The sequence below is a fragment of the Syzygium oleosum genome, unplaced genomic scaffold, assembly GCF_021117445.2.
Source record: "Syzygium oleosum isolate NSW1041296 unplaced genomic scaffold, Sole_v2.1 Sole_v2.20, whole genome shotgun sequence".
NCBI lineage: Eukaryota > Viridiplantae > Streptophyta > Magnoliopsida > Myrtales > Myrtaceae > Syzygium > Syzygium oleosum.
In genome coordinates this window covers 5,297,381-5,368,168 of record NW_026607504.1, presented here as the reverse complement: position 1 = coordinate 5,368,168, position 70,788 = coordinate 5,297,381, and the positions used below count along the sequence as shown (strand labels likewise).

Below are 70,788 nucleotides of genomic sequence, written 5' to 3'. Positions count from 1 at the left end.
GAGAGAAGCTCAATCATAAGGGTCGGGCCCCCTTTTTTTTTGCGCAATCATTTTTTGGAAAATGCCCTTTAATTTGGAACTATACTACAATTAATTAATTATATGTCCTTCCTTCCTTACTTATTTTCTACGCCATGAGATTATTAACTGAAAACGATCTTGGCCCTCTAGAAGATGAAACATCTACATAAATTAGGAAAAAAAAAAAGAGGGGGGGGGGGGGGGTGAGGGGGGAAGATGAATTGCTTATGTCTTAGGAAGAAGGGTCTAAGCAAATGGTTTTTTTTTTTAAGGTTTAGAAAGAAAACGAAGAGTCCAAGTACCGACCATAACGTAACAGAGATAAGATGTACAATCTGATGCCAACTTTTATTAAGCTTGAACAAGACTGGTTTTCGTAGGTAGCTGAAGAACACACAAGACAACATGGGTCTACCCTAATTTTGTATTTAGGTTTCAGTATGGTTCTAGTTTTATGGACAACGTCGTTTTCTAAAATATTTTCCAAAAAATAAAAGAAAATTTGTGTGTACTTAGTCCATGTGAACCGCAGAAATTCAATTTTTCGTCAAGTGATCCGACTATTTGCTTGTTTTTGTACGGGAAAACAAGGAAAAGTAATTTTTTTGTATAAGGGCAATGTGCTGTTTAAGATCAGAATAACGTGGAAAACATATTTGAGGAATATCTGTATATTTTGATGTACATGATGAAGATTACATTGGCCTATTTATAAATTTTATGAAATTACTATTTAAGGTAACATATATTAATCAAATTATACACAATCAGAGAGTGACATTCACACAATCTTAAGAGATACACAAAATTCACAGAAATATCCTAATTATTGCCGGCAAGTTAAATGAACCTACCAAAGTAGAGGCCGAAAATAGTCAAGACCATAGTAATAGGAAAATGGGAAAAAAAAGAAAAGAGAAATCAAATCTTCAACTTGTGTACAGGGATACACAAGAGACTTTGTGTATATAAAGGCCACTAAATATCATTCTCCAACCTGGCAACACATTCTCTAGTAAGTTGCGCTTAAGACCTCTCCAGAAGGCAATCCATGGATTTTTACCATTTTTATTCTCAACTCCAGTCTCTTCAAGCTCAACTCCTACAATCACCCATGACCCTCCTCCTCTCCATCATCCCGTTCCTCCTCTTCCTCGGCCTAGTTGCCCGGCTCCGGCGCAAGCCGCCCTACCCGCCGGGCCCGAGGGGCCTCCCGGTCATCGGGAACATGCTCATGATGGGCGAGCTCACCCACCGCGGGCTCGCGAGGCTCGCGAAGAAGTATGGCGGGATCTTCCACCTCCGCATGGGCTTCCTCCACATGGTCGCCGTGTCGTCCCCCGATGTGGCCCGACAGGTCCTCCAAGTCCACGACGGGATCTTCTCGAACCGGCCGGCCACGATCGCGATCAGCTACCTGACGTACGACCGGGCCGACATGGCGTTCGCGCACTACGGCCCGTTCTGGCGGCAGATGCGGAAGCTGTGCGTGATGAAGCTTTTCAGCCGGAAGCGGGCCGAGTCGTGGGAGTCGGTCCGCGACGAGGTCGACACGATGGTGCGCACCGTCGCAGGCAGCCCGGGGACCCCCGTGAACGTCGGTGAGCTCGTGTTCGCACTCACGCGGGACATCATCTACCGCGCCGCCTTCGGCACGAGCTCGATCGAGGGCCAAGACGAGTTCATCAGCATATTGCAAGAGTTCTCGAAATTATTCGGTGCCTTCAACATAGCCGATTTTATTCCATACCTAAGTTGGGTTGATCCGCAAGGGCTCACCTCCAGGCTTGTTAAGGCACGTCAGTCACTGGACAGGTTCATTGACCGCATTATAGATGATCACATGGACAAGAAGAGAAACAAAACCACTGTTAATGGAGGCGATCAAGACGTCGATACGGACATGGTGGATGATCTGTTGGCCTTCTACAGCGAGGAAGCGAAAGTGAACGAGTCGGACGATTTGCAGAACTCGATCAGGCTAACGAGAGACAACATCAAGGCCATCATCATGGTAAGAAACCAACGCAATTTATTTTAATCACCTCTCGCCATCGGGAAATCAATCTTGCTTATTTCACCATGCGGTATGGCGAAAAGAAGAAGAAGACAGTTTCCATAATTGGTGTCGCGATATCGACATGCACATGTCGAGCTTCGAACACCATCGTTTTATTACCAGAACAGGACTTGATTTGAATATATTGCTCCGTGTTTCGTGCATATATATTCATGACGTTAGGGTTTCCATCAGTTGATTAAGCATATATGAGTTATTATCAGTCTATTTTTTCGCTAGTATTCTTTGATGGAGGGTGGAGATTTAGGTTCGTAGATTAAAAAATGCCTATACTCACCCTTTTTTTTTTTGTAAAGAAAACCAAGTAGAACTGTGGAGCGACTGATATTGGTTTGGGAAGTTTATTCACGAAACATCGATATTTAATGAATGGGTGGGTCGATATTGAAGTGTTCTGATAGTGTACGATCAATCGCCCATATCTGTATGCCATCTCTCTTTGCTATTTACACGTGCACGCACAGTTTGCTTGGCTGCAGATCTTCCACGTTGTAAACTTCTCAAACTTATTTACTAAATTAAATGCTTGCAGACATATAAATATTTCCTAGCAGCCATCTGAATTCATTAACGAGTATTCATGGTGGATGTCCCATCGATTCCTTATTTGTTCTTATTTGTGATTCATGCAGGACGTGATGTTTGGTGGGACGGAGACTGTGGCATCGGCGATCGAGTGGGCCATGGCGGAGCTCATGCGAAGCCCCGACGACCTGAAGAAGGTCCAGCAAGAACTCGCCGATGTGGTGGGCTTAGACCGGAGGGTCGAAGAGAGCGACTTCGAGAAGTTGACTTATCTCAAGTGCGCGCTCAAGGAGACCCTCCGCCTCCACCCACCGATCCCGCTGCTCCTCCACGAGACGGCGGAGGACGCCGTGATCGCCGGCTACCGCGTCCCCGCGCGGTCCCGCGTCATGATCAACGCGTGGGCCATCGGGCGGGACCCCGCCTCGTGGCCCGAGCCCGAGAGGTTCAGGCCGTCCCGGTTCCTGGAGCCGGGCGTGCCCGACTACAAGGGGAGCAACTTCGAGTTCATCCCGTTCGGGTCGGGCCGGAGGTCGTGTCCGGGGATGCAGCTCGGGCTCTACGCGCTCGAGATGTCCGTGGCCCACCTCCTGCACTGCTTCACGTGGGAACTGCCCGACGGGATGAAGCCGAGCGAGATGGACATGGGCGACATCTTCGGGCTCACCGCGCCGAGAGCCACCCGGCTCGTGGCGGTGCCGACTCCGAGGTTGGTGGGCGCTCTATATTGAGCAAACAAAGGAGGGGGCGGGGGGTCATTTTTCAAGCTTCAGTAGGGTTGCAAGGTTTGGGAGTGCGCACACATCCGTCCAAGGGCCAAAGCGGGAGGTGGCAAAAATGATTTGCATGGATTTTTCAATTTTTGTTTTGTATTATGAAAAGGTGAAATAACTGAAGAGGACAAAAAAAAATTGAGACGGAACTTGAATAAATACAGTTCTGATCTCTTTCTCTTTCTTTGTGGATATTACAAGCCTTTCTCATTTTGTGGGGTTTTTTCTTTTGTGATTTCTTTGATCTTTGTCAAACACAAATAAATATTGAATGACGAAAATTTACATCATTAAGGGACAATTTATGCTTATGTACATGGAAAGAGCATATGATTCTCCTTTTTATGTTATATTTCTTTGCTTGCAATACATAAGATGATAGCACAGTTACTATTTCTTGCAGACCAAAGTGCACTTTGTGTTCATAATCTTAAACCTGAAGTGGGGTTATAAGCTGCTGATGAACTCTCTCTGAGGAAATAGGGTTTTTTTTACTTGAGCTCAGATCATTCGTTAGAGGTTTAATCTTCAAACTTGTCGCTCCTTTGACAAGAGACTAAGCAAGGTGCGGTGCGCATGTAGATGGCCAAAGTTGTTGCCAGCCCAACTGGAACACAAGTTGGTGAAGTCGACATGTTCCAAATCGAAAATGAAAGGAGCTCTTATCCGTATGGGAATTCTCCTTCCCCATGTATACCGGTTGGCATGGTTCCCCGGTCGACGTGGTCTGTTTTGGAATTTTTGACCAGTAAGGAAATGGTACGATGACAGGAGCTAGTTTTGTCCTCCGTATTTCGTATACATCGTCATGTGTATCTATGTATGTACAGTCCTTATTGGGGAATCATTCATCATTTTAGAAAGATATGGACGTGCGCGTGCGTCAGTAATGACCTCCGAAAGGTAAATCTTTCTCGGCGTGGCAATGGAGCTAACACAAAGTTCGAATAGGATTTCGCCAAGAAAGATGATCCGAAAGAAAATAATAGAAAGCGAAGGCTCCGGAAAGGTTTGAACCAGTAGTGTAACATTGCAGCTGTGCAAGAGGGTTAATGTGCTTGGCCCTTGTTCAGTCTACGGTATCCACACGTTTTAGAGAGAGAGAGGAGAGGGAGGGAGGAATATGGTTGGGAATTGGAATAAAACTTGGGGGCGGGGGTGGATTTAGGTGGGAGATGAGGGGGACGTGAATACAATGATCATGATGATGGAAAAAGAAGCTTTGTGGGGGCAATTTCTTTCTTTGTTTTTCTTGGTTTTGTTTCTTCCCAGCAACTTCTTCATGAGAGATTAGGTCACTTCTTCTCTCTCTCTCTCTCTCTCTCTCTCTCTCTCTCTCAAGATCTCTCCTACATCCCTTTCAGCTGTTAAATCTTCAACTACTTCTCGACATTCCCAGCATCATGTACCAGTCATCCATAGCCATAACCCCTGTGAAACTCTCTCTGTCTCTCTCTCCCTCTCTCTTAAGTGCCCCTCACCACACTCAACATCCCCACCCACTCTTCTCTCCTCTCCCCATGAAAATCACTGGACAATGGTTCTTTGCAACGTTGGATCATCCATACTTACCTAAAAAACTGATTTTTAATTAACCATGACGGCCGCTTCAAGAATTGCCTTGTGAAGATGAACTTTTTCGTCGTAAAAAGAAAATTATCCGTATGGGATGTTCAGTTTATACAACTGACTGATCCTATTTTTAGAGGACAAGTAAGAGAAGAAAGTGCTCTGAGTAACCACGAAAGTGGCGACCGTTTAGGGTATTTATTTATAATTCATTCAATATGGCCTCTCTCATGTGATGCGGGATTAAGGATGCTAATTTATTATAAATTACTCCATATGGCATCTCTCATATGATGAGAGATTAAGGATGTCACGCACGTTAAACACAAAAATCTGCGACGACGGACGATATTCTAAGTTTACCCAATTGTCACGTTAAATAATAACCAATGAACAATGTTTTTCTCTCTACTGTATGCAGGTAGGCGGCAAGCGCCTGGTGCGCCCTTTTTCTATATCAACATCACTCAAGCTTTTGAACTTGACCGACAAGGATTCTACAGAATTTACACCAAACACGGATTAATTATATCAGAAGTAGACAAGTTCTTTAAAATTGCAACAAATGTCACGGCTGGTGTCGGGTCTTGAAGATTGGTAGGTTTATTTCACTGTTGCTCCATAAAATCTCCTTTCTAACACTCAATCTGCCTTCAGCACTTATGTCATCAGTATCACCTTTAGTTTTATAAAACATGCACGTCAAGGGAAACAACTTTCGGAGTTATTCAGTTTGACTCTTCAGAAATCTGCGTTCGATCGAATTGTCAACTTTGTACACTCCGAGCGTTGGAGCGTTCTGGGGTCGGAGCATGCGCATGGTTTGAAATTGGAGATGGCCAATCTTCTTTCAATCTAGAATCATACTGTATTGATCTGGTCGAATGAAGAGTCAAAAGCTCCTGAACTGCATCCATACCTAGCTTGAAGCCCAGCAAATCGTCTGTCATTAGATATTAACATGTATAAACGAATCGCATAAGAGTTCCTTTTATGATAATAAATCATTTATAACAGACAAATATATGAACCCGACATGATCTTTCTGTTGTCACCGATCTAGTCCTCCCATCCATACTAGAATGGATTAGAACATATGAGAAATATCCGTAAGAGAATCGCATAATTTGTGTAATTCCTAAAGAAGTCCTAGATGCGACTTGAGCTTTTGCTTGTGTTCACGAAAATCACCACATTACATATAGACACAAGAGCATATTGATATGCAGCCCAAGTCAACGCGGCGTGCGTATGAATGCAGATCTCAATTTCTTCATAGATGATCTTTACGGGGGAAAGAAGACATTATAGACGATTCGGCCATTCGATACGCATTATTAGAAAGGAATTGACAGCAACATTACGTTTTTCTTAGGAAAAGTGTTAGAAAAGTCTTAAACTTTTTGCATTTGTGCCAATTTAGTCTTAAACCTTTTGAACTAGTGCCAATTCAGTCATTTCAACTAATTTTAACCGGATTTTGCTGACATGGACGCCGGTTGGTCTACGTGGCACCACATGCTGTCATGAACAATATTTTAATTATTTTTTTCTGATTTTTTTTTTAATTTTTTTTCTCTCTTCCTCCCTTCATTCCTTTGCCGGTGACCGGCCACAGGCGATGGCCGGGCGAGCTGCCTTCGCTTGGGCGAGGGTCGGCGTCGCCCAACCAAGCTGGGCGAGCCCTGGTGAGGGCTCCCCTCACCAGATCTAGCGAGGCCGGCCCTTGCGCAAGCCACGGCGGCCTCACCGGGAGTCGTCTTGGCTCGGGCGACGCCCAATGAGGCCACCCTAGCCTGCGGGGGCTTGAGCCTCACGCTGGCCTGGGCGAGGCTCGCCCTCGCTGGATCTGGCGAGGGTCGAGCCTCGCCGCCAGTGCGAGGCTTGACCCTCCCCAGTGGCCGGTGGGGCTTGCTAGAGGCCCCCCTAGCCTCTAGCGAGCCTTGCGCTGGCCGATGAGGCTCGACCCTCGCCAAGAGCCTCGCCTAGCCTCTAGTGAGCCTTGCGCTGGCCGGCGTGGCTCGACCCTCGCCAGAGCCGGCGAGGATGAGCCTTGTCCAGCCGCTGGCGAGGCTCGCCAGAGGTCCCCTGGCCTCCAGCCGGTCGCCGGGAAGAAGAAAGGAAAAATATTAAAATATTATTAAAAGTTATCCACCGCATCGCAGACGATGCCATGTAGGCTAGCTGGCATCCACGTCAGCAAAATCCGGCTAAAATTAGCTGGAATGACTAAATTGGCACAAAAACAAAGAGTTTAGGATTGAATTGACATAAAAAAAAGGTTTAGGATTTTCTGACACTTTTTCCCCTGTTTTTTTTTAATGCAAAGTAGAGTTCCCTAGAAGGTGTGGACTTGTATTGGATGAAAGTAAACCACAGTTCCAGAACGGTGAAGCGAAAATGACGAAATGCTTCCCGTTGATCCCAGGCAACTCCCTTCTGTGGCCAAATGGAAACCAGGAATCTGTCTATTTCCTCTAAAGCCTCACCAGCAATTGCAGGTGCCATGCATATCCATCCAGAATCTCTTTTCTTCTTTTTATGGCATTCGTGGTGTCTGAAGCAATTCGATTCTGGCCGTCCTATAGAATTGGACCACCTTTTATCAGTTATTTTCCGCCGCACACGTCCAACAAATGCATACAACACGCGCAGCCACGACGCAGAATACATGATATGACCTGTATAGACCGGCTTGACGTGAAAATTCCCAGCTCAATCATTCTGTTTGGATCCATCAAGTCATTATTAGTACGGTTAAGGTCACTCTTGTCATTTTGGCTTGATAAGTTGGCGTGGCTTCCATAAAAACCTCAAGCCAATATGGAGAGATTAGAGTATGCTTATTATCATTTATCAGAACCGTTATATGGTCGTGAGTTGTGCATCGAGCTGAGTATGCCTGGGGAACCATGGCCACTGAAGCCAAGACACAACATATTACATGAGACACGCGTTGCTTGCGCATATTTAGGTATGAACTGTACACAATTTTTGTGCTCCTCGATTTCTCAATGCCGGACTCGTCTGGTATGTCTGGGGGACCATGGCCACTGAAGCAAAGACGCAGCGTATTACATGCGATACCCGTTGCTTCCGTGTATTTGGGGATGGACTGTAAACAATTTTCGTGCCCTTTCAATTCTCAATGCCGGATCCGTCTGGTATTGAAGCTACACCGGACAATCGTTGCGTTCACACTAGTATGAGTTGTCGACTTTTTGCATTCTTCATTTTTTTGGATAACACCGCATTAACTAAAAGTATATGATTAAATCAAATTTACGGGGCACATATACTGCACAGACTGGCAACTGAGAGGGAGTAACCATAAAAGGGAACGGTAGCTTAGTTGCTTGTCCTAGAAGCTTAAGCTATCAAAAAACAGACCCAAGAACATATATAAAGTAGATTTCGTGACAGATATTTAATTGGTTAGAAGGGGGAAAACAAAGAAATCAAAATGCACATATGACATTTGATAGATAGTAGAATGCCCTGGATATATATTTGCACAGTAGCATTTGAGATTGGACTAAAATGGTAAAGTTGATCTTTTGCAAATAAACAAATGGCCTTGTTCATTCTTGGAGTACGTTTAAGTTATGCTCATGACAACAGTATTCGCTCTGTAATGGATTTCACTATATAAAAAGGTACATTTCTGCAGTACAACAAATATGAAAATTATTTACAAATCGAATCTAAGCTTTTAGCCAGGACGAGAAATTTGGGGGTCAGACAGGACATTTATTTGTACAGGCAGGAGAAGATAGGCTTTTTACCATCAAATTCGTTGAGGGCACCTGAAAGTGGGGTAATAAGTATCCAAGTCAAGCCGGTCCAGAATATCTTGCGTCGCCCATAGATACGAACTGTGCCCTTCAATGAGATCTGTAATGTCGACCTGCATAAGAAACCAGATTGGAGAGTGATAAATACACCGTAGTCCGATGCATGTTCATTCAACTGAAGTTGACGTGTCTTACATTCTCAATCCCAGGATGGTCAGTTGCTTGAATTCCAGCTAATCCTTGAGTAAACATACTGCAGAAATGAAACTTCTAAACACGATCAGAATACATTTTGTAGACCAAGTAACTCAAAGTCTATGTAAATCAGGAATTGATGGCTCAATTTAGAGTAATGCAGTGGAATCTATATCTCCGGGCTAAAGCAGATTAATAGACATGTTTAGGGTATATGAGCTAGAAAGATTTACTGCAGTCAACTCCAATGTCCATCATAATTACCTGGCGCGGAAAGCAAGCCCAAGCATCCAATCATTTGTGGAGTATGCATTAATAAACCTTCCAGACACCATCTGCAAAATAGTGGTAAGCATTGAATCAATAAATACAGATCTACAAAGAAGAGTTACAAGCCGTAGGAAGATGCTCCTTGAGAGTCAAAGTTCAATGACCTTTCTGGCAGCTTTCCAATTCTCATCTCTAATTGAGATAGGTGCACCCAGAAGGACGACTCTTTCAACAAGTTCAGCTGTTAAGAGCAAACAAGTTCTTGATGATCACTAGCACTCAAGCATTTACCCGCCTAATGCACTGCCGAGGCAGCCAATGAAGCAGAAAAGACTGAAGAGGGTAGAGAACTATAAAAACACAAATTCTAGGCTCCACAGTACCAGTCTGTTCCGTTTCCGCAAGAAACTGGAGACATTTGAAAATGACCCGTGCTCCAAGCGAATAACCTATAAGCGTCACAGGCCTGAGAGATTTTCAGATTGACGATCAACCACATTTAAAACTTCCAGGGGATACTCAATAGTGCTGTTACTAAGCTCAATACCTGTTCCCTTGCAAGCCTTGTCGTAACACTTCAGCAAGAATCTTTCCTGCTTTGTCAGATCTATACAAAGAGCAAAACAAGAACCTTTGAACCTTTGAACGTCGCTGGTTCCACTAATCTAATTAGCAAAAGTGTCTTGAAGACCCCAGGGATTGGTAGAGGCCTAGATCAACTCATCTAACCAAATTACTTGAATGGAGTAATCAGCGCAAAAAGGAGTTTAAAATCGGTTTTGCTCATCAAATTACCACATCAAGAGACTTCCCTCTCATTTCTTGTGGTTATTACATAAATTCTTCAATAACTGAATGGAATTCATTTCAATCGTGAAACCACTAGAACCAGCAATCCTCTGGGAAATATTAGCTCTTAAAGAGACAAAAGGAAAGAGGTTTACAAGGGTTGGGACTCTGTCGTAAGTTTGAAATGTGGTGGAGGGATGGAAGTAGACAGTTATTTTCCTTGTCCAGTTTTACATACTATCCTACGGCTGAGTGGAGGGTTACCTGTTTATAGCAATTGTCCACTTGCTGTCAATAAAGTCAGTGGCAACAAGCAATGTAGCTGGCCAAGCCAAAGCAGTTAACAGTGTGCTTAAAACAGTCATCATTGCACCTTGCTTCATCAGTTCCATCGCAACTCCTGAGTCAAGCATTGGTATGTCACAAAAGGAGTGAGGTCAAAGTGTACTTCCATGGACTATTAAGAGCAATAAGATTGAAACTGATTACTTGAAGTAAGCCAATCCTGAATTGCAGTGCTCACAGCTATTAGATGCTTCGACTCCCACTGAAGCGCATACCTACACAACCAAGAATCGGCAACTAGGATCAATCATCAAATACCAACCGTCCAAACATACATTCGTTTTGTGATGACAGTTGTCAGCATGAAAAGAGTCGAACGGGGGAATGTGTGTCAAATTGTTCAAGATTATGCGCTCGCAAGAACTGAGAAGTCAGAACTAATTCAAATCCACAAGGAAAAGACAGGCAAACTAATTTAAATCAAGAGAGTGAATTCATGAAAGGATATTCGACTTTTCAAAATCTTCTCCCCAGTAAAAACAGTACTCCTATTGATAATAAGTGATGCTACTTTTCTGATCAGCTTTTCTATTGTAAAGCAACAACACTGCTGCAACTATAGGTGAAACTGGAGAGGGAAAAAACTGTATACCATAATCAAGCGACATAAAAATGATACTCAATAAGGTGCAGACAACATATAAGGTCAAAAAGCTGTGCAGAACAAACTCGGATGCAGGCAATGGTGCCACTATAATAAATAATCACCGGACTCCATTGAGATAACGCCTAAGATTGGAAGTTAAATTACCTTTCCAAGTTGTTATTTTGTCCCTGCCATGGGTTTACAAAATCCTTCTCGTCAAACACAAATCCAGAGACCAAGATCTCAACTGCTAATCGCTGATATAAGAAAAAATATTAAGAATAAAGCTTGTGCTGAAGGAATTAGTCATGGGACTCCTGTAGAAACTGAACCTTTAATGTGCACTTTCTTTTTCTAGTATCAGCAAAAAATTATCAGAAAGCATTTCCACGGCAATAAGTTTACACAGTACTGATCTCCTATGTTTCATGAATGCACAGGAAGGGCATCTAATTAAAGCAAGTTGATGGCATTTCACAAACGTGTGGCAGATGGGATTGGTTGGACTTGGCGTGCAGAAGCTGAGAGTGATTGATGAAGCTGGAGGCAACCATGAATAATCACTGATGGAGGAGGTGGTGGAGACAGTGGTGGTTAATGTAAATGCTAGAGTTGCAGTGGTGGTTTGGTCAATGCCAGTCGCCCAAATGGTATTGTAAGCTAAGCAAGTTTCAAACTACATCCTTTTCTGTAATAATAGAAGCGATTGCCGAAGTTTAGTGCGTATTTTCTGTTCAGTGAGAACATTTTCCACAGACTATTTTTTCTCGACTTTGCTGTTGGAAAATGAGAAATTATGTTTCCACACAGCTACTTTTGTGCAAAGTCACACCCTTAGTTAACAAGTCGCATCCATGTGAGTATATTTTGGTAGGGGGTTAGAGGGAGGGTATGACATTGATAGCAGACTGTTAGAAATGTATTCCCAAAATTGCATGATGGGAGACTATCTTATAGTGTGGAAGCATAAGTATTTTACCCCTTGGTTTTGGTTCTCCCCAATGGATTTAAACTCAAATTCATCAACACCTCCAATTCTTCTTGCCATTTTACTCCCCGTAAGACCAGCTCCGGCAGCTGGATATATCAAAAGACAAAGGAAATACAGATAAGGTTTTCAGAGGGTAAGCAAAAACTTAATTTCAGGAAATCAATTATGCTGTTATCGTTACTTGCAAAGCAATCAAAGCATTGATGAAGTAGCAATAAACCCTTAAGCGGAGAAATCTCTCTCCAATTGAAGACATAAAAAGAACTAAGAAAAACCACAAAGATCTAATAAAAAATCAAACTGCTCAAGATGATAAAGTACCATCATGCAGCATAACTGTTTCTTTGACAAACTTCAACAAGATTATGAAGTAAACTGGGTGAAGCAACTTTCATAGATAAACTGAACTGTTAAGTCTAGCACAAAAGGGAGCCTGCTCAAAAACCTGACTAGGAATTGGATTTATGTTATCACATTTACCTGCAGTATTTTATTCCCATCAGATCAACCTTTGCAGGTCATAATTTATTACCAATCAGTAATTTAAGTAAGATGGGTCCAAGATCCTAACACCTTAGCCAAAAGGAAGTATTTGCTGTTTTACAATCAGCTATTTAGAATTAATGTCCCAGTTGAAACTTTATCTTAAAATATGACACTTTGATGCATAATTCACACTCTTGAAAAAAAAAAGACTCTATGATACTGTTCATGACAGCTGAAAACAACTGCTTGCAACTCTATCTATATCCGATGACTAGGTAAAGGATTATTCAAAGAAATGCAATGAGCTGTTCACCTCCAAAGGATGCAGCAACTGCAACAGAACCAGCTACTGTTCCTGCAGCGCTCGCAGCGGCAGCAAACCCACTTGCTCCAATCACAGGAATCAAAGTGCCTAACGTTGGAGCTAGAGCACTTAAACCTGCGGCAATTGCTGGTGCAGCTAATCCTGCTTAAATATGGATAAGGTGAATAGATAATTCAAAAAAATTTAAGCCACAATTTCCAGTTATAGGTTAATTTTCTTCTGACTCATTATATGGAGAAGAATAAGCAGATTCATACCCCCAGTAATAGCCATTAAGGCTCCTCCAGTCAATGCAGCAGCACCAATGATGCCACCACGCTTCCATTTGGCCCATGAGCTCTTTGGCGATTGGGCTTTTTCTTCCTCTTTTAATTCTTTTTCCCTGGCTGCAGCCATTGCAGAGCAAGCAACCATTATTTCAATTGCTTCCTGCAGCCAAAACATCCCAAATTGGCAGAAGTTTGAACATGATTAAAGAGAACTTTTTAGGTGTTAATAACAACAATGCTCTATGTAAATGGAATAGCAATCCCTGAATACATCTCAAATCTCTCTATTTGAGGCCAACTGATTTCATATTTAGGTTGCTATATAGGAGAGAAATTGTCCTTGAGGCCAACTAATTTCATATTTAGGTTGCTATATAGAAGAGGAAAAAATTGTGCTTGAGGGGTCTCTTCCCCCAACCCAAACCCACTTAAGGCTCTTGCAGAAAAGGAAGTAGGCAGAAGCTAGATTAATTTAAACATGGATTTTATTATTCAGAAAATACTAAAGTATTAAATAAGTCAGAATGCAAAGAATCATATTTTTCAAAAAGCTTTCACAAAAGAAAGATGAGTGTAAGCATACAAACCATTTTTAGCCACTTGATATCCAGCCAAGTAGCTAACAACCTCAAAGCCACCCGATGTCTAGCATCATACCCTTTCCTTCGTCGAGCAACCTTTTTGTCATCATCACGAATATCTGCTAGACAAGCTGAAAGAAGCTCATAAAGAACTGTCACTTTCCTCTGGTAACTGAGCATTCCACCTTCCTCCACAGACTCCCCATCAAGTTTGTATCCAGGCCCAAGAGACGAGCTTTGGATGTTGTAATCGCTCGTATCAGGAAAAGTTTCTGAGGCTATAGCCACTGCTGCAGCATTTTCTTGTCCATCACTCGTAGAGCATTTCTGCCGGCACTCATGCTCATATTCACGGTGCTTCTCCTTCTTAGACTGGAAAGACACAGGATTTGTCTCCATGCTAAGTGCCATACAGTCTATAGCTTTAGCCAAAGCAAATTGCTGTTCTGATCTTTCCGAAGAGTTGTCACCGCTATCTTCAGAGAGTAACCTCATGAACTGTACCAAATGAGCATGGGCAAGACGACATTAAGTTTAGCAGAAAAGTTTGCTAAATCACTGGTAGAGCCAGGAAAATGACAGATTCAATTAATGTGTTCTGAGTTACTAAAGCGACACTAGTCCTTCACTGGCCAAAAGACCAAGATCTACAAATATCTTTCCCCATTATGCCATCGACCATTGGTCTAATTCTAAAGAATGGGCATGGATAGCAGCAACCCCGCGAATAGCCAAGTATAATATCTCATCAAATACCAACTTAGGAGGCAGAAGAAATATCCCATGAAATCTTATACTGATATTTCGTATCCCGAAATTTACTCGAAACAGAAAGACCTACAGCTCCAACATGATGCTTTGCAGCAGATGAACCGGCAGTTTCCTCCAGACCCAGCCATGCCGCCTGATCGATACCTAGAAATCTGCAAATCACGGTTGCACAATCAGCATTACCAAAACAATGAATGAACCAAAAAAAAAACATCCAATGGGAAAGGAAAACAGGATACTATCATCGTCGGTGATCACATCGACTGTATAAAAAATTCGGGACGGTCTAAGATCGCCCGTTCAACCTCAACTGATTTTCACTGATTATGGTAACTGCTGGACAAGATCGCCAATTCAACCAAACCCGACCTAAATTATGACGACTACGGAAAGATCATAATTCCGCCGGATAAGCCACGAGATGATCGAGATCAATCTCTACCTAATTGGGGAACACAATCTGACAAAAAAGGGGAAAGAAAAAGAAGAAGAAGAAGAAGAAGAAGAAGAAGAGAGAGGACCAGAACTCACTTGAAAACCGGCCGGAGCAAGCCCGAGCTCTCGTGGACCCAAAGCTCGGGGTCCTCGGACACGGAGTCGCTGCTGCTCCCGCTACTGCTCCGCTCGTCGGAGGCCTCGCCGCCGGCGAAGGAGCCGAGGGGACGCGTCTGGTGGATCTGGGCCTGGTGGAGCGCGAGGGCGAACAGGGCTCCCGCCCCGTACCTCTGCGTCGGCGAGAGGAACGACGTCGCCGCCGCCGCCGCCATGATCGGAGGAGGAATCGCTCTTGAGTCCTCCGCTCGCGAGTTTTCTTCTTCGAAGCTGCCGAGCTTTTGGCGGGGTTCGGGGTGCAAAGGGACGGGCCGGCCTCCAGGGGGGGCTTTGAAAACGACGGCGTGCCGCTCGGCTCGCTCAAAGTCAAAAAACTTCGCGTACGAGGCGAGACGAGACGAGACTTCTTCTTTGTTTCTTTTCAAATTTTTTTACTGTTTCACTTCGAATTCGTTCTTGCAAGCTCTTTCAACGCGCGAAGCGATCGAACCGGGCGCTGGTGAATTTTGTTAGGATGGAGTCGGAAATTCGGACAGCCGAAACATGAGATTATCTGCAGATTTACGACGTCCTGAATCCCATAAACAAAATTACATTTGTTCGATCATTAATAGATTTCTGGCCAGAAATAGATTTTTTTTTATTTTTATTGCATGGAAGAGCTTCTGAGCCAAAATATTCGTTTGATAACGACACAAAATTTCTATTTTTGAAATAGAAATTCGTTTGATAAGGACACAAAATTTCTTCCTCCCGAGTAGCCAACGAGCAGGAGGCGACGGACGGCGGACGATAGGTGGTGGAGGGAGGCAGCCGGCGATGGGAGGCGGGTGGCGGTGGGAGGTGGCTGGCATTGGGCGGCGGCCGGCGGCAAAGGACGGCGACGAGAGGCAGTGGAGGAAGACAATGAGAGGTAGCTGGCGGGTGGGTGGCAGCGGGAGGTGGGCGATGTTGGCCGGCAGCGGGAGGTGGCCGATGTTAGGCAGCAGTGGGAGGCGGCGGCCGGCGTTGGGCGGAGGAGGAAGGCAAATGGCGGACGGCGATGAATGACGGCCGGCAAGCGGCGTAGGACGACAGCTGGCAAGCGGCGCAGGACGATGGCTGGCGGCGGCGGGAGGCGACCAGCGACGACGGGGGGCGGTGGGTGAGCGGCCGGCTAGTAGTGAAGGCAAGTGGTGAGAAGAGTTTTTATTTTTCATTTCGCTCTTAAATAGAAAAGTACAAAAATTTTACTTCGATTTTTATTCCAAACCTATTTCCTCGAGTAGAAATTTATTCTCGAAATAGAAAAATGAAATTGCTAACAAATAAATTTATGTTCCAAACTCCGTACCTAAAAACAAAAAAATAGAAAAAACAGATAAACGTAATGGTTGTCATGCGACTTAAGGGCCCGTTGAGAACGTGCCAAATATAAAATTTTCGTTCTTTCGTTCCCGTAAATCTGAACGTAAACGTGTTTAGTAAACTTTGTTCCGGGCACATTTTTGCAAACATTTGTGCCGAGAAATGAAGTGAAGAGAAACAAAAAGCAAAAAAAGTTGCTTCTTGTTTCTAAGACAATTTTGAGAATTAGTTTTTTTACTTTTGATTTTTTTTTTCTTTTCTATTTTTATGTTCTTCCCTTGGTGGGCTGGCCGCCGTGACCGGCGCGGTCGGCGGCCGGCGACGGCCATTTATTCACGGCCTCGCCGCTGCGAGGCGGCCTCGCCCGGATCCGGCGAGGCCGAGCCTCGCCATCGCGACCCACGGCGAAGCCGACCTCGCCGTGGGTCACGACGGCGAGGCCTCGGCCTCGCCCAGCAGCAGTCCGGCCCTCCGCCCTCGCCCGGCGAGGGCGACCCTCGTCTCCGCCGGCGAGGGCCGTGACGCCTCGCCGGCCTGGGCTATGGCGGTTCGAGCCGGCGACGTGTGGCCAAAGAAGAAAATGGGTAAAAAAAAAAAAATTAAACAATTCAAAATATTATTAAAATATTATTTGGGAACGAAATTTTGTATAGTTACCAAACGCATTTCTGTTCTTTTCTACTCTAGGAATAGAAATTTTGGACAGTTTATCAAACGCCTTAGAATACTCATAAATTGTTTCCTGATACGAGAATAAAAAAATCATTTATGTTCAAAAATAGTTCCCGGGCACAGAATGGTATTCATGCACACCCTAAATGCGCCATTAAATGATCCCCAATAGAATTTCTCATCTTGGTATCGAGATTCGGTTCATTGAACTATTAAGATCCCGATGAACATTTGGGCAAACTTTAGCTTTCGCGAAAACGATCAAAACGCATCATATATTCGTAGATTAAAAGATTAGAGTGTTCGATTGGTGAATTACTACCTTCGGCTTAATCCCTTTTCGCGTTCATTGCGATCTGCTGCGCAGCCATTTCGAGCTCCAGAGGCTTGTGGACACGAAAACAAACAAATTCATCCCTAGGCAAAGGAAATTACATGACCTTCCCAAAGCAAATTATCTGAGCTGCAATGTGATTGTAGCAGATACATGTACCATACCACTTACATGGCCCTTGTACAAGCGGATGCAAGAATGGTACAATCCTTATATTCTTATACGCCCCATATCTTCAACAACGATGCTTTACAGGTTAAATTAGACCTCAACCAGGAATATAGAAACTTCCCTACAACAAAGAATGATCGAGAGTAACTAAAAGTCTCGCACGGCCCGCTTCTAAAACAAATCAAGGATGCCAAAAATTACAATTCGCTCCCTTCTTGCAACACCCGCTTTCATAGAATTTACAAGCCCGCTGCCCTTTGGGAGGCTGACGGTAACTGCCGCTTCCTCCGCCGCCACCGGAATACTGCCTGCTCCATCCAGATCTACCCCTATTAAAACCTAAGTCTGATCCCTGATATGCCCGTTCTCTCGGACTTGCATATCTACTTCCGCTGTTACCGTATCTAGGCTGGTTCCCTAAAATGCCCTGATTTCCAGAAGCAGCACCCAAGTTAGCGTTTCCATTGCCGACGACCGGTCCATGCCTCGGATCCCAATCCAAGGTGGCATTTCCGTGATTTGCTCCCACCCAACCCAAGTTTGTGTTTCCTGGCAATGCTCCATAGTTACTCTGCGTTGTCACCGACGGGGCTATCCAGGTATTACTGGTGTGGCCTGCCTCCCAGCTTGGGCGAGAATGCATGGGACCAGAAATGGAGGAGCTGGTCCCTGGTTTCCACTGGTTAACAGATACATCACTATGCTTCTGATCTTCCACTGCCTCAGCACTCACAGACGAACGCCCACTAGACATCTTTTCAGCATTGGGAAGGCCCTGAGGTTCATCAGTAATTGTGGATTGTGAGGGTACATGCATATCACTAGTAGAGCTGAAAGCATCTCTCTTTCCTGGAGGCGGACCAGGACTGAACACCTCTACAGGACTGAAACAATCATCTTTACCCCCTTCCACCAATTCTGGACCTGACTTCAATATCGAAGTAGGTGAAGGCAAGCCATTAAGAGACTCCATAGCTTCAACTTCAGCCAACAGGTCAGAAACCGACTCCTCGGCTAAGGAGCTAAAATCATTGGGTTCTGTAACAATTGCCTGCCAACTAGTTGTATCAGGCACGTTATCTGACGATGAAGGGTGCACTATTGGGCCAGAAGTCGGAGTGGCAGCATGATCACCACCCATCTCAGCCGGTTTCAAGGATGATGCTGACACAAGAGTGGAGTCCCATTCGTCAACTAGTTTAGCCGGGGTAGAAGAATACATATTCCATTCTCTTGACACTTCATTGACCTGTCGTGCACAACCCACTAAGCTGGAATTTGTGCTCCAGCTTGGACCCGAATCTGGCACCGGAATATTGGATGACAAAGACTGTTTGCTCTCCGTGACTTGATTTTTCATTTCTTCAGTGTCTGTCTTTGGTGTTTCAATGTCCATACCAGATAAATCAGTTTCTCCATTTTTCGGTGGCATATCGAGCGATTTGTCCAAAGGCACCACAGGAGGATTTGGATCACAATCATTCATAGAACCATCTACAGGAGGTGCAGTTACCCAATTCTGTCCAGATAACTGACCGGAATGCCCATCACCACCAACTTGCTTATCATTCGTACATCCACCATTTGCTTGACCATCAATAACCGGAGGTGGTCTTGGGTTTCCATTATTCTGGGAAGCTTCATGGCTTTCATTTTGCCGAGGAGACTGGACCCGAACTGGAGAAGCCTTACCATCATTACTCGGGACATCTGCTCCCAGCAAAAGATTTTTAGCATTTTCTTCTCTGCTACTAATAGTATCTATTGCACTGATAAGACTTGACAAATTGGAGCCTAATCCACCATTTGGAAAGGCTTCCTCACCAGCTTTGCTAGGAGAATTGGAGATACTTTCTTTGGGAATGCAGCTCTCTTCACCAATACTTACATCTGTCACGACACTTTTCAATTCCTCCTGTCTGTTATGTTGGTCAATGGAGCTCACCTTTATTTCGTCTGGTGGCACAGAGGGCTGTTTAGTATACCGTCCATTCAATGCATCAGTCAAGAGTAAAGAATCTTCTAGTGCTTCGTCTATCTTCCATATCCTCAAATTACGCGGGAAATGCCCACTTTCATTCCATTTACGCAGCTGAATCAAAGTAAAAGGTCCTTGAACTTTCCCCCTTGGATCATGGTAGTGCCATATTTTGTATATCTCAACATCGTTCACAGATTGTTCAGTTCCTGTTGAAAGAGGTGACGGTGATATTTCTGATGCAACTCCAGAAAGCGATTCTGTCTTCCAACTGCTCATTATAGATCCTTCATGTGCCTGAATTCTTGAGGATCCATTCATCTCAGGCATTTGGCTCAGAGACTCTCTATCCATATCAGTTAATTTCTTTTTCTGAGATCTGCTTCGAGTTTCTGTCAAGTCACTGCTCCCCCTCTGTGGAGAGGTTGATGCCCTCCTCTTTCTGCCGGATTGAGAATTTGTCACATTTTTATTCCCATCTGCATGTAAAAAGCAAAATCACAATGAGCTAAACTATATTATTGCAAATATCAAAAGTTCATAAAAGCAAAATACATTGTAGATCTTGCTCTTCTGACCTGGTAAAGAAGAGTCACTTTTAGCTTCATACATAGGATCCATGCTCAGATCGAAGTGTATTTCAGGAAGTTCATTCAGTCTGCGCTGACGTTCTTCAGGTGAACTCAGGAGTTGTAATTTCTCCATGAATTCTCTAAGCGTGAAATGTGGTCAAGAAATACTCAAAAGAATTCCCAATTTTCACTGTCTTTCGAAAGCAAAAAACAGAAAGAAGACATATCTTTGTTTCTGCAACTTATTTCAAGAGGTGATGGTTCAGATAGAGTGCTGTAATACTAATCGTGATTCTGCTCTATCCATGTGAACTTACAGTGGGGACAAGGACATATTATTCCCTCAGCTTCTATTTTATTCATACCCACCAATACCACCATCTTCTAGTAATTAAAGTCCTCAATGGCTCAAACCAAAAGCCAAGTAAGCCCCTTCCCACTGCGAGGCAGCTGAGCTGTAATCAGCGTGTACATAGAAAGGGGCATCAAACAACAAAAAGCCAAGCCTCATTCTGCTAAGTTCGGCTGGCATAAAGAAAAGGGCATCATGAGGGCGAAACTTTTGGCAAATACCAAGAAAATACTTATCTCAGGCAAAATATTTATAAGACTAAATAGGCTACCACAGAATAAATCTTTATCAAACCTGCAGCAAATATCATAAATAAAATGGGTAGGACCTAGACAAGAGTTCAGCTAGGTTCTTCAACAAGGATCAATGTTAAGACGGATGACATGGTTGAACCTGAAAACATCGGACATGAAGAAGGCACTATTATTATAATTATAGTATCTCGCAAACCAAATTATTAGTTTTATATGCCCCTTTGAAAAGATCTTTAATTCCATTGCGACATTCACTACTAGATGTTTGACACATGATCACTAAACGTACAAGGCTACAACAAGATAAGATTGACCAAAAAGCTTGATCATTAAAAGTCTGGTCAGGTTCGCCCAATTAGTGGTAGAAAGAATACAAAGAAGTAATATAAGATCTAATAAAAGAGGATATTCTTTTCCGTGTCCCTTTTCACTTGCTCGATCACGAAGATGATTGAGCCGTACTATCTCCTTCTCCAGCCACTAAATCAGAAATTTGAAGGCAAGGGCAAAAATAAAACAAATAAAACAATTAGCCTCCTGGCAAGAAGAACAGAAATAACATGCCCCAACCGCAGTGAGATTAAAGATGAAGCTAAATCCTTAAAGAAGGTACAGATGGCACCATGTGTTTTTGGGTTGAAGGAACTTACATCAGTAACTCTTACTTCCTGCAACGCCATTGCTTTCCTCTGGATCTCACCCTGCCAAGAAGCATGGACCGTTTTCGAGTTAAGTTAAATCCTTTAAGAAAGAAATGACCGAGATTAGAACATGCCACTCACCACAGTCAACTGTTTAATCAGCCCACGCTTCATGCTCTCCTGTAATCGCCTGCATTCATCCTGAGAAAGGAAAAAGAAGAAAAGACCCATCATTGCAAAACTACAATTTATGTCACATATGTGACTTAAGAACTTTGAAAAGTACAACTAAATCAATCAAAATCACTCAATTTCATGGATTTTATATTCTGAACCCTTCAACTAAGATTAATGACCTACAGAAAATCATATTCCTTATGAAGCTCCATTAAAGAAGGGAAAGGCCAGAATAGATTGAAAGGCAATATACATAGTAGGCCAAAAATAAAAAATAAAAACTTGGATTCTCCCCAACAAACAGCAAAGGACAGCAACTAGAAAAGACTCCTAAACTTTCTACTCATGTATTTTTATTTTCCTTTATAAGTAAAGTGAAGATGAGGAGGTGGAAGTGGGCTTATTATCGAAAGCTCACTCGAGCACACAAGATGGACAAGAGCTTCTAGAGCCTAGCATGCCAATTCCAAAGGGGCCAACCCTAGGAACCGTGGGACCAGGTTATGAGCCATTCAATTTATCCAATGCTCCTAATATAAGCTGAGATACAAAGTTTTAAGACATTTTTATGCTAACAAAGGCAGGGTGAGAGGAGGCGCCAGTGTAGCTGCCTTCCTTGAACGTTACCACAGGAACTCCACACCTTGCCACCAAAATTTTAGACACTCACACTAGGATTAGTATTGCATATGAAATAATTCACAATCGAGTTGACCTCGAAAAGGTAGCATCTATTTAAGTACATTATGCAGAGGTACAACCTATGAAGCTAAGTAAAATGAGGACACAGGATATCACGCATTGATCAATCAAAGAGAGCATCATTTGATACTTGTCTGATCACCTCAGAGAATTCCTGACTAGAAATCTCATTGATTGATATGGCTTCTTTCTTGTCCAAATTTTGTATTTCAAGCTTCATACTTGCGCTTTTGCCACCAGTTTCATTTGTCTCTTCTACCCTGCTAGAACCTGTATAGCAAAAGTTGGCATTTGATGAGTTCGCACAGAATACATTACCAATCAAGCACTGCTCTAATAATTCGTAGGAATGGCAATAAACAATTACCGACGACTTGGACAAGCCTATGATGATCCTGCTTTTGGTCCAAATCAGAAATCTTTATGCGGACAAACGATCCCACGACCTTTTCATGAAACTTTTCAGAATCATCAATCATCTTATCCATCATGTTCCGCTCCAAATATATCAATCTTATATTATGAACATCTATCGCAGCATAGTCATCTGGATTAGCCTGTGATACCCTCTCATCAATCTTCTTCTTAGTTTTACGCCTCTTATCAGTACCCACCATCAGCTCATTATGATTGTTCGAATCAATGTTCATCTGGCTAGTAACTGCCTCAACAACTGGCCCATGAATGAAACCATCAATCCGAGGTTTATCCTTCACAAGAAAGTGAGACTCGAGAAGCTTCAGCATTTCAATATGGCCAACAACAGCTTTGCCAAATAGACTAAACAGCATTGAATCACAAAGGATTTGGCATTTCTGGCGTGGGTCGCGAAGATTATTACTTTTAATATAATCCAACAATAGTTTTTGCACATCAAATGGAGATAGAATGGATGTATTGCCATCTTTCATGAGTGCAACAAACTCCAAGAGCTCCTTAGATGCCCATGTGATGCCTTCGTTAGAGGATGAGGATGGCCCTCCATCAATTGGGTTTAAATGTTCACTTTGAACCTCTTCCTCAATAACTTTCACCTGCTTCTTGGTCTTTCTTCTGTTTGAGCAATCAGCTGCCCCATATCTGTTGAAGTCGTCTAACCCAAAGGCTTTTCGACCATTATTACCATTAACTACTCTAGGAGGCACTTGCTTATTAGACAACATGTCAGATTCTTTCCAAGGATTTTTAGCTTGGATGAGTTCGTGCGTAGATAAAGACAACTTCTCCTTCAGGTATATCCAGTAAACCTTGAAGAGATACTCCCAGCTACTTTTGTCATCAAAATCTACTTGAACCTGCAAAGTAGCGTCCAAAGGACAAATAGTCAAGGTAGAATGCCTGAGATTGGTGTGCGCATCAAGGAGTGAGTGCCACACACCCGCACAAGCACATGCATGTGCACGCACAAGCACACGCTCGCACGTACAGTTGGGTGAGGCACATATACAAGGTAATTTCAAATTCAACAGACCAACTTCTGTAACAAGCTTTAAAATGCAGAGAATAAGACAGAACAATAACACTCACAAATAAATGTCCACAAATTGAGGGGCAGCATACATACCCCATCAAGCATAACTGTATTCTACAGTCATGCCATGTTCGATTTTCCTCTTTGCAGATAGAGAGACAAGATTCTCAAAGGTCAAAGGCTTCTTTCAGTGGACCCAGACATAGATGGGTTGACACGATGCCTTTTTTGGCATATAGGGATGGAATACAAATTGGCACATTATGTAAATTCTCTCTGCGGTGGAACTATTAAGCACTTTCAATACCTGAGCTGGCACCCCAGGGTGCCTTGACAGTTCAATTCTTCTCCATGCTTATCCAAGCGGAGGACACCACTAAGCACAAGAGTAAGAATCCAAGGGGAAGTGGAGTTACAAGATGCGATAGTCCTATTACGAGCTAGTTGTCCCACAAAAACATTTGAGACTAAGAAGATGGTTCGACAGTACCATCATGGTCAGTGTTAATAATGGTGGTCAAATTGCACAAAATCTTCAAAACCAATTAGCTTCCCTTTTAGGAAACAAATCTTCAACCTCTATCTTAGATACAAGCAAGGAGATTTCCCGAAAAAACCTTATCAGCTTCATTACAGTTCTATCCAAACCAGGAGAAGCTCCACAGAATATATTTAATCTCTGCCCCCACCAGCAAGTGAACTTCCAAAAGTTGAGATCCTTCTCTCTCTCTCTCTCTCTCTCTCTCTCTCTCTCTCTCTCTCTCTCTCTCTCTCTCTCTCATGCAAAGAGGCGGGCTTTACTTTTTCTAACTAAATGGAAAGATTTCGTACTAGTTGAGGCGCTTTAACTTGTATTCTTGTCAGATTGGCAACTTGCGATAAGCAGTGTCTAAGGACATTTTCGCAAATTATTGAATTTGACTGTGATAATTAGATAGTTAACTAATTGATGTGAGCAAAGATTGTATGCCTAACTTCTAAGCCACAAAATTTTAATACATGGAAAAGTAATTCGTTTCCACTACTGAAAAATACTTGAGCATATAGGCGTAGAGGCCCAACATCTGGGAGTAGGTATTTGTCAAAAGCAGTTTTGAAGTTATAATATGCCCCACCGGACGGTCCATAATGAGCCCAGCAAGATCCTGGTGACAAAGCTCCACTTCCTAACCAACACCCCAGCTGTACAATTTTGAATTTGGTTCCAACCAATAAAAAAAACCCTGGCAAAGCAGCCCGTCAAGGTAAATGTCCCAAACTTCTTATGTTTCTTCTTAATTCACAGAGAGAGCTGTGTGACTATTGAACAGCATTGACAACTTCTACAGCAAATGGAAGTGAGTTGGAAAATTTTTCAGTTCGTAGTTCTACGCAATTCCCAGACATGCAAATCTTGTCAAAAGAAGAAGAGCAAGATAATCAGCCTTAGAGTTGGCGCATACCTTTTCCTCATTTCCCAGCCTTATATTTTCAATAAGCATTATTGTCTTCAAGCATGTCCCACACAATCCTTTGTTTCCTCTCACACACACATAGTCAGCACCTTTCGTACAATTCTTGCAGAGAGAATACGTGCAGGTATAACACATATGGTGGGCCGCTCTTTGGCAAGTGCTACATATATGCCAACCTGAAATGAATGAAATACACACGTAAAGATCACAACTAAGGTTAACATTGGAATTCAAGAAGGCAATATAATCTATATGTTTCCCGAATGAGTTAAACAAAGACAGATAAGTCGTTTGAACAGACCACTTTATGATGGAAAGGAAAAAATAAATGCTTCGTCTGTCAACAATAGAGTAAGAAAAGGTCCATTAATATTATCAATGGAAAGTGGAAACATGTAAATGAGGCACTCAAGTTTTCCATGTGGACATCTTTTTTCCAAGAAAGTTGGCCTACTTGCATGCTTTTTTTTTACTTCACAGTATTAGTAGGATCAAAATAATGCAAGTTTTTAAGTGCTAATTTGAATTTTCTTACGGTGGGTACCCGGTAAGTAGGCTTTTCTCATCATGTAGCCGAAAATGTTTTAAAATTGCTCATTTATTATGACATTGTCCATTCAAGGTGATTCAGTGTCATAATCTATTTGCTACTTAGAAGGATCTGGGCCAATTTGTATGATGACTTAAGATGGGGAGAATTTTAAGGATCCACCAGTTTTAACATTAAAAAGAAAAATTGACTTGTTTACGAGAATTTGAGGACCCAATTGTAAGTAACCTTTCCCTCTCTATGCTCGGATACTTCCAATCTTCGTATACTTTCCCTCAATAACTATGATCATCTACCATCCAGACTATAATGATTTAGTGCATTAATAACCTCCCTCTCCCTCTTTCTACCCTTTGATGAAGCACTACCAAGGCTCGCTAGCCCATGAAAGTGACATGCACCTTGGAATGTACAGAGAATTACGGTTTTATAAACCCAGCGGAGGTTACAGGAAAATATCCCCAACCAGTACAAACCACACCATCAAAGAAAACATCATTCACAGAACCAGCCAATACATGCGCTTGACCTGCCATTTCATGCATGCTTACAGGAAGGTCAATTCTACAACCTCCAACTACATAGGAAACATATATTAGTTTGTCCATTCAGTATTTAACATTCCTGCAATTAGGAAGAGCAGCTAGTGAACAGGGAAAAACCCAACAGATCCGACATTTCTGTCCGTTTACATTGACAAATAATAAACGGTAAAGTCATAGATGTATGTCATCCTCGAATCCACAGTAATCATCATTCTCTTGTAACCTCTCAGTCCTACTTAGATGATCACTTGAACTCACTTGCTGGCTTTATTGAGCATACTAAGAGGCTACAACCAATTATATTATACGAAGGAAATGGAGGCTCATGCAGTAAGGAAAATTTACAATAACACCACAAATCAGGTACGGTGCCTCCATTGGAGCATCTCTTACACAGAATTTCATTTTCTTGGTTCAGTTGAAGCAACAAGTTCTTGTTTCATTTGCCAAGCATTGAAGCAACAAGTGAAATAGATAATGTGGACGTATCTTTGGACCGATAGTGTTTTATGAAGGTCAGATTTGGGTCTACTATCCTCTTTTTCCTATATATAAATACAATGAAGAGGCTTGTACACGTAAGTGGTTTTTTCCTTACCTTTTGGATTTCTTTCGATACGTCTTTATTTCTCTCTTTCGAATACATATTAGTCTAAGCTATGCCAAATTTCACAACATGAACTATTTGGTGTTTTTTCATAATGAACTTGTACGAAAGCATGCGAGTGCTACGCACTTAAATGTGTTCAAAATGGTTAGTCCAACATGTCAATACGTATGGTCATCATTGCCACAGATTTTTCATGCAGATTCTTTTTAATTTTCAGGTCCAAGAGTTCAGCCACCATCCCAAAAATGGAAAGTGATATTAAAGGAATATCTACCGCGCATGTATTAATGCAATTTTGTGCGTGTCAGAAGTTGATAGTCTTACCATGAAACAACCAAACCTACACTTTCTCATAGGTCAAAAACTCTACTTCTCTGTTATGGCAAATACTCAGTAAATCTACCGTCAAAGATTAGGTTCAAATTACCTCCAACATCAACAACAGATTCTAGCTCTCTTGAAACATACATTGAAATCAACATTGTTCAAGCTGAAGATATATGATTTGCCCTTTGATCCACTGCTTTATCATTCAGTTTAAAATGTCGTTTTCATTCTTCTTATTATTCTCACGATCATCAATTCTCCACATTGACATGAGATAATAATTCACTTTCACATTTTCATGATTTTGCACAACACGCAGGCTTGAGTCGAGTCTCTGGAAAAAAAACTCTCTTTCCATTGCGAAGTGAGTATAAAGGCAATAATTGATGCTCATATAGCACCCAACCGCCTGAACTCTATCTAAAGTTGAGAACTCTGAAGTATTTAACTGCAAATAACAGGTTATATCGTGGTAATGAACAATGTTCTCCCTCGAAAAATATGTCGTGTCAGATCTAAACCCTGGTTTAAGAACGACAACAAAATGCCAATCAACAGAAACTAATGAGTAACTGATAAAGTTTGGAAAAGTTTGGCATACCACAATTCCATTTAGCTCTTGACCGGAAAAATGCCTCCTCCCGTTTGATACAAGCAGGATGATATGCCTTGGGGCAACCCCTACAGTTAAGAAATCGCAACAAATTAACCATAATGGACCACATAAACCCTCGAAAACCCCGATCACGTCAAGACTGCCTATTCACTTAAGACAAGATTAAAATTCAGTTATCCTATCCAACTTGGGATAAACAAGGAAAAGGCCCTCGTATTGAGAAAAAAAACATCTCGCAGACCTTGCTAAACAAGTTTGCAGTTTTTTTCATTTCAAGCGAGACACCGAAAATTGAATAAAACAGACGAGACAAATTTCAGTTTCTCAAATGCCAACAGTCTTGGTGGGGGATGAAGGAAGGACCCATTAATTGAAGCCGGTGCACAGATTAAACATTCCCATTTTCTCGCCGCGAAACTAGACATCAAGTTCGCCTCATAAATGATATCCAAACCAAGTATAGACTTATGATTTTAGCTTCAAATGCCAATCTTAATTTACCAAAGAAAGCACCATTACTATTCACTTCAGAACGTCCCCCTTCTTTCCGCCGATTCTCCGGTTACCGCAATATTTGAAACTCTAACCGCCAAACTATCACAAACACAAAGCCCGGAAAAAAAATAATTCTAAAATAAATCACCTGCGATCGCACAACACGAGGTTGCCACCATCGAAGCAAATAAAGCAAACGTCCTCCTCATCTTCGGCTTTATTCCTCGCCACCGGCTGAGACACCTTCGCCTCCCCTACGTTTTTCGGCGGCCTGCCGCGCTTCCGCCTCCCCGGACCACTCACGGCCGCCGCCAATCCCGCCTTCACCGGAGCTCCCCCGCCCACCGGAGGAGGAAGAGGCGGAGGCGGCCCCGCCGCCCTCACGGAAGCTACCCCGCCCACCGGAGGCGCCGCGGCGGCGCCGGCAGCATCCCGCGGCAGTTCGGCCGGCCGCGGATCGTCCGATTCCCGAGGAGGAGTAGCCGCCGCCGCCGCCGCCTCGGCCTCGCGCTGATCGACGCCGGCGAGGTCTTCACCGCCGCCGCCGCGGCGCTTGGCGGAGCCCTGCAGCTGCTCCTGCTCCTCGGCGGACGACTCGAACAGCCGGAGAATCTCCTGCTTCCGCCGCTCCTCCTCCTCCTCCTCCTCCTCCTCCCGCTGCTGATGCTGCTGCTGCGGCTGCGGCTGCAGCAGGTCCATGAGATCGTGGACCGCGCGATCCGCGATGGGGCGGAACCGGGGAACTCGAAACTTACAGAGGCAGAGGAGCGGACCCAAAAACCCTAGGTTTTCAATTTGGGGGATTTAGGAGGTGCGGGAGGGAAGAAGGAGAAGAAGAAGGAAGAGGGAGGAAAGAGGAAGGGGGAAAATGCGGGGGATTTGGTGCGGAGGGGGGACTAATGGGGTTTGGGATGGAGTGGCCACATGGGATTGGCGAAACTATTGGGACTGTGTAAGAAAGGATGTGACGGGCACAATTTCTTCTCTTTCTTCCTCTCCTTCTTCTTTTTTCTTTTTATATGCACCAAAAAAAAAAGGTGGGATACAAAAGGAGAGTATTTTGACCTGTTTTTCCGGGGTTCTCCTTTGTAAGGAAAGTGGGGGGAAGGAGCAGGGATGACGATGGACGGTGGAAGTTTTGGGGGGTACGGGGACGACACGGATACGGCGCGTGAGAGCGAAAGCGAGTTTTGCTTTGAATCTGTTTCAAACCCCCCTCCCCCATTAAACTAAACTAGGGTTTAGACGTGATTGGAACTGCCGTTTTCCTGCGTTACGGTGATTTTCTCCGGCGTTCCCTTTTGCCATAACGGGAAAAAAGAAAAGGCGTTGAAGATTTTTTCGCGGTGGGCCCGGTGTCTGCCCTTCGGTCCCGTGCGTTTTGAGTGCCCGCGGAGCCGAGGTCCCCAGCGCCTTCGAGGCCGTGTTGAACGTCCGAGCGATGACGGCTCGGGTTTCGGGGGGGTCGGGTCCCGCGGTCCCCGTGGCCGAGGATGGACTCTAGGGCTAGGACCTCATGTCCATGGGTCGAGGTAGGGGCGAAAGCGACCGATAGAAATTGAATTTCGCGTTTGACGTAATATATAAATTAATTATAATAACATGCATTTGGATGCTGCAAAAAAAAAACAAATTGTATTGTTGTTCATGGAGTATTTTATTTACTTATCTTATTTTCCTAATTTGAGGCATGATTTAGTCATAAAATGAACTTATATACAATCGTAAGTGTTATTTCCAAGAAGGGATTTGGTAATGATTTTGAATATAATTGTTGCTAAGTCAAGTGTGAATATCTAAGTAAATTGCAAGCGAAAAGCTCATTTCCATGGTAATTTTATTTTTAGTTGTCGAACCAAAAACTCGTGTCTAATCGAAGAATATTGCACGAGTTTGTGAATCTCTCGATTCTAGTGTATAAAAAAGGGACAACTAAAATACTAAATTCGAAGTAATTTATTGAAAATTTAGCTTTTTACTTTTTAGGTCATTCGATGACGGATAATATTCAATAGAGATCTATTGCTCTTTTAATTAATGATGTGGTAGCATATCGCACTCCATGCATGCTTGCATGCATATACCTAGATTGCAAATGGCTCAACACACGTCGACGAGAATAATTAGCACGAGCTTGTACTTAAAAAACCAAACCATGATCGGCTCTCGATTAATATTCCTTCTAGAAAAGGCAAAACTTAATACAGTGAACTATGACGACCAATTAGATATGTAAGAGCATCGGATGCATACTTTATCAAATAGATTTGACTTAATGCATTCCTTCAAAATGCTCGGAATAATTGAAATATTAACAAAGCAAAGTTGTTTGGGAAAAAAGAAATCGAGTGATAGAATGCTCAAGAAGCAAGTTTAGTCCCCGCCGTCACAAAAAAAAAATTAATAATTCGAAAAATATTATCCTAAAAATGATCGTTTATATCGCTTGAAATAATTAGTTGATGAAAAATGTTTTCATTATCGTCAATAATTTATGCCTAAACATTTTCAATTCGCTCATTTTTGTAAGCGATATGACCGGTCGTTTTTAAGAAAAATATATTTTTCGAATAATTTATTTTTCGGGAAACAAAATAAAGCCTAAATTTGCTTATTTGTAAATAAAATGACCCAGAAAAAAATCATCGTTTGACTTTGACCCGGCAAAGGCAAAGAGACTCGAGCGAATCAGGGTCGGACGTAGGCACGTTCTCGGATTTGCTTTTGAGTTGCTGTGTATTGGGGGATGGATAGACTCCGCACTAGAAAAAGCTTTGGTCCGCCATAAGAATCAAAGCAAGCGACACGTGTCATTCTAAAGCTGAAGCTATCTTTTGATTTTTATTGCCCACTTCCTCCTCCTTTCTTAATTTAAAAGACAATCCATCTCGATTATTTGTTGCGCGGGAAAAATTAACTAAAATTAAGCACGGTTAAGCTAAATAATGAATGATTGGTCTGCACCCAACGTGGTCATTTCAAGATTGCTTTCTGTCTTTAGTACCCGACCAATCCTCCTTTCCGTTCACGATCCAGAGCGTATAATGCCAACCGAATGATCGGCAGGGCTTGCGAGAAGAACCATCCCAACCCTCCTCTCGAGAGTAAAAGGCGTGGTGACGGAATCTAGTCTCAGAAAGATTTAAGTGTTGAACCCTTGAATCGGACGCATCGGCTCGATGCATATGCCGTGGCATCGAACTTGTGCCAAGCACGGATCTTAAGCACGGACTGGGTGTACTTGAGCACGGCGATGGATGATCGAGATAGATCGACGTCATTGCTGAAGGATCGGTCGATGCCAACAAGAATCCCACAGCTCGGGCAAAGCACAAATTGTTGCCGATCAGAATACCAAAGGGCTGCTGGTTCACGATCGCGGTGCACGAGCATGATGTGCGAGCATGCATGGACAGTGAACAAACATGGTTCAAGCTTTGGGAATGGGCATTAGTCGTTGTCTCAAGGCTCTTGATTGGCCACGTGCACTACTTGTGCCAGCGACCAAGTTCGGCACGTGCGCCGTGTTGTATCCTAGCCATGACCCGGGCCATGTTTTAGTGAGTAAGCTCGTGACCCAACACTGTTTCCGGAAATAAGGGTGGCTTCGAATGTATAGCAGTTGGCCGATGATAAGATCAAGATATCCCAGGAGGATGTCTAGGAATTGCTTGTAACTACCGGAACACTGGTAAAAGCTTGGGTGTGTTAAGGAAAATTCCCAATAGATTTTGAAGTTGACAAAACTGTCCATGAGTGTTTTGTAAGTCGATAAATGCTTTGAAGTATTTTGATTCGGGAAGTTGTTTTTGGAAGAAAAGCATATGTCAATCTTGATCTAGTTCGTGTTCGGATTGTGAAAGAACTTCAAGCAAAAGAGATTCGTACTCAACGAGAAGTTCGGACTCGTAACGAGAAAGTTCGGACGCAGAATTTCTTCAGACGCAGAAATTCTTCGCGCAGCGCTAAAATTATTCGAGACGCAGACGCTAAAATTATTCGACGTTGAATTCGTAACGAAACATAACAACTAGTGATCCGGTATGGATTTCACGAAGGAAAGTTTTGATTGTCTCAATCTAAGGCTATAATTGATTGACAATCAAACATTACGACAAGTATACATTACAACGGATAAATCTCTACTTATGGAAACCAAGATTCTGATTGTATGGGCGACCGTAAATCGAGCGGGATTCGATTTTATCAACCAACGGCTACTCAATCCATTTTATACAAATCTGTCCAAAAGGTGAATATTGGAAGATGATCCTCTGAAGACCGTCCAACGGCTAGTTTGGAAGTGGAGGAGTATAAAAGGAGATCAACGAGGAGCAGAAGGTAGAGAACGAAATCAAGAATCAATAAGTCCAAAGTCTGAGCATACTCCGATTCAATCTCTTGTCTTTCGTGAGCTTAAACGTGTAATCATTTGAGAGGTGTAGACAGTGTTATAAGTATGTGCTTAGGTGTGAGATAGTGTGATCTATCGGCTTGGTATAAAGACACCACTTTCGGGGAGAAGTGCTTGGGTTTAAGCGGCACAACTTGCTGTAACTTCTCATTGATTTGATTAGTGGAATCCAGCCGGTAGGTCGTAAGCGTGGGAGAGTGGACGTAGGCTTGCTATAAGCCGAACCACTATAAACTTGTGTGCGAATTCTCTATCCCTTATCTCTTACTTTACATTCTCGCACATTAAGAGCAATGATCTATATAATCTGTCTTGAATCTGAATTTTATTCAGACTCTTCTGCGATTTATTTTGTTTCCGCATAAATTATTGAAACTTGTTTTCGATCACCTATTCACCCCCCTCTAGGTGATCCTTGCTAGCTACATCAATTGGTATCAGAGCAGGTTGCTCGTTTATTGAAGTGTTTTACTTCGAGCTAACGATCTATATGGCTAGCATGAGTGCTCCAGTCTTATTGAAGGACAAAGCAATTCCAGGCCACCATATTTCGATGGCAAAGAATATAGCATCTGGAAAAACAAGATGAAGGCATTCATCAAATCAATTGATCATATGCAATGGGATGTTGTCATCGGAGGAATCAATCCAAAACATTCCGTATCCGCTTCAAACGAGAAGCAAGAAGAAAGCAAATCAATGAGATCCTTCATTATCTCAAACTCGAGATAACAAAAGAGAAGCTTTAGATTCAAAAGCAATTTATTCATTTTATTGTGCTTTATCATCTTTTGAGTATAAGAAAATTGCTTCTTGTGAATCAAAGAAAGGACATACGGGACACCCTCTACACCACATATGAAGGAACAGAGATAGAGCGAAGGAAACACGCATCAATCTGTTGCTTGGACAATATGAATCGTTCGGAATGAAGACAGAGAATCGATTGCTTGATATGTATGATTGATTTGCTTGACATAGTAAATGGTCTTGCATATCAAGGACAACCAGCCTCAAATGCGATGAAAGTCAACAAACTTTTGAGAGAACCGTCAAAGCAAGTGGGACAACATCAAAACCTCACTTCGAGAGACTCAAAGGATCATGCCACTATCAATGAATGAACTGATTGGAACTCTTCGGTCATATGAAGTAGAACGTATACATGAAGAAGATCCAGGAAGGTAAGAAGTTAATTGCCTTAAAATCTAACATTGATTCCGATGAAACAGATTTTGAAGGAGATGAAGAAGACGACGATGAGGAGATGAAGTTGCTTGATCAAAAGATTTCAACACCTTGTGAGAAAGAGAAGAAACCCCAAAGAGAAGAAGCCAACAAAGAAATCCGGAGAAAGAAAATATCTTAAGAACAGAGACGACAATGAAGAGTCTCGAATTCAACGATGATGAAATCCTTGAGCGGGGGAAATCTATGCTTAATGGCGGACATTGAATCCGAAGAAGATGAGGTGATTTGTTCGCATCCTATTCTTGATGATGATGATCTTTTGAAGAGTTAAGCACGAAACATGAGAATGCGTTGAAGAAGATCTCCAAGTTGAAAAGGAAGTCTCTAAATTGAAGCAACAAAATATTACGAATGAGAAAAGGATCATTGAGCTTGAAAAGGAGAATTCCTCTGTCAAGGAAGAAAAGGATATTTTGCAAAAAGAAGTTGATTCCTATAAGGAAGAAATTCCGAAGATTTGCAAAAATTTTTCTCTTGGCTCAAAGACATTAGAGCATGTTCTATCCATTCAAGTCCCCTATTACAACAAATCCCGCCTCGGTTTCGAAAATGAAAGTAAGATCAAGAATGACTTTCCGAAGGTCAATGAGAGATTAAAGCGCAGGCCTTCAATCCGGCATTATAGAAATCATTTTGGTAAGCAATTTGTCAAGCCTATTGGATTTCAATATTATAATTGCTCGAACTCGAGTGATCACTATAAGCAACAATGTCCAACTCGATTGGAAGAAATCCAAGACAATCAATTGGAGATTTGATGCTTCTTCTAACCAAAAAGGACCCAAGCAGATTTGGGTACCAAAGAAAAGATGATATTACTTTTCTTGCAGGAATAAGGAAAGAGAATTTGGTAAGTAAAGGTATATTTTTCAAATTCTAAATTTGCTTTGGATATGTACTTTAAATATCTATGAATTCTCTTTGGACTTAACATTTTATCTTCATGCTCTGCTTTATTTTGACTTGAAATGGCGTGTTTTACATCGTTGGTTGTGTTAGAAATGTCCTAATAAAAGTCAAGTTTATTTTGATGGATTTTTTAGATGAAATTTTATAAAAGAGATTGTTTGATATCTTATTAGAAATGAAATTTTTTTTTATGGACTCATTATGTGTTCTCCGATATTGTCATGCCTTACAAAGAAAGAATTTATTTTTGCGAGATATTGTTTTATTATGCATATTTCCCTTAAATACTCTATTGAGATGAGTTGGGAAAGTATCCTTGGGCTTCTATGAAAGTTTCCTATTTTGCGTCTAACAAAAAGAAAGGATCCAAATACAAGGATACTAGAAAGGAAATGAGTTTATTGCAGACAATTATACAAAGGAAGCATGAATGCAAGCCTACGCAAGTCATGATGCAATCAACGAAGGATCTCAAGTGATGAATTCTTTTCTAAAAGGAAAGGTATATTCTGCACATGCATATTGGGATATGAATTAGTAATTTCTATTGCCATGTGTGTCGGATATTGCATAAATTTAATACATCAAAATATCTACATTCCTTTTGCGAAATTCGTTAATGTCATATTATCTTTATGCATCTAAGATTCATGCTTAAGGAAAATTCATACAATCTTGAAAGATATTATTGCATATTTTGGATACACTTGGTATATTCTTGGAAGCACTATTATAATTGGCATGTTTGATCCGCAAATCGAAGGAAGGTATGTACGTAACATTCTCTATATTTTGCAAAGATCATTATCTCTCTTACAAGTATTTGCAGGATGTAAAAGAATCTTTCCTTGTGAAGTTTGGAAAGCTTGATCCCACAAACGGGGAGATTCTCGCAACATTTCCGAAGGATCGAAAATTTCTCCTTTATGCAAAATTCTGACAAATTATTGGAGGCATGTCAAAACACGATGAGCAAACGCTTACTGGGTGTACGAAAGGATAAGTTGCTTCGTGGTTTAAATATTTGATATTATTTTAATTGCTAAAGAAAAGGCATTACATATTATGTGAGATATTATATCTTTAACTACAAATTTGTGCAAAAGTTTGTTGAGTTTATGCGTTTGAATCCGAGACAAGCTTGATGGAAGAAAACAAATTTCTTTCTCGAATTTCAAAATGCAAACAAATGTGGCGGATGTTGCTGCTACAAAGAAAATAGAGGAACAACAATTTGTTCAAAGTGCACAAGCTGCAATGAAAGTTATTTGCAAAAGCTGTCTTGATAACAGGGGAGAAAAACAAAAAGTGGAAAAATGCAAAAGAAAGGGGGAGAATCATCTCAAAATGGTATCAAATTGAAGGGGAGCGTAAATCAAGTATGAAAGTCAATTTAATTTCTGTCCACTCTTGATTACTATGAAAGAAAAGGTAATGTATGTTAGAACTTGCTAAGTTCTACACAATCCGGGTTAGTATCTCTTACTTTTTGTCATTAACGAATCTCTTATTTATATTATCATTTTTTCATGACAAAAAGATTGTGAAATTTATTATGTGCATACGTGTTCGTTGATATATATGATATTTGATTCTTGAACATGAGCTATATTTAATATATGTTATGTTCGCGAAAGATGATATTTTTGAAGGTTGTGTTTCATGCCAAATATATTTTGAAGATAGTATGTGAAGATGAGTTAAATTTATATTCTCTACGTGATACCCTTTCCATTACTATCACTTTTTGTTTATGACAAAAGGGGAGAGAATGTAAATATGCATATGTGCTTAGTGGTTAATTCTACTTAATTGATGCATAATATTGAGTTGTGATTATACTTCCATATATTGTCATAATCATTAAGGAATTTTATGCATATATCTTTTGTGATGCTGACAAAAAGGGGGAGAAATATGCGATATGATTTGGTTTGATATGCATTATTGGATTCAAAGAAAAGGAGACAGATCGTGATTTAGATTTTTTTTTACGGTTCATATTTTGTCATACTCCTTGTCTTATTCAAAAACTGAGTATAAAAAATCTCATATCAAATTACTCTGATCATATATGATATCTTGAATATCTCATACATTATATGCTTGATCATTTTTTTCAAAATTATCTCAAAATCTATATATCTGCATAGAAGTTTTGTCACCATCAAAAAGGGGGAGATTGTTAAGGAAAATTCCCAATAGATTTTGAAGTTGACAAAACTGTCCATGAGTGTTTTGTAAGTCCGATAAATGCTTTGAAGTATTTTGATTCGGGAAGTTGTTTTTGGAAGAAAAGCATATGTCAATCTTGATCTAGTTCATGTTCGATTGTGAAAGAACTTCAAGCAAAAGAGATTCGGACTTCGTAACGAGAAGTTCGTACTTCAGAACGAGAAAGTTCGACGCAGACTTCTTCGACGCAGAAATTCTTCAGACGCAGGCGCTGAAATTATTCAGGACGCAGACGCTAAAATTATTCGAGACGCGCAATTCGAACGAAACATAACAACTAGTGATCGGTATGGATTTCACGAAGGAAAGTTTTGATTGTCTCAATCTAAGGCTATAATTGATTGACAATCAAACATTACGACAAGTATACATTACAACGGATAAATCTCTACTTATGGAAACCAAGATTCGATTGTATGGGCGACCATAATCGCGGGATTCGATTTTATCAACCAACGGCTACTCAATCCATTTTATACAAATCATCCCAAAGGTGAATATTGGAAGATGATCCTCTCAAGACGTCGCGGCTAGTTTGGAAGTGGAGGAGTATAAAGGAGATCAACGAGGAGCAGAAGGTAGAGAACGAAATCAAGAATCAATAAGTCCAAAGTCCGAGCATACTCCGATTCAATCTCTTGTCTTTCGTGAGCTTAAACGTGTAATCATTTGAGAGGTGTAGACAAGTGTTATAAGTATGTGCTTAGGTGTGAGATAGTGTGATCTATCGGCTTGGTATAAGCAAAGATCAAATTTCCGGGAGAAGTGCTTGGGTTTAAGCGGCACAACTTGTCAGAATCTTCTCATTGATTTGATTAGTGGAATCCAGCCGCAGGCCGTAAGCGTGGGAGAGTGGACGTAGGCTTGCTATAAGCCGAATCACTATAAACTTGTGTGGAGATTCTCTATCCCTTATCTCTTACTTTACATTCTCGCACATTAAAAGCACAGTCTATATAATCTGTCTTGAATCTGAATTTTATTCGACTCTTCTGCGATTTATTTTGTTTCCGCATAAATTATTGAAACTTGTTTTCGATCACCTATTCACCCCCCTCTAGGTGATCCTTGCTAGCTACATCAGGGTGGCTCAATCCAAGTGATGTCCCTTTCTTTTATCTTGCATTGTGACTGCATCCATATATAAGGGTGTGTGTATCGTGTCTTATAATAAGCCTCGGCGGTCTCAGACGATATTGCTTGTTCAATTTATAAAAATTGTGGGAAGCTTCTCTGCCTACGCTGTGAATTTCACACGACGCTCGATTTGCGGGAGCATCTGGGCATCTCTTGGCCCGTGCTCAATAGCGATCGGCTTCTCGCCGACAATGACCGGGAGGTGGGTCCGCGGCTCCGCCACCGGGCGATTGGGCATGCGACCGGAGCGTCACGGCCCCGATTCGTGGGCAACAGGCCGTGAAGATTGCGTCGCTGCAGAGCTTGACCGGCGAAAATGCGTCCGCGGTCCCATGCGAGAATCGTGTGTGCCCCGATCCCGGCGTGCTGCGCCGCGGGGCCGACGACATCGGAGAGCCAAGAATTTGATGTCGGAAATCGACCCCCGTGACATCAAGAGATGTGTAGCAGGGCTTGACGACTCCCATGTCCGCGTAACACACGAGATTGTTCTCATGGTTACAAGCAATTCCCACGTCCCACGAAGGAAAGGCTAAAATGGTCAAATCATTTTTTGTCTCTTATTTTACTTTGTCCCAATCTAATAATCCTGAAGAAGTTGCCGGTACCTCGGAGGGTTCTCGCAAAGACTTTTCCTTTTATTATTGTCATCATTTTTTTTATCGACCAAAAAAAAATATTATCATTTTTAATATTTTTTTGTTCTTTTCGAATATCTTCTTTTTTCTTTCGGCCGCAAGTATTATTGCACGGGCTCCAATATTCAATCGTATTCTCCACTCCCGCCACGTGCTCGTTTATTGGGGCGGGGGGGTCGCGAGTGGGGCCCACTTAGAAGGATTTTGTCCCGACACGATTGCTTAGAAAACGTGACCCCCAGCCCCGCCACGCCCTTGGGATTTGTGAGACAGATTCGTGCGAAAAATTTTAACGGTCAGCTCCGCAAAGCACAAAAGTGGAGCATTTTTGTCCGAAAATTAATTCACGAGAGATAACGAGTGCATTAAAAGATTCCAAAATTTAAGATGAAAAATATAATTAATTTCTAAAATTTTTCAAATTAGGATAATTAAGTTTCCCGTTAATTCCATCCAATTAAGCTAATAAAAAATGCTAACGCAGCTTTTTTTTAATAATTTTTTAAGACACGTGGTGCCTACTAAATGTCATATCAAAAGAATACTTGAAAATAAAAAAAATAAAAAAAAAACAGAAAAATAACTAGTTCATCCAAATTGAAAGGAGTTTTTACTGTTCGTCTTCTTAGTTGGTTAACCAAGCAAAGATAATGCAAACGATTGTTCGGCAGTTAAACTAGAACATATAAGAAGATCCCTCAACAATTTCATGATTATTGTCTTCTAGATGAATATACAGTTCATACAAGCATTTCCAAAATATCCGAAGCATAACATGTGACCTCTAATACGCACCATGTATCCTGTCCAGCCATCTTGATTTAACGATTTCGAACGTTTTGTCGCACGAGCTTAATTGCTACTAATAAAAGATGATTGTGGGTGCGGTGGCTCGCTAGGCTCCTCTAGTGCCAGGTGGCCTAATGGTCCAAATGGACGGACTTTGGTAAGTAGTTCCCTTCTTGAACTCGATCTGCTCACCTAGGCATGGTCAGATCAGACTATTTGCATGTGGAGAATTTAATAATCTTTTCATGTGGAGTGGGCATGGGCATGGATCTTTAAATCCAATGCGTTAAGCTCAAATCGCCCAAGTCTGTGTTGGGAGTGCGCAACAAAACTACAATACATTCAACCGAAAAGATTACTAAGAGGGAGCTTAGATCTAAACTTATTAACACATCTAGTTGGATACATCATCACTCAAAAGTTTAAGTTAATGAGTTATGGATCAACTAAAAATCATGATATTTATTGCTTGAGGTATTCACCAAACATCGAAACAAATTGGGGTTGGTGTCAACCATCGTCTCGCAACAGATTGAGATTGGAGCACCAATCAACCATCGACTCTGATACCATTTGTTGTGAGTGTGCCAAGAGGGAGCCCAAGTTCGAATTTATCAATATATTCAATTGGACCTACATTCACTTAAAAACTTAAATCAATAAATTCTTAGACAACTAAGATATATCAATTGCTTTACACCACACCAATTCTCTAATGCGAGACTTTCTTAACATAATCCACATGTGTATCTCAACAGCTTGCTCATTAATTGAGCATGCCCACTGCCCCCCAACTTCTCCCCTTGCTGTTTATCTCTAGCAATCTTGGAGTTGGCGATGCTCTCACCTCATCTATAAGAATCTCCTTCATTTATTAAGGACCCAATGTCGTGAACACGTCAGAAGTGATCACTAGACGAGCTTAGATATGCTTGCTCCAGGCGACGGTGAAAATGGCATGCCCGAATGATCAATTTAAATAGGAAATCGGCGACGTGGTCGCCGGCGGTCCTACGTGGCACCGCCGTCGGCACTAACGTGGAAAAATTTTCTAATTTTTAAAATAATTTTGCAGATTTTTCAAATATTTTTTTCTTTTTTTAATTAATTTTTCCTTTTCCCATAACTGGTTGGCCGGCAAGGGCCCCCGCGCCCTCACCTAGATCCAGGCAAGGGCCACCACGCCCTCGCCTAGTTCGGGCGATGGCGTTGCTTCCCTTGCTGGGCAACAGACGAGGGTTTCGGCCCTCGCTCGGGGCCGACGAGGGCGTGGGGGCCCTCACCTAGACTAGGCGAGGGTCGCTGGTCCTAGACCTGTTAAACAGGTGGGTCGGGTCGGGTTTGGGTCGGGTCATAAATAGTCTGACCCAAATTGACCCATTAACCCGTTTATGACCCATTTATTCGTAGTGTAAATATCCCTACCCATACCCGACCCGACCCATACCCAATCCATACCTGACCCGACCCATATTGCTAAAACACTTTTATATTTAACCTAATCTAGGAATACTTATTTCTTATGATTTTTTTTATAAATTATACTGCTAAAACATTTTATGCAATACAAAGCTAGTGAAAATTTTTTATAATTTTTTTTAAATTGAGGTTCTGTTTGTTTTGCGAAAAATGCGACATTTCTAGAAAATATTTTCCATAAAGTCATTATCCAAGAAAATAAAAAAATTCTGACGTTTGGCTGAAACCTGAAAAAAAACTAGACAATATTTTTCGATATTTGGTATATAAAATCTGATTTGATTTTACTTTGTGCATTCATTTTAATAATATTAATATTTTTTTTATTTTTAAATCAAATTTTTAATTATTTTTTATTTTATTTTTTTCTTTTTCCTTTATTTTTGGCCGATCGCTGGCCACCGTGGCCGTCGACCGACCACAGGCGAGGACGAGGCCTCACCGGCCTCAGGCGAGGACGAGGCCTCACCGGCCTCAGGCGAGGCTCCAGCTCATCCTATTCCGGCGAGCTCGAGGCTCGCCAGCCTCGGGCGAGGCTCCACCTCGCCAGATCCGGCGAGGTCGAGCTTGCCCGAGGCCGGCGAGCTCGAGTCTCGCTAGCCTCGGGCGAGGCTCCACCTCGCCAGATCAGGCGAGGTCGAGCTCGCCCGAGGTCGACGAGCTCAAGTCTCGCCAGATCGGCGAGGCTGGAGCCTCGCCACAGGTCGGCGAGGCCGAGGCCTCGCTGGGATCGAGCGAGCCTCGAGGTCGCCGGAATCGTGCGAGCTCGAGGCTCGCCAGATTGGAGAGGCTCGAGCCTCGCCCGAGGCCGGCGACCTCGAGCTTCGCCGGCCTCCGACGGGGTTGTCCCGCCCCGGTGGCAGGTCGCCGTGGCCGACCACCGACCGAAATTAAAAAAAAAAAGAAAAAGAAAGAAGAGAAAAGAAAAAATAAAAAATAAAGAAAAAGAGAAAAAATAAAAATAATTAAATTTTGATTTTTTTTAAATATTTTTAGGGAAAATTTCAATTAAGGACCCCAAGTGGGGTCAAATTTTCAAAAAGGGGTCCAAAGTGAATATTGTGTCAAATAAGGGTCTGAAGTGCTCAATCAGTCTCAAATAAGGACCCGAAGTGCCCAAAATGTCTCAAATAAGGACACAGGTCCCGGCGTAAACAAAATACCAGCCGGCGGCGAGAGAGATTCTTGTTTGGCACCTAACAAGAACTTGCTTTAATTTTTCAATTATTTTCTTTCTTTTTTCCTTTTCTGTTTTTGTTCTTTTCCTTTTCCTTTTTTTTTTTAAATTTTCTTCCTCCGCCGGCCATAGCCGGGGCCGGCGGAGGTCGCCGGCCTCAGGCGAGGCCACCCTCGCCTGGGCTAGGCGAGGCCAGCCGGCCGGCCGGCCGGCGAGGCTCGACCTCGCCGGCCTCGCCCGGTGCGAGCGAGGTCGAGCCTCGCCGGCGTCGGGCGAGGCCGGCCTCGCCCGTTGCGGGCGAGTCGAGCCTCGCCGTTGTCGGGCGAGCCGGCCTCGCCCGGTTGCGACGAGGTCGAGCCTCGCCAGATCTGGCGAGGCTCGACCTCGCCGACGCCGGCGAGGCCGAGCCTCGCTTGCAACCGGCGAGGCCGCCTCTCCCGGCAACGGCGAGGCTCGACTCGCCCGGCCGCAGCGAGGCCGAGCCCTCGCCAGATCCGGCGAGGCTCGACCTCGCCCGCAACCGGCGAGGCGGCCTCGCCCGACGCCGGCGAGGGCGGCTCGCTCGAGGCCGGCGAGGTCGAGCCTCGCCCGGCCGGCGAGGCCGAGCCTCGCCCGGATCTGGCGAGGCTCGACCTCGCCGCAACCGGCGAGGCCGGCCTCGCCCCGACGCCGGCGGCGGCCTCGCCCGGCCCGGGCGAGGGCGACCTCGCCCGGCCCGGGCGAGGCGGCCCTCGCCCGACGCCGGCGAGGCGGCCTCGCCTGAGGCCGGCGACCTCCGCCGGCCCCGGCTATGGCCGGCGGAGGAAGAAAATTAAAAAAAAAAAAGGAAAAGGAAAAGAACAAAAACAGAAAAGGAAAAAAGAAAGAAAATAATAAAAAAATTAAGAAATTACTGTTCCGGCGCGAACGCAATCTCTCTAGCCGCCGGTACAGTGTATTTTGGCTCATTACGGGACCCGTGTCCTTATTTGAGACATTTTGGGCACTTCGGCCCTTATTTGAGATCGATTGAGCACTTCAGCCCTTATTTAACACAATGTTCACTTTGGACCCCTTTTTGAGAATTTGACCCCACTTGGGGTCCTTAATTGGAATTTTCCCATATTTTTATAAAGAGGGAGAGAATGTGTGGATGGGTTTAGTGGGTGGGTTGGACATGGGTTCCAAACTCAGCCCATTTAGACCAATTTATCTTTAAACTTTAAAATTTAAAACCTATTTAAGGTTGACTCTTTAAAATTAAAGTGACCCATATATGACCCATTTATTTTTAAATGGGTCATATATGGGTTTAAGACCCATTTTGACACCTCTAGCCGGTCCTCATCTATGGCTAGCGATGGTCGGCTGGCAACCTCGCTGGCCAACTAGTTCTTGGAAAATAAAAAAAAAGAGAAAAAAAATAAAAAAAAGACATTAAAAAAATTATCAAAAAATTATAAATTTTGTCGTCATCAGTGCCGGTGGTACCATGTAGGACTGCCGGCATCCACGTTAGCGATTTCCGGCCTAAATTGGCCGGATGGACTAAATTGGTATAATATGAAAATGTTTAGGACTAAATTGGTCCAATTGAAAGGTTTATAATTGAATTGGTACCAATACAATAAGTTTATGACTTTTTTGGTATTTTTCCCAAGAAAGAAAGAAAGAGATGAAAATACTCGAATAACATAGATGGGTGGTAAATTTTTAACACTGAAAATGTTACCCGAGCGCATTTGTGGCGACAAATTCATGAGATCGTGAAATAATCAATAGTCGATCCATGACTACCAGCGATAAGAGAGTTGCGATCGACGAGAAACATTTGTTGTTATGAACATTAAGTGAAGTTAGCTAATATTAGGGTGCGTGATTCAGTCAGAAGGCCCCTAGTCTTGAGATGTTCTAATCCGTCTTGAGGATGTTTGACCCAACGGTAATCGGTAAACCTCTTGACATATCCAAAAAGTAAAAGAATAATCGGAGAACAGTTCACGAAAAAAGTCATAAACTTATTGTATTGGTACCAATTCAATTATAAACCTATTGTATTGGTACCAATACAATAGGTTTATATTATTGTATTTTTGTCCGAAAATTAATTCACGAGAGATAACGAGTGCATTAAAAGATTCCAAAATTTAAGATGAAAATGAAATCAAGTCTTAAAATTTTTGAAAAATATAATTAATTTCTAAATTTTTTCAAATTAGGATAATTAAGTTCCCCGTTAATTCCATCCAATTAGGCTAATAAAAAATGCTAACGCAGCTTTTTTTTTTTAAATTTTTTAAGACACGTGGCGCCTACTAAATGTCATATCAAAAGAATACTTGAAAATAAAAAATAAAAAAAACAGAAAAATAACTAGTTCATCCAAATTGAAAGGAGTTTTTACTGTTCGTCTTCTTAGTTGGTTAACTAAGCAAAGATAATGCAAACGATTGTTCGGCAGTTAAACTAGAACATATAAGAAGATCCCTCAACAATTTCATGATTATTGTCCTCTAGATGAATATACAGTTCATACAAGAATTTCCAAAATATCCTAAGCATAACATGTGACCTCTAATACGCACCATGTATCCTGTCCAGCCATCTTGATTTAACGATTTCGAACGTTTTGTCGCACGAGCTTAATTGCTACTAATAAAAGATGATTGTGGGTGCGGTGGCTCGCTAGGCTCCTCTAGTGCCAGATGACCTAATGGTCCAAATGGACGGACTTTGGTAAGTAGTTCCCTTCTTGAACTCGATTTGCTCACCTAGGCATGGTCAGATCAGACTATTTGCGTGTGGAGAATTTAATAATCTTTTCATGTTGAGTGGGCAAGGGCATGGATCTTTAAATCCAGTGCGTTAAGCTCAAATCGCCCAAGTCTGTGTTGGGAGCGCGCAGCAGAACTACGACACATTCAACCGAAAAGATTACTAAGAGGGAGCTTAGATCTAAACTTATTAACGCATCTAGTTGGATCCATCATCACTCAAAAGTTTAAGTTAATGAGTTATGGATCAACTAAAAATCATGATATTTATTGCTTGAGGTATTCACCAAACATCGAAACAAATTGGGGTTGGTGTCAACCATCGTCTCGCAACAGATTGGGATTGGAGCACCAATCAACCATCGGCTTTAATACCATTTGTTGTGAGTGTGCCAAGAGGGAGCCCAAGTTCGAATTTATCAATATATTCAATTGGACCCACATTCACTTAAAAACTTAAACCAATAAATTCTGGGACAACTAAGATATATCAATTGCTCTACACCATATCAATTCTCTAATGCGAGACTTCCTTAATACAATCCACACGTGTGTCTCAACAGCCTGCTCATTAATTGACATGCCCGCTGCCCCCAACTTCTCCCCTTGCTGTTTATCTCTAGCAATCTTGGAGTTGGCGATGCTCTCACCTCATCTATAAGAATCTCCTTCATTTATTAAGGACCCAACGTCGTGAACACGGGAGAAGTGATCACTAGACGAGCTTAGATATGCTTGCTCCAGGCGACGGTGAAAACGGCATGCTCGAATGATCCAGCTAGGGCTTGCCGAGGTTGGGGCTGAAGTCGCCATTCCTAAAGCTCACTCGTCAATTACTTCAATTGTTATGTATAATCATATCAGCTTGGTTAGGAGCGGAGTGTACTGAGCAAAGCCATTTCTCAAACTCACCTAACATTTCACTTTCGAGATCGGCCCCATTAGGGAATAACTTTGCCAAAGCTGGTTTCAGGTGATAAACGGGTTGATTGCTCCACATCCTTGGGATGGTATCGTGGGGGAGAAGTTGATTCATCGCAAAGGTCATAAGAATCGACTCTTCATAATCGCTTTCTCCCCCTAATGTCAAAGAAAGAAAGAAGGGAAAAGTACCAAAAAAGTCATAAAATCTATTATATTGGTACCAATTCAGTCCGTCTGGTCAATTTAGGTAGGAAATCGTTGACGTGGATGCCGGCGGTCCTACGTGGCACCGCCGTCGGTGCTAACGTTGACAAATTTTATAATTTTTTAAATGATTTTTTCAGATTTTTCAAATATATTTTTTTCTTTTTTTAAATTAATTTTTCCTTTTCCCATAACTGGTTGGCCGGCGAGGGTCCCCGCGCCCTCACCTAGATCCAGGCAAGGGCACCACGCCCTCGCCTGGTTCGGGCGATGGCGTTGCTTCCCTTGCTGGGCAATAGATGAGGGTTTCGGCCCTCGCTCGGGGCCGACGAGGGCGCGGGGGCCCTCGCCCAGACTAGGCGAGGGTCGCCGGTCCTCATCTATGGCTAGCAATGGTCGGCTGCCAACCTCGCTGGCCAACTAGTTCTTGGAAAATACAAAAAAGAGAAAAAAAGACATTAAAAGTTTTTGAAAAAATTATCAAAAAATTATAAATTTTGTCGTCATCAGTGCCGGTGGTGCCATGTAGGACTGCCGGCATCCACGTTAGCGATTTCCGGCCTAAATTGGCCGGATGGACTGAATTGGTATCAATAAGAAAATGTTTAGGATTAAATTGATCCTATTGAAAGATTTATGATTGAATTGGTACCAATACAATAGGTTTATGACTTTTTTGGTACTTTTCCCAAGAAAGAAAGAAAGAGATAAGCTGGCTGGACACCTCGGTTACCAAAAAAAAAAAAAGATATGAAAATACTCGAATAACATAGATGGGTGGTAAATTTTTAATACTGAAAATGTTACCCGAGCGCATTTGTGGCGACAAATTCATGAGATCGCGAAATAATCGATGGTCGATCCATATCTACCAGCGATAAGAGAGTTGCGATCAACGAGAAACATTTGTTGTTATGAACATTAAGTGAAGTTAGCTATTATTAGGGTGCGTGATTCAGTCAGAAGGCCCCTAATCTCGAGATGTTCTAATCCGTCTTGAGGATGTTTAACCCAACGGTAATCGGTAAACCTCTTGACATATCCAAAAAGTAAAAGAATAATCGGAGAACAGTTCATGAAAATATTTTAGACTCGATGTCCATAATAATTTGGATTTTGGAAGGTCTTGAAAGAAATATCGGGATTTTGGTTTTTGAAATAAATCGCGGTGCCAAGTTAATAAGGTCGAAATCATCTAAAAATAATAAAGTCAAAATAACAATTCTGAAAACATCTAATAGCGAGTATATTAAAAAAATTCATAATGACTCTACCACGGGCAACAATAATGCGTCCTTAATGAGATCTCCCCTTTATGTTGTGCGTACACTGGCCGATATTGGATAAATGAAATCAATCTAATGTATATATTTTTTGGTCAAACAATCTAATATTATTTAAAAATTATACATTTATCATGAAACGAGATCGCTCGTAAAAGCAAATTCTCTGCATTATTATTATTGTTGTTTCCGTTTCTACCGGCGGAATTTTATAATAAATTGCACGGTCTATGCTTTCCACTTGCCTTTATTTTCTTATACTTTATAAGTGAGGTGGGTCATTTTTTTGACTTTGAATGAACCTTTTTCCCTAAAAGCGGCTTTTGTTTCAATTGAAAAGCGAGCTGGACAAATGCAGAAGTTAGGTGATCATAAATCAAAAGAGCCCATTACAGAGCGACAAGGAACTTGAAGCTGGCTTCATTGGACACGACCAACGCGTACTGCTAGTTTGCTATGATTGGGCACATCGCATTAAATTGCGTGCGTCGAATGGAACCTATTTTCTACTCGATGCCCGACGATTGATGTTTAGACACATCATCCCTAAAGAGTTCTCTTATTGAATATATTCACTTCAAAGCACAGAAACGTTGATTAGTCGGATCTTTGGCTCGACTGATTCCACGAATGTGCGAGAACTGTTCTGTCCATGTGAAATGTGGAATAAGATTACCCGTAACCGATACGGCTTTAGCTTTGCTTGCCGTATTTGATCGGCATCGAGCTAATTATGATGCGTACAAAGTGGAAATTTGAGAACGACATAGAGATATAATCTTATTGAAGCGAGGTATGCGCCAACTCGAAATGGCAAGTCTCTACACACACGTAATCTCCGTGCGGTGCATTAAATTGTCGCTGATAAAGAAAGAAACTAGAGAGAGAGATACGTAGCTCTCGCATTGATGGGGAACAAGCAGTCGTTGACGAATCCGACACATCGAGATCATCGTGCACGATCGGCAGAACAGTCGACAGGCGAAAAAAATGAAAAGAAAGAAGAAAAAGCAAGACGAGAGCATTCAAGATTTGGCCAGACCAGGAGAGAGCCAATCGCGGGCATCGATGAAGTCGAGGGAAACGAAGGGCTTGGCCTCTTCAGGAGTGAGCTCCCTCGACCACGGTACTCGCCCGCCGAACGAAGCCCCCGGTCCCATGCACTTGTATTGCCCGTAAAACACCGTCCTGCATCGCACAGATTCGCATCACAATGGAATTATCTTTGATCCGTGCGAGCATTCTTGATGGATAAGGTGAGAAAACTTGCTTACATGTCTCTGTTCTTGTCGCCCCAGTCGTACCATCCTTTCGGGGTGATGATCCGATCCATGTAGGTGTGCGCGAAGACCACCCGGGAGAAAGTGCCCCACGCTCGGCCGAGGAACAGCGCGCCCGACCCCGTCACCTTGCACCCCATGAACGAGAACCCCGTCTCCTCCAGCAGGCTCTCCCTCTTCTGCGCTGTCACGGCTCCGTAGCTATCGCTCACGGCGTGCAGATGGCAGCCCCAGTAGAACGACAAGCCGTTCCCGAACACGAAGTCCACGGACCCCTCGACGTAGCAGTCCCTGAAGTAATGCCTTCCCACGTGGTCGTAGAGCGTGTCCTGTGAGCCAATGAAATGGCATCCCACGAAGGCCGCCGAGTCCGCGGAGATGCGGAGCGCCACCGCCTGCTTTCCTAGCGCTCCCGACGCGGGCAATGGGGCTTTGTTCTATCACAAAACGATTCGGATCAATGCCAAAAGAAAACATACCTCTATCAATAATAAAAACTGGGATCTGCATTCAGACCCCACAGTGGAAAGCACCTTGAAGGTGATGTTCTTGGCAATGAAGAAGGGAGAGTCGACAGCGAATGTGGCCGAAGCGAACGTGCCCAGTGGGCGACCATTGGGTCCGATTCTGTCTGCTGTGTCGCCCCACTCTACGACCGTCTTGTCCGCGCCTGCTCCTTTCACGGTCACATAAGCCATGGTTGCTGGGATCTCAACTTTCTCTCTATGCTCAATAAAAGAAAACGGAATTAGAGAGGACCAGAAAATTGAAGGTATGTATTCAATTTATAAAGCCCATTCATTTATCAACATTTAAGCGCTAACCTCACGCACATAAATTTACATGTAGATATACTTTTGTGTATATATATATATATATATATATATATATCAAATGTTGGGTGATAGTTACATTGGGCTAAGGGATTTTGGAAATGCTAAATTGTAACTCAAAAGCCTTTAGAATTGCGCTATTAAACACCTCAACTTGGGCACAACGGTTTCTTTCTTTTTTGGGGTCACAACAGTCTGCTTCCCTTTCATTAAGATCGGGCCCAATTACAAGACTAAAGGGGCTTCAAAACATAGTAGCTCCCTGAGGGGGAATGGGGGGGTTAGAAACCTACGCCTTTATAACTTAGTCCACTAACTTACCCGTTTCTTTAGGACATCGGACTAGACTAAGGTTTGGAGGCCCAAAGTCCTTTGGAAAAGCTGAACCGAACGCACTTATGATAATCCTTAAAACATTGAAAAGAGAGGTAGGGAATTGAATTTCAAATGTTTAACCTTGACAAAGTAAAGTGCCCAACTGTTTGTTAAAAAACAAAGCAACTGGAGAATGTAAGACGCGCATGTATTTTGTATTTTAACGAATCACTTATGCACTGTAATCGGTGCTGCTAGATGGGCAGACTTTATCATTCTAACGAACCTAGTGACTGGATCGCTCCTCCCACGGCTCAAAGGGCAAAACGGATTGACTTAGGAAACAATTTCATTCCTGAGACCGGCATGCCTAGGTCTGATAATTTCGTATAAAAGAATTTAACAATTTTTCAATCATCTGCTGGCCTTCGTAAGGAGTTTCAGGTTCGGCGCGAGGTCCTGCTCAGCCACGCCTTTGCATTGACCGGGTTTGTTTCGGACTATGTACAGTTAACACTAACCTGTAAGTTCCTGCACTAATGGAGATCACCACCCGGCAAGTATTGACTATCGGCACTGAACGAAGAGCTGCTCCCACCGAAGCAAATCCTCCTGACCTCGGTTTCTTGCTCACTCTCAGCCTCAAGCACGGCTTGAGCCTGTTCTTGGCCTTCTTGAACAGAGAACCATAGAAAGATGAGCCCGAACCCGAACCCGAACCCGAACCCGAACCCATCTGTCTCACCCAATTCCGATACCCTTCATTGATCGAGTCGAACGAGGAAGGAGTAGTGCCGATGGTGCTTCCAAACAGTAAAAGCAATAAGCAAAGCTTGGACAACATTGCTTGCATGTTCGTTGTGGCACTCTGAGAGACGTGAGAGATAAGAGGTAAGCTCTTTGGACAATGTTATCGGAATGACAGGTTTGTAAAGCAGAGAGGTGAGCTTCTGGACAACGTTTGAGTGTCTTTTTGTTTACCTTCTGCTGGTGCAACCCCATCGCTTGTTTGACCTTAGCAGCTGACTTTCAGACGACCCTCTTCACTTCTTTTTGTCTACTTTTGGTCTGTTTCACGGTCGATATTCATCGCCCTCAAATATGCCATTATTTTTTTTTTAACAACCAAATATTCCATTACAACGACGATATCCGAACACAATAACGCAACAACCCGATTACCTTGTACATTGGCAAGAATTACTATGTATTTGTGTCGTAATTCAATTTCTTTTGGACTTGTTCAATAAAAGTTATATACGATATTTCATATATCGGCATGAATTAACATGAAAATGTATAAAAGGCAAACCTAATACTAACATGAGTTTACTCCAAATTAGCAAAAAGAAAAAAGAAAAAAAGAAATATTTGGACTCTCCTCGAAACAAACAAATATTCTTTTTTGGCTGCCTAAATTCCTATTGTCAATTGATGTTCGAATGATGATACGAAGTTCGGATGATGCTTATGATACGTGTGGATTTTTGGTTTCGCGACATAGTTACAGAAGTCACGTGGAATTCAGGTTGTGCTAATCAAAGGTCCAAAAAGAGGGTTAGAGGAAAAATTGCTCCAATCATCCTTTCGATTGATGGATTAGAAGTTGCAGGCATCAATCATATCAATCATATGTAAAATAAACTAAATTATATTAATATGAGAAATGTCTATGGTTGTAATCCACTAATGAGAAGTGTGGTCGAATGAGTTTCCTTTCCTCCAAACATGAGGGGAAAGAAAACATGGCCATTATGTTGAGTCAATCTTAATAATCGTTCTCATTTTTCTGTCCATACATCAATTTACATCCTCACTTTTGAAAACCTACATTTTGCATTTTATATTTTGTTGCTAGATTTGAACTTCCTTGGTCTACCAAATGATCCTTATATATTTATTTATCAAAGAACCTCGTTCCCGATGACTCGGCTACTGTACCAAGGACTGCATGCAAGGAAACGTGTTCAGGAACCTCGTTCCCGATCTCCAGGCCGTCATTCTAGATCGGCACTCTTTCATCCACGAGGAGAGAGCACAGGAAGTTTGCGACCAAATTCTCAACTTCTCCCATAAACTTTATGTTGAATAGCAACTTTTGTTGGTCTTGATCATACTGCAGAAAGTTTCTCAGTGTGCCACTACCTCCCCCACTTTCTCTCCACTGTGCAGTGTACGTGCCAATGTCAGTCAACGAAAGACCGAGATCATTTGCATAGTTACGCGCTTCTTCGGTGCTTCATGGAACGAATAGTGCGTTTTCTTCCTAATGTCTTCCCTCGCTTCGCTAAACTTTAATCTCGAGCTTTCGGTCCATAAAACTCGCAGCTCGTTTCATGTCCAGCAACATATATTCACAGGCTGACTGAACAAAGCATGTCCAGTTCTCTTATGAACCTGAGTAATCATGTCTTCAAATGCATATGATTTGAGGTTGGAACACATGCTTTACTAGTCGCATGCGAGCGTGAAAGCACGCTGTAGACAATTCAGCGGCAGCGATGGAGACAAATTACACATAAACATACAGTTTGTGGGGAAAAGCAATCTAATTTCCTTAGAAAATAATAGAAGAAAATTATTTTGCTTTAAATCCTGTCCTACCTCTTCATCCCTTCGAAATTTTGAACTAATCTTTTGTTAACTTTTACTTTTTACCAAATCTGTATGAAAATACACAAAATTACCGAACCTCAAAGGCATTTTCTCTGGGAAAATTACCAAAAAGTCCTAAAGCCTTTTGCAGTTATGCCAATTCAGTCCTAAACCTTTTTTTGGTCAATTCGATCCTAAACCTTTTGCAAACCAGCCAATTTAGTCATTTTGGCCGGCCGGTGCTGACGTGGCCGCCGGCCGGCGTCCACGTGGCAATATTTTAATATTTATTATTATTATTTTAGAATTTTTTTTCTTTTCCTTCTCCCCTGTCATGAACATACACAAAGATTACCGAACCTCAAATGGCATTGGCTAGAGCTTCCCTCTTGCGGATCCTCGCCTAACTAAGTTAGCGAGTGCTCGCCTTACCCATTGGCGAAGACGAAGCTCGCCATGGCGAGGCGAGCTCCGCCTCGCCGGAGGCTCCCCCCCAGCGGCTCACCCTCGCCCGGGCGAGAGGCGAAACGTCCTAGCTCGCCTCGCCGGAGCTAGGCCCCCCCCGGCCCCCCCCCCCTCCGGGCCGGGGGGGGGGGGAAGAAAAAAAAAAAAACCAATAAAAAAAAAAAAAAATCGAAAATAAATAATAAAAATATTAAAATATTGCCACGTGACGCCGATCGAAATTTTGATTTGCAAAAGGTTTAGTGACTTAAATTTGGTAATTTCCCCATTTTCTGCTTCCCTTTCAGTTTTTCTAACTATTTAGAGTGATCAAATTAATTACGTAAGATTAGGAAATTTCATATGCAAGAAAATGTTTTGTGACAACCATTAGAAAAAAAGTGATTTTTGATTTGCTAAACTTTTGCTGTTGCTAAGCCTGACGTCTAAGTAATTTGCAAGTGAAGTTCATTTCCATAATATTTCTTTTTATTTAGCTGTCAAACCAGAAAGTAATGTCTAATCAAAGGATTAAAGACTAAACTCAGAGAATTAGTTGTATTATTGCATTAGTTGTGAATCTCTGTAATTCCAGTATGAAAAAAAAAATGGTAGGAATGAATAATCTCAGAGAATTAAAGAAATGAAATTGTTATTTTCGAGAACAATCTTATAAATCACCAAAGGTATTCGCGTTGATATTCGTATTATCATTCCTCTTCATAAACATGATGTAAAAGAAATATGACATTACTAACAAATTGAAACTCAAGTAGATTTGGGCAAAATCAGATAACAATACCGTTTAAAAATAATTTTGCGCTTGGTAAATTCAATTTTGTGGCTAACTTTCAAGATGTGGAGAACTTGCTGGATGATATTATGGAGATAAAAAGACAGAAAACCAACCACTTAGATTGAATATCCAGTTTCCTACTTTTATGAACCATAAGGCGATAGAGATCAGTTTTTTTTTACTTCTCTTGCGATTACCAAGCCGATGGCAACTTTTATTTAAAAGTAATTATAGAATATTTAATTATACATTAGTTCGGTCATACCACGATGGATATTATTACTAGGGAAAATTGTTCAAAAAGTCCTATAACTATTGCATTTTTGCCAATTAAGTCATAAATCTTTTAATTTTGTCAATCGAGTTATAAACATTTTCCTCTTTTATCAATTGAGTTCATTCGGTCAATTTTGACCAGAATTCGCTTACATGGACACAGGCCTTCTTACGGGACATGGCTGGCGTTAATAATATTTTGATATTTTTTTGAGTTTTTTTATTAATTATTTTCCTTTTTTTTTTTTCAATAGTAGCCGGCAAGGTTGCCTCGCCCTCTGCCGCAGTTCTGATGGCCTCGCCTAGATCTGGGGGAGGGCCGCGATCCTCGCTCGTGGCCAGCAAGGGCGTCGCTGCCCTTGCTCGCGACCGACTAGGGTTTGGCAGTCCTGGCCTGTCGCGACCTCCCCGAACCTGCCCCGCCGCCTAAGGGGTTAGGCTAATGGATTACTAAGTTAAACCTAGCTCGAGCTCTCCTAAGCCCATACCAATTCGCGACTTAAGTTTAAGTTGTTAACATGCAAATCAATTTCATCTAAGAGTCGCCATTAATCGATTTTTGATGGGTCGATTAGACACCCAAGTAAAGCACGGGAGAAATGCTTTACTTCTACGAACCAGAGATCCAAGGGGTACGGGGACTTGATTGCACTAATTGACCAATTAGTGCCCTTTCGGTACCTAACCTTGTTCAATTACCGCCTAACGTGTTCACACTAATTGGGAGTCTCAAAATTCGATTCCTAACCAAGCTAAGGGAAGCAACTGTCAATACCTGAACCTAACATGCATGGTCAATCACGTTTGAGGTTAAATTAAACACGCAATTTAAAGTGCACAAACCAAACAACGTGCAATGAAACATAACTCTAATCACATAATAGGGCAAGAAAAACCAATTCCAAAGTCCAAATAAAACTTTTGATTTTTTGGAATTTTTTTAAAATATTAAAATAATAATATAATATTAAAAATATTATAAAACGGATCCGGGTCGGATCTCCACATCCGACCTGAATAAAAAAAATATTTTTTTGTAATTTTTCTTTTTTTAAAATTTTATTTTAATATTAAAATAATATTAAAGTAATATAAAAGGACCCGGGTCGGGTCTCCACATCCGACCCGGATCGGGACTGACCCGGGCGCGCCGGCCCGGGTCCAACGCTAGGTGGGCTCCACGAAGGCCCAACTCGGAATAACCCCGAAATCAAACAAGATAATTAAATAAAAAAACCAAACCCAGCCCACTAGGAATAAATAACTCAATAAACCTTCAGCCCATTCTATCTGGTTTGGCCCACCCACGGAATAGCCCAATGCCTAACAAAATTCTAATCCTAAATTAAAGCCCAAACCAAAACCAAATAACCCTAAAACCGGCCCACACACTAAACAAAAACCCTACCCGGTTGCAACCCGTGGACCCGACTCGACTCGTGGCCGCGGACCCGACTCACTTGGAGTCCTAGTGCCCGCGACCCGACTGTCCAACCCGACTCGCCTGGCACCCCATTTTCATTTCTTTTCTATTTTTTTTATTTTTCTATTTTTTCTTTTTACTCTTCCCCTTTTTTTTTTTTGTTTCTTTTTCTTTTTTCTCTTTTGTCTTTTCTTCCACTCTTGCATGACTCTCTGCCCAGAACGTCCCATTCTTCCTTGCGCCTTCATCAACGAAGCCAACTCCACGGTGACTACGTCGGAGATTCCCACCGCTGGCCGTCGACTCGGGCTGCCAGCGTCGACGGCGGACGCTGGCCTTACGCCGTCACCGGTGGCCGACGTTCCGGCGACCGCGCCGGCGACTTAGGGAAAAACCACAACTCTCGGCCGGTCAACCAAACTTTTCCGATCGACAAATTTTAAGCCCCAAAGACAGAAACTAAGCCTAAATAAACGGGCGCACACGCACAGAAAAAGGCCTAGAATACTGACACGGTGGGACTCCAACCAAGGAAATAGCGGCTCCGATTTGTACGCTCATCCATGGCCGATGTTGAGAAACGACGGAGTGTGTCATGAAAATCAAAGGAAAGCACAAATTCAGTCACTATTCAGCACACAGAGACACTAATCGAGAATAAAAAAAACGAGTTCTAAGCATCAATGCGGTAAAAGGTCATTCGGGTCTCTATTTAGGCATTTCGTCGAACATGTTCCGTGCGACTGAAACTAAGAGTTTCTAAGTGGATTTCAGCAGGATTCGAAGGTTTTTCTTGATAGAAATCGCTTAAGCACACATCCGGGATGTGCAAAGAAACTTTTCCCTCATCTTGTGGTGCTGGGTGACCACCGAATGGATTCGGTGTGCCCGGCACCCGAGAGGCAGGGGTGGGGGAAACAAAGCAGGGCACGAAGAGACCCACCTGGTTCGTGTCTGTCCGACGCGAAGCACGGTGGTCGGCGGCTAGACGGGACCAGCGAGGACTTGGACGGACCACCGGCGAGCGAACAAGACCACCCCTTCCCCACGAGTCTCTTCTTTTCTACTGTGAGGAGCTCGGACGGCCAAAACCGGAGAAGCCTTAACCCCGGTGTTCCCGGGTTCGACGTGCGGCGGAGGGGGCTCGACGTAGATTGGGGCGGTCCTCCGATGAACGAGCCAAGCTTCGTCTTCTCCGGTTCCCCTCAGGATCTCTCTCGGCCTCTCCTCTCACTCTCCTCAAACTCTCTCTTTTTCTTCTCCCTTTCTCCCCATTTCAGCCTCACGAAACATGAACCAAAAATTCCCAGTGAGCTCTCTGTCTTCGGCCCAACTCTCCACCTTCGTCTCTCTTTTTTTTTTTTCAGATCTACTCTCCCTTCTCCCTCTTCTTCTTCTTCTGGACGTGCCTTCATCCCAATAAAAGAAGAGGGCAGAGTCCTCTTTTTGTCTCCTGTGAGACTCCTTTCTTCGGTGTGCTTTCCCCCTTTTCTTCTTTTTAGCAGGTGTCAGAGGGAGAGTCACGGGGAAGAGCTCCCCTTTGTCTTCTCTTATTTTTTTTAATTTTTTAATAATAATTTTAAATAAATAAAAATAAAAAAGAAGTAAAATAAAGCGAAAATATGTTTCACTAAATCTATTAATGCAAATGCGCCTAATGTCTACATGCCACACACAATTTAATGAAAATATTTTTGTTTAGGGGTTAAAAATCAATCCCTAATTTTTCATGCAATTAAATCCTAAATGAATAGATAAAATTTAGGTGTCAACATGGCCCATAGCCGGTGAGGGCTCGACGACCTCGCCAACTATTGCTGAAAAATAAAGAGAAGGAAAATAGGGAAAAAAAGAAAAAAAAAGGAAACAATTCAAAAATCGGAAAAAATACTAAAATATTATTACAAATTGTCTGATGTAGTAGAACATTGCACTCTATGCGTGCGTATGGTTTAGCCCTTTGTTAAGAAAAATGAACAAGAGTTATATTTAAAAAAAAAACCATCAACTATCAAACAAGTTTCCTTAGTACAAAAGGCAAAGCCTTGACTCGGCGGAGTACGACGATCATTTGGATGGCTAAAGGTAGCATATATGTACCTTTTCAAATTGGGTTAGTTATAAAAAAAAACACAAATTTTAGGTCGAGTAACAATTCTGACCCCAACTATTTTTTATATCATAAAAAAGCACTAATTTTAGGTCAAGTGATACTTGTGGCCCCAACTTTTTTTGTCTCATAAAAAATCATTAACTTTCATCATTATCCCAAATCTAACCTCCTGTTGACTCTCTCTATCTGAAGTCACCCTTATTTGAGAAAAAAGGTTATGATCATGAGCTTGGCGGATCTCGTCTCAGATCTCGTCCACGGCGTCTGTCAACGTGCGGTGGTCTACAACTTCATATTACGACAAAACGACGAAATTTGATCAAAGAGATTTAATTTGGAAATCTTTTTGACTACCGGTGAAGTGACGGAGACGAATAGTTTCGCCGTTATTCTTCAAGTTGTGTCTCAGAGAAGAAGATAACGAATAGTTCTTTAAAAATACTCAGTAAGCCACGTGAATTTATTGCTGAGGTGGAATAGTCAAGTTGGAAAATCAATGGTGTTAAGTAAAGGGGGGCCAAATTTGAGATTTAAATGAAAATTGGTGATTTTTTATGAGATAAAAAATATTGAGGGCAAAATTGTCACTCGACCTAAAGTTTGTGCTTTTTTTTGGACTTAGGCCTTTTCAAATTATACGAATCTAAATTGCTACATCCCAAAAATGCCTGACATAATTGAAAAGTAAGTGGTGATATTTTGAAACTAATTGAAAGTTAATCAGTTATACCATTCTATTTCGTTAGTAGATGAAAGGAAAAATAAAAAATAAAACAGCAATTTCTTTCTGACGCTTACTTATTCAACTTGAGTGAAAATACTATCGATCTTATTGTATATAGCATAATGAAATTTATTTTGTATATATTAGGAATCATGACGAGTTTATATATATTTTGAAATAATTTTTTTATCACATAATTATTGATCCTAGTTCATTTTACAATATAAAAGTCTATAATACTATAAGATGTTTGTAATTAGATCGAGACTTTAAAAATATATCTCAAATATCTATAGTTTGATTTACCAAAATTTTAAACTTTTATTTGTGGAAGAAAGGCTCCTCTCATTAAAGCGTATTGAATGTGCCAAAATTTTCTTTTACTACTTACAAAACCTTTAAAACTTTTATTTGTAGAGGAAAGGCTTCTCTCTTAGATGGGCATAATTAATGGAGATGAGTCGAATTTATATTAATAGGCATAATTAACTATTTTAATTTTCTATAAATTTTGCGGTGCTCATCTCTGACTTTTGTTTTTAACGAAGCACTAGAAACTTTTAAAAGTATTCAAATATTGTCACGTAAAATCGTATGCAATGAGTTTTTCATCCTTTCCGAAACTTAATATATTGTTTTGTATGTTCAAATTTATGAGGGAAAGATATGACTAAAAGTTATAAACAGACAAATATCGGCTCCAAACTAGATTTTTCTGAGTAAAAAGTTATTAACTGCGTGGACAAGCTGGCTACTAATTTTTGATAGGTTGAAAGTTACTTCTTCTAATTGGAACTTACGAATCACTTTGAAAATATTACTGGTCTTAGTCTCGCGGATGAATGCATAATTGCTTTCTCAAAACTAAAGATTTACAAACCAGATTGAAAATTAATTACGTTAAGGAGTTGCTAACCAAATCACCATTTGAAAAGTTACTAACCACTTTGAGCGGAGAAGGGACCCGAATTCTCCGTGCCAATTTGGCTGGCTTCAGTTCAGGGTAACAATGCCTTTGGTGATTAACAACAGGTACACAGTTTCATTATTTCCTGACAGACTCCATGAACAATAAATATTGAAACGACTCCCTCACCATCTCATCAAGATGATGACGAGCTTCACTTATTTATCTTCTTTGCTCGAATAACATTAGGGTTAAACCAAAAGACACCTTCCACCCGAAACATCTAGTATTTGATCAGTTTGGTAGGGCCTTGGGGTTCGGAATATCTACTGCCTCCGCAATGCCGAGATGTGCCATGCGAAGCCAAATATGGCCGAGAAGCTCTCCTCCTCTGCTCGGGCTCTCGCAGTGTTCGTGGCCTTTGCATTGGCGAGCCGCGTATATCAGCAACTTCGCCCAGACGTTGCCGATCAACCCCCATTTCCTGTCCACGCCAATCAACTGGGATGCAAGATGGCACACGTCAAACAACACTGACCTGTTTTCGCCTCTGCTCATCTTCGTCCTGGGGAGGTCAGTTCTCATTTGGAGCAGAAGACAGCAGAATTTGCACAGATTGCGCGACTCTCCTGACTTGTGGCTCTTATTGCAGCTTTTAACACCAGTGCAGAAATGATCAACAGCGTGGAAATGTTTCTCTTTCTTGAATATTATCTTTACCCACTTAATGACGACCGATGAGACGCTGCCTTCGTTCTTTGACGTCTCCTCGAAGAACTTCTGAATCTCGACCGAAGTATCTTTGTATCAGAGCACCCCTATCCCTGTTGGCAACATGGAGGGATGGAATAGTATAAGATAGAGCATGTACCGAGAGACCAACTTACTCATCTTGAATGCTCAGAGGTCCTCACTGATTGCGCCATGCATCCTGCCTCGGTCCCTGTATAGCAGAGCTCAGTGGCGATGTGCCAGATGAGGACGCTCTTGTCGAACTCCATCGGTTCCACACTTCAGATCAGATCATCACAGTTTGACCTCATCAGTATTTCGCTTACCTCCAGCTCGAGACTCGCCGACCCATTCTTCAATCTGCCAGTTTGTTGATGCCTGACCGTTTCCTTCATGTGACCGATGATCCATTCTTTAATCTTTTTCTTGAACTCTTCGTAACCAATGTAAAAGATCACCAACTTCTCGTCCAACTTGGTGAGACGCGGATACTTGAGGATGATCTTATTTATTTTCTGGATAGATAATCCCAGCAGGCTGAACTGGGCCACGGAATTCGACCATCTTTGGTTCGGGCAGAACTGGCGAAAAGCCACGACGGACGAAATTGCGGATTCCCCTTAAGAGAAAATGCCTTAGCTCCTGGAAAAAACTTAAAAGCCACATCGAAAGAAATTGTGGATAATTCACCTTAAGAGAACTTCAAAATTTAGAATGTGGAGTCTGGTAGAAAGAAAATTCAAAAAACGAAGTTCTTCAGTGAGTCAAATAACTCCTCATTTGTTTAAATTCGAAAAAAATTAAACTTTTACATGAAAAGCCACAAGAACCCATTTGAGCTACAAAATTGTGCCCAAGTGAAACTAGAGCAAAATCAACGGTTATAGTAAAAGATTGACTGGTTAGCATTTCTGGACCGATTGGACAAGCAGAAGTCCAAACGGAAGGCTAAACGGTGATGCGACTAGTACCGGCGGACCCGATCGACGTCATCGGATCGGGCTCAAATTCTGTCGTCCAAAGTGAAACGGCGTTCTGAACAAAACTCACCGCCTATGGCCGTGACCTACGATGGATTTTAGCGATTCGAGATCGTTTAGATGGGTTTTTCTATTATTTTAATATTTTTTATGAGTTAATTTCGTAATGGCAGTTTTGTAATTTTTGCTATTTGATGCTTATTAACTTTCCTATTATGATTATGTTTCCTATTGTGATTAGGTTTCCTATTATAATTAGGTTTAACCCTATAAAAGGGTGTTTAGGATTTCGTTTTGAAGATAAAACATTGTTATCGTCAATATTGAATTTCAAGATTTTTCTCTCTAAGCAAGGTTTTGCTTGAATTATTTGCTGAACGCTGCGTCAGGTGGTATCAAAGCCTATGGCGTCTGGCGGTGGTCTTCGTGACAATGATCAGGAGACTGTACCCCCAAATCCTGGGGACGACGAGCTGTAACGTTTGGAGCAGCGGTTAATGGAACGCTTGGATCAACGATTCGATCAAAGTCTTCGTCGTTTCGAAGAACGATTTGACGAATTAGCAGATCGGTTTGAAGGTCTCAGCATTGATGAGAACCGGAATCGGCGGGACGATAGAAGGCCGGGTGCAGATCTTGCTCGCGGTAATCCTGTTGATAGGCCTGTTCCTGTCCGCAGGCAGGATAACCCTCTGTTTTCAAAGAGTTCGGAAGAAGAAGAAAATGAATTTTTTGATGAGGAACGTGCTGATTATGGTGGTAGAAATCATCATGGAGATAGGAGAGATGGAAGACGGCGTTACAACGATCGTGAAGGTAACGACTTTAAATTAAAAGTCGATATCCCTTATTTTAATAGAAGTCTGTGCATAGAAGAATTTCTGGATTGGATTGCTGATATAGACAAATTTTTCGATTATATGGAGACCCCTGGTGAGAAAAGGGTGCGATTAGTGGCATGTAGATTAAAGGGGGCATCTGCATGGTGGGAGAGATTGCAGAATAGGAGGGCGCGAGAAGGAAAAGAGAGAGTTCGAACTTGGACTAGAATGAGAAGGCTGCTGAAACAGGAGTTCTTCCACCTGACTATCAGCAGATTATGTTTCAGCAGTATCAATGTTGCCATCAGGGCAATCAGACTGTACATGAGTATACAGCCGAATTTATGAGATTGGCGGAGCGGAATAATTTATCGGAGATGGAGGAACAACAGGTGACTAGATATCTCAATGGTTTGAAACCCTTCATTCGAGATAAAATTGGAGTGCAGTTTCTGCGAAATTTAACTGAAGCCAAGAATATGGCGATGAAGGCAGAATTGATGCAACAAGAGAGGGGAAAAAGAGGCTACGAAAATCCTCGCGAAAATTATCGCGGTAGCAGTTCGAACAGTTCGATAGAGAAAAGCGGCTTCAACAACCGCTACAACTCAGGGCGAAGTCAAGAGGATAAGGCAGTCAAAAAGCGACCTATGAACGAGCCAAAGGATAAGGGAACGCAAGCACAGAAAACTGCGAACCCGAATCCTTATGCTAAACCAATCGCGATAAAGTGTTACCGGTGTAATCAACCTGGGCACCGATCTAATGAATGTCCTCAGAGAAAGACCGTAAACGTGATAGCAAGAGAAGACGAGGAAGATGGATTTTACTGTGATCCAGATGGTAAGGAAGATGATTTGAAGATGAAGAAGATGCGAAAGTAAACTGTGTGGTGCGTAGGATGATGTTAGCCCCAAAACAGGAAGATGATTCGCAGCGCCATCAGTTATTCCGAACGAGATGCACCATTCTGGGTAAAATTTTTGCTGTGGTTATTGATAGTGGAAGCATGAAGAATATCATTAGGAAGGAGGCAGTGAGGAAGCTGGGAATACCTATGGAGAAGCATCCTAATCCCTATACATTAGGATTGATTAAATCTGGAGCGGAAAGCATTCAGGTGACTGAGCGATGTAAAATTCCATTCTCCATCGGTAAGTATCATGATGAGCTGTATTGTGATGTGGTAGACATGGACGTATGTCACGTGTTGTTTGGGAGGCCGTGGCAATTTGATGTAGATGCTCAGCATTCAGGAAGAAGCAATCAGTATAATCTCATGAAGGATAGAGTGAAGTATACGTTGCTGCCACTGAAGAATAAAGGGAAACGAGTTGCTGAAAATAATTTCCTTACTCTTACAAGGAAATTTGAAGTTGAGATTAAGGAGACCCGACAGATTCACGTGCTGGTCGTGAAACAAGCAGTGGAGACTGAAGCTGAATTACAAGTGGAGGAGCAGCCCGAATCAGTTAAGCCTTTATTGAAGGAGTTTTGTGAGCTGATGCCTGCGGAAATTCCCGATGGGTTGCCGCCTATGCGCGATATTCAGCACCATATCGACTTAATTCCTAGTGCTAGTCTACCTAATTTACTGTACTACAGGATGAGTCCTAATGAGAGTGAGATTCTGAAAGAGAAGGTGGAGGAGTTGTTGCGAAAGGGGCATATTCAGAATAGCATGAGCCCGTGTGCTGTTCCGGCTTTGTTAACTCCTAAGAAAGATGGGAGTTGGAGAATGTGTGTAGACAGCATAGCCATCAACAAAATAACCGTGGGTTACAAGTTTCCAATTCCGAGATTGGATGACATGCTGGATAGATTGCACGGTGCTAAGTGATTCTTGAAGCTGGATTTGAAGAATGGGTACCATCAGATTCGAATTCGACCCGGAGATGAGTGGAAAACAGCTTTCAAGACAAAAGAGGGGCTGTACGAATGGTTGGTGATGCCGTTCGGGCTTTCTAATGCTCCGAGCACTTTCATGAGGCTTATGAATCGGGTTTTGAAATCTTTTATTGACAAATTTGTTGTAGTTTATTTTGATGATATCCTGATTTATAGTAAGACTGAGGAGGATCATCTGATGCACTTAAGGGAGGTGTTGACAGCATTGCAAATTAATAAGCTGTATGTTAATCTTAAGAAGTGCAGTTTTCTAACTAATAAGCTGTTATTCTTGGGGTTTATTATTTCTGCTGAAGGAATAGAGGTAGATGAAGCGAAGGTAAGAGCAATTAGAGAATGGCCGACTCCTAAAACAGTTTCTGAAGTTAGGAGTTTTCATGGGTTAGCTACTTTTTATCGGCGATTTATTAAGAATTTTAGTACTATCGCAGCCCCAATTACTGAATGTATGAAGAAGGGTAAATTTCTATGGGGAGAGGAAGCCGAGAATAGTTTTGCTATTTTAAAGGAAAAATTATGTACTGCGCCTGTTCTTGCTTTACCTGATTTTGATAAACTATTTGAAGTGGACTGTGATGCTAGTGGAGTGGGTATAGGAGCTGTTTTATCTCAAGAGTGCAGACCAGTTTGTTATTTTAGTGAGAAGCTCAGTGACGCAAGGCAGAAGTGGAGCACTTATGATAAAGAATTCTATTCTGTCGTAAGGGCTTTGAAAACATGGGAGCATTATCTGATTGGGAAAGAATTTGTCCTTTATTCTGATCATGAAGCTTTGAAATATCTGAATAGTCAGAAGAGGATTAGCAAGGATATGCATGCTCGATGGTGTCAATTTTTACAAAAATTTCCTTTCAGATTACAGCACAAGTCAAGTGTGCATAATATCGTAGCAGATGCATTGAGTAGAAGAGCTGGTTTGTTGATTACATTAAGCCAAAATATTCTGGGGTTCGAGCAGTTGAAAGACTGTTATGCAGATGATGATGACTTTGGGCAAATTTGGGAGTCATGTGCTGCTGGTCAACCTGTGCAAGAATTTTATATGCATGATGGTTATCTGATGCGTGGCAATCAGCTTTGCCTTCCTCGGACATCATTACGTGAGAAGGTAATTCGTGATTTACATGATGGAGGATTAGCTGCACATTTAGGTCGTGATAAAACTATTGCTGCAGTCCGGGAGCGATTTTATTGGCCCCAATTATGTCGAGATGTTAGCAGGTACGTACAAAAATGTTATGTTTGCTAAATTGCTAAAGGGCAATCTAAGAATACAGGTTTGTATATGCCTTTACCTGTTCCTGATAATATATGGGAACATTTATCCATGGATTTTGTGCTTGGTGTACCACGGACACAAAGAGGCGTGGATTCTGTATTTGTTGTAGTTGATAGATTTTTCAAGATGGCGCACTTCATTCCTTGTAGGAAGACTTCTGATGCAGTAAGTGTGGCCAAGTTATTCTTTAAGGAAGTGGTTCGTTTGCATGGCGTCCCTAAGTCTATTACCTCGGATAGGGATAGCAAATTTCTAGGGCATTTTTGGCGGACTTTATGGAAACTGTTTGATTCATCTTTGAATTTTAGTAGTACTGCTCATCCGCAGACTGATGGACAAATAGAGGTGGTTAATAGAACTCTGGGAAATTTGATTCGAAGCATTTGTGGAGATAAGCCGAAGCAGTGGGATGTTGCTTTATCACAGGCAGAGTTTGCTTATAATAATGCAGTTCATAGTTCTATTGGCAGGTCGCCTTTTTCTGTTGTTTATACAAAGGCGCCTCAGCATACTCTGGATTTGGTACAGTTACCTAAGCAAGCGGATAAGAGTGTAGCAGCGGATCATATGGCTAAACAGATTGTGGAAGTACATCATGAAGTTAAACAGAAGCTGGAGGAAGCTAATCTGAAGTATAAAGCTGCAGCAGATAAACACAGACGGAAGCAGGTGTTTGAGGTAGGTGATCAAGTCATGATTTTTCTTCGTAAAGGGCGATTACCAGTTGGATCTTACAGCAAATTGCAGCAAAAAAAGTATGGGCCTTACACTGTCAGCAAGAAGATCAACGATAATGCCTATGTTATAGACCTTCCACATAGTATGGGCATATCCAACACTTTCAATGTTGCTGATTTGTCACCGTTTCATGAGTCCACAAAGCCATTATATCCAGATTCTGATTTTAACTCGATGACGAGTTCTTCTCAAGTGGAAGAGAATGATGCGGAATTTATTAGTGGTGCGTTTCTGGACCGATTGGACAAGTAGAAGTCCAAACGGAAGGCTAAACGGTGATGCGACTAGTACCGGTGTACCCGATCGACAACATCGGACCGGGCTCAAATTCGGTCGTCTAAAGCGAAACGGCATTCTGAACAAAACTCACCGCCTATGGCCGTGACCTACGATGGATTTTAGCGATTCGAGATCGTTTAGATGGGTTTTTCTATTATTTTAATATTTTTTATGAGTTAATTTCGTAATGACAGTTTTGTAATTTTTGCTATTTGATACTTATTAACTGTCCTATTATGATTATGTTTCCTATTATGATTAGGTTTCTAATTCTGATTAGGTTTCCTATAGTAATTAGGTTTAACCCTATAAAATGGTGTTTAGGATTTCGTTTTGAAGACAGAACATTGTTATCGTCAATATTGAATTTCAAGATTTTTCTCTCTAAGCAAGGTTTTGCTTGAATTATTCGCCGAACGCTGCGTCAGCAAACTGGAAAATTTCTGGAGCTTTCACCTTGTAGAGCAAAAAGGGGACGAAGAACAAAAGCAAAATATGCATTACCTGTTAGGATGCACGTGTGAATTGTGCTAGAGAAATCCCATATCGAAGAATTGGTGCAATGTGGTGTAGAGCGTTACCCCATAATTTAGTGGCTTAAGCTTTTGAGTAAAAGTGGGTCCAATTGGATATATGAATAGGCTCGGATTCAGGCTCTCTCTTGGTGATCTCCCCGAGCAAAAGGTATCCGGCTTCTGTTATGTTTTCCTAACATTACCTAAGACTGAATTTTCAAGAGAACAGGTGACAAAACCCATACAAAAGAAGTCTATAGTCAGGCAGATGAATGAGTATCGAGAATGAGGTGAAAGAGTCACCAAAATGAAACGACAAGAAGGGAGATTAAATAGTTGACTGGAGAAATCGTAGTGATGATGTGTTGATCATTGCATCCATTGGTGGCATCCATGTCTACCGTGAGCCTCTTGACAAGATTTGCATCTTTTGAGTACCTTCTCTACCGATGGCTAAGTTCAATAATATTATTTTGCAAAGTGATTTACCAAGCATTGAATATTTGAATAGGCCGGTCTTGCATAAAGTTACAATGGAAGATATATATATATATATAAATGTATGTATGTATATATATATATATATATATATATATATATATATATATATATATAAATGTATGTATGTATATATCCTTCGAATGAACAGATATACTCCACAAAATCACCTTTTGTATCCTAATAATTTGAAATAATATCTTTTGTGCTTTTACTAAAACACGAAATTTATGTGAATCGCCCGCACTTAGCGTAGGCTGAAAAGCTAGTCATGTTTATTGAGAAAAAAACAGCCTTGCTTTGCTTGTGGGTAGACCTGTCAAACGGGTGGGTCGGGTCGAGTTTAGGTCGGATCGAAAATGGTCCGACCCAAATAGACCTATTTAAACCGTTTTGATCCAATTTCATGTAATGCAAATTTTATGACACATACTCGACCCAACCTATACCCAACTCATACTCGACCCAACCCATATTTCTAAAACACTTCCATATTTAACTCAACATAGAAAATTCATACCCAAAGTGAGATGCGAGTGCGAAGTGAGTGAGCGGGAGATTGAGTGAGGGCGAGAGAGATGAGTTGGGTTTTAAATAAGTTGTAAATCTATTTACAATCCATTTAACACTCATACTATGTTAATACCCATTTATGACCTATGTACTGAATATAACTAACTTATTTATGACACATTTACCGATATCTGGGTTAAGAAATTGATTTATGACCCATTTTGACAGGTCTACTTATGGGGTTAGCTTGTCCATTGAGAAATCTAGCTCATTTTTCTCGAAATAGCTGAATGGAGCAACATAGAAACCGATATGTTACTGAAAATATCATCTCTTTTCATGGAGCCAACTATATATGTTTTTCAGGTAACTTTTCTTTCCTTTCTTTTTTTTTTTCTTTTTCTTGCATTCGAGACTTGGACTCAGAAAATATAAATCAACTGTTCAAGTGATAATTAAATCGCTATGAAAAAGATATCTAAGCAAATCACGCGCAAATTGTCTGACCATCGAGTATAGAGAAACTAGCCATATAAATGGGAGGTTAAAAAGGTAAGGCGTGATAGATATCTAGTTGATTTCGGACAATCTATTATATATAATTAAAGTCAGAGTTGAGAGAGTGTTTGGCTCTTATGTGCGCCGTTTGGCACTTCATTTTGAGTCTATGATTGCCATGTGGCTCACATCAACCAATAGATTTTTAGCTTAACAATTTGTCATTTATTAGATTGTATCTCTTATTGGATTTAAATTTCTAGAAATTAGATAAAAATAAATTGTATGAAGATTTTAGACCAAATGAGCGGTATGCCTCTCTTTTTCCTGAAGATGTCAGCGCCACCATCTCTTTGCCAAAATTTCAACGTACTGAGGTCATTAGAGTGCTCAAAGGCCTGAACGATTTTAAAGCTCCGGGTCCAAATGGATACAACAGTCTATTCTACAAGAAAGCTTGGCCCATCATAGGGCGTGATATAAAGGATGCTATTATGGAATTCTTCTCCTCAAAAAGAATGTTGAAAGCAATCAATTCAACCCTGATATCACTAGTGCCAAAAATACGGAATCCATCCCGTCTCACGGATTTAGACCCATCTCTTGCTGCAATGTTCTATATAAGATCATTTCCAAACTAGTGGCAGAAAGAATCAATTGTTTCTTGCCTTCGATTGTTGGCCTCAACCAAACTGCTTTCATCTCGGGTTGACAGATATCGGAAAATATTCTGCTTTGTCAGGAACTCCTTCATAATTACCATAAGGGCAATAAAGGTAAACGTGTGGCAATAAAAATTGACCTCATGAAAGCTTTTGATATGGTAAAATGGGAAGCAATTCTTGGTGTTCTATAGGCTATCAACACATCGCAACATTTGCTTGACCTGATAGCCCAATGCATAACTACACCAAGGTTTTCGATAAACCACAACGGCGAATAGATTGGATACTTTGCTGGTTCAAATGGACTAAGACAAGGCGACTCACTCTCTCCTTACCTGTTTGTCTTAGTTATGGAAATTCTTAGCAGGATCATTATTGAGAAAGTTGCAGCATCTTCCTTCAAGTATCATTGGCACTGCAAAAAGGAAAAAATTACTCACTTATGCTTCGTTGATGACCTGTTTCTTTTTGCTCACGGAGATCCCGATTTAGTCATTTGCCTTATAGATGCACTTGGTGATTTTGCAAATCTCACAGGACAACAGTTCAATCCAGATGAATGCAAAATCTTTTTCTCTGGGCTAACTGAGATAGAAAAGGACATTATATTGGATCACACGCCTTTCCCCATTGGCACCCTTCCTATTAGATACCTTGGAGTCCCGCTTGTCACAAGATGACTCACGCACGCAGATTGTAAGAGTCTAACGGATAAAATTTTCAAAAAAATAGAAGGCTGGGGCATGCAACATATTAGCTATGCCGGTCGTCTCCAGTTGGCCAAATCGGTACTTATTTCCATCTGTACTTTTTGGATGCAAATGTTTTTATTGCCAAAGCAAACTATATATGAAGTCGAAAAGAAGATTAGAAAATTCTTATGGGTTGGAAATACAGAAGGCCATGGATCTCATAAAGTTGCTTGGGATGTTGTTTGCTCGCCAAAAAAGGAAGGAGGACTAGGGTTGCTTGATCTCAAATTATGGAATAAAGTTTTGCTTGGCCGCATGCTTTGGAAACTCATAAATTGTCCGTCATCTTTCCTATGGAGTAAATGGGTTCATAGTGCAAAATGTAGAGGAAATCCGATTATGCAGCTTGAAATCAAGGGTACTATGGCATGGAGTTGGCGTTGTATCCTTCAATTACGACCGGCTTTAGCTTCAGCCATATCTAAGCCAATATATTGTTGCCAAGAGATATACGATGAAACCAGGAGGGCGGGACCAACTGTGGAATGGTGCCAGTTGATTTGGAAAGGCGGTATTAGCAAGCACAACTTTATCGGCTGGCTAGCATGCAGGGACAGACTACCCACAGCAGAGATCGTATCACGTTGGAAGCCTGAAATAGATAGCCATTGCAATTTCTGTCTATTTGATATGGAAAGTAGAGATCATCTATTCTTCCAGTGTACCTGGACTAAAAGCATTTGGCGTACTATCCTTGCACAATATGGAATCCTGCGGTATATAGGAGGATGGAATGAATAACTCGAATGGATGATAAGTGCTACCAAAGGCAAGGATCTGGCAGCTATACTTCTCAAGGTATCTTTCCTAGCGACTATTTATTGCATCTGGATGGAGCGTAATCATAGACGTTTCCAACACAAGTCACATGATGCCCCCATCATCTTGGCTAAAGTCCGTAAACTTGTCAGAGGGCGAGCTTCACACTACAAAATTTTTAGACCTTCTAGGGCAAATGTAATATTGGCTAATATATGGAGACTCCCACACTTCATTTTTTCGTGATCATAGTCCTCTTGTAATGCTGGGGTACGTTTTGTACGTCAATTTATGAATGATACTTATATTTCACACCCAAAAAAAAAAAGATTTTATCTCTTATTGGGTTTGAACTTGACAAAAACGATGAATTAAAGCATTTTTTTTTATCATATTCTATCATCTCCCAATTTCAATGTTTTATATATGTATTAAACATGAATGCTAAAAAAATGGGTAAAGAGAAAGTATATCATTATTGTAGCGGTTATTAATTTTAAACCTGGAAAAATATATATAATAGAAAGTATTTAATATTATACTCTTCATTAACATGGCTTATATTGAACGTAATTTCTTAAATGTACTTATAAACAGCAAAATTATGAGCCAATCATGAAATTATGCAAAATTATATTGTTCAATAAATTGCAAGTGTAATTGTCCAATCAAATTAGGATATTTATTCATGAGCAGAATAGTTAAACTTGAGTAAATATTGGTTGATTGACATTTATCCATATTAAATTCAAGATGTATTGG

The 70,788-nt window shown here is 41.7% G+C and overlaps 4 protein-coding genes across 6 annotated transcripts; 1 reads left to right on the top strand and 3 right to left on the bottom strand.

Annotated features, from left to right (window-relative positions):
• The first annotated feature begins 1,012 nt into the window (after positions 1 to 1,012).
• On the top strand, positions 1,013 to 3,700 carry LOC115693187 (cytochrome P450 84A1-like). Of its 2 annotated transcripts, XM_056320446.1 has the most exons (3): positions 1,013 to 2,035; positions 2,734 to 3,366; positions 3,410 to 3,700. In XM_056320446.1, the coding sequence occupies exons 1-2, from the start codon at positions 1,073 to 1,075 to the stop codon at positions 3,355 to 3,357; spliced, it is 1,587 nt and encodes a 528-aa protein (XP_056176421.1). In that variant the 5' UTR covers positions 1,013 to 1,072; the 3' UTR covers positions 3,358 to 3,366; positions 3,410 to 3,700. The 2 variants fall into 2 exon arrangements, with proteins under 2 accessions (XP_056176421.1, XP_030476028.1); XM_030620168.2 differs by having other exon boundaries at positions 2,734 to 3,700.
• A 4,891-nt stretch (positions 3,701 to 8,591) lies between these two features.
• On the bottom strand, positions 8,592 to 15,257 carry LOC115693192 (uncharacterized). Of its 2 annotated transcripts, XM_030620175.2 has the most exons (15): positions 14,902 to 15,256; positions 14,441 to 14,522; positions 13,606 to 14,097; positions 13,007 to 13,178; positions 12,738 to 12,890; positions 11,927 to 12,024; positions 11,113 to 11,204; positions 10,506 to 10,576; positions 10,281 to 10,416; positions 9,775 to 9,834; positions 9,611 to 9,693; positions 9,392 to 9,468; positions 9,222 to 9,292; positions 8,958 to 9,015; positions 8,592 to 8,875 (listed from the first exon to the last, which is right to left on the bottom strand). In XM_030620175.2, exons 1-15 carry the CDS (start codon positions 15,135 to 15,137, stop codon positions 8,756 to 8,758), a joined length of 2,001 nt encoding a protein of 666 aa, XP_030476035.2. In that variant the 5' UTR covers positions 15,138 to 15,256; the 3' UTR covers positions 8,592 to 8,755. The 2 variants fall into 2 exon arrangements, with proteins under 2 accessions (XP_030476035.2, XP_056176503.1); XM_056320528.1 differs by lacking the exons at positions 8,592 to 8,875; positions 8,958 to 9,015; positions 9,222 to 9,292 and having other exon boundaries at positions 9,404 to 9,468; positions 9,611 to 9,676; positions 14,902 to 15,257.
• Positions 15,258 to 17,382: 2,125 nt separating this feature from the next.
• LOC115693184 (zinc finger CCCH domain-containing protein 44) lies at positions 17,383 to 28,904 on the bottom strand. Its single transcript, XM_030620164.2, has 10 exons — positions 28,339 to 28,904; positions 27,681 to 27,760; positions 25,036 to 25,223; positions 22,490 to 23,417; positions 22,265 to 22,392; positions 21,385 to 21,444; positions 21,253 to 21,303; positions 21,012 to 21,082; positions 20,003 to 20,142; positions 17,383 to 19,903 (listed from the first exon to the last, which is right to left on the bottom strand). The coding sequence occupies exons 1-10, from the start codon at positions 28,887 to 28,889 to the stop codon at positions 17,628 to 17,630; spliced, it is 4,473 nt and encodes a 1,490-aa protein (XP_030476024.2). The 5' UTR covers positions 28,890 to 28,904; the 3' UTR covers positions 17,383 to 17,627.
• A 19,359-nt stretch (positions 28,905 to 48,263) lies between these two features.
• On the bottom strand, positions 48,264 to 50,980 carry LOC115664921 (probable pectinesterase 53). Its single transcript, XM_030586797.2, has 4 exons — positions 50,333 to 50,980; positions 49,197 to 49,386; positions 48,658 to 49,100; positions 48,264 to 48,571 (listed from the first exon to the last, which is right to left on the bottom strand). The coding sequence occupies exons 1-4, from the start codon at positions 50,662 to 50,664 to the stop codon at positions 48,409 to 48,411; spliced, it is 1,128 nt and encodes a 375-aa protein (XP_030442657.2). The 5' UTR covers positions 50,665 to 50,980; the 3' UTR covers positions 48,264 to 48,408.
• Between the last annotated feature and the right edge of the window lie 19,808 nt (positions 50,981 to 70,788).

What these genes read in the sequence shown, in the direction of transcription:
- LOC115693187 (XM_056320446.1), top strand. Translation starts at nt 1,073, where the DNA reads ATGGATTTTTACCATTTTTATTCTCAACTCCAGTCTCTTCAAGCTCAA. An exon ending in ACATCAAGGCCATCATCATG is followed by an intron (nt 2,036 to 2,733) that starts GTAAGAAACCAA and finishes TGATTCATGCAG; the next exon opens with GACGTGATGTTTGGTGGGAC.
- LOC115693192 (XM_030620175.2), bottom strand. Translation starts at nt 15,137, where the DNA reads ATGGCGGCGGCGGCGGCGACGTCGTTCCTCTCGCCGACGCAGAGGTAC. An exon ending in TTGCTCCGGCCGGTTTTCAA is followed by an intron (nt 14,523 to 14,901) that starts GTGAGTTCTGGT and finishes CGTGATTTGCAG; the next exon opens with ATTTCTAGGTATCGATCAGG. An exon ending in AGTTGCTGCATCCTTTGGAG is followed by an intron (nt 12,025 to 12,737) that starts GTGAACAGCTCA and finishes TGATATATCCAG; the next exon opens with CTGCCGGAGCTGGTCTTACG.
- LOC115693184 (XM_030620164.2), bottom strand. Translation starts at nt 28,889, where the DNA reads ATGGACCTGCTGCAGCCGCAGCCGCAGCAGCAGCATCAGCAGCGGGAG. An exon ending in TAGGCTTGTCCAAGTCGTCG is followed by an intron (nt 22,393 to 22,489) that starts GTAATTGTTTAT and finishes TTTGCTATACAG; the next exon opens with GTTCTAGCAGGGTAGAAGAG. An exon ending in TGATTAAACAGTTGACTGTG is followed by an intron (nt 21,304 to 21,384) that starts GTGAGTGGCATG and finishes GCTTCTTGGCAG; the next exon opens with GGTGAGATCCAGAGGAAAGC.
- LOC115664921 (XM_030586797.2), bottom strand. Translation starts at nt 50,664, where the DNA reads ATGCAAGCAATGTTGTCCAAGCTTTGCTTATTGCTTTTACTGTTTGGA. An exon ending in CCAAGAACATCACCTTCAAG is followed by an intron (nt 49,101 to 49,196) that starts GTGCTTTCCACT and finishes GTTTTGTGATAG; the next exon opens with AACAAAGCCCCATTGCCCGC. An exon ending in GGCGACAAGAACAGAGACAT is followed by an intron (nt 48,572 to 48,657) that starts GTAAGCAAGTTT and finishes TGTGCGATGCAG; the next exon opens with GACGGTGTTTTACGGGCAAT.